We start from the raw sequence: 72,089 nt of genomic DNA, 5'->3' as shown, positions 1-72,089 counted from the left end.
TTAAAGTCACAGGAGCAGACCCTCTGGCAGTCAGTACCCAGGATGCCCCCTGCAAAGTGACTGGGACAATGCCTGGGAGATAGTTCTAAGAAAATGAGTGCTAATTAATAATATTTATGGCACCTCCCTGCTTTTGTGTCCATTCAAATTCCTTACTCTAATTGCTTTGAGTTTTACCTTACAAAGGCAAAAGTTAAACAGAAAACAGTCAAATATTCAATTATGCCTTCCTTTTCCCTACAGTTTGCTAAAGACAGTCAGCCCTGAATCTTGCAGACTAACATACCGACTTCCTCTGACCCAGAACCTGGGTTATCTGAGTAGTCTATTAGCTTCTTAATTTTGAGACCATGTGACTTTTCATGGAGATTTTGATGTGAACACCATACAAGGAGATGCCAGAGGGGAGTCAGAGTACCAGCAGTGCCTGGGAGCTCGGTTCATTGTAGCAATGAGCTAGTGAGCTATAATTTAAAGGGTCAAAAGCCTTCTGTTATTTTCTTATGAGGCTTTTCTCTTTTGATGACTGTGCTAACAGACCCTGTTCTATTTATTCATTAAAATTTATGTTTATATTCCATGTGAGATGCTCATCTATCTGCCAACCTGTGTCAGCAAAATTATAAACCTGTCAGAGACACTGTATTTTAGTAGTAACCTACATTGGCTGTAAAAAACAAATGCAAATGTTCAGACAATTACTTATATGCAATGAAAATAGCACTTCCCAACAAATAATGCTGCCAAATAAAATACTGACACTACTCATCTTCAAAACAATGAATTTATATCATCTACTTTGAATTGTGTTAAGTTTTTTGAAAGGCTTTATTTCATTTACTACCTCAAGAAAATTGCAGGCATTTCAGATACATTCAGAATGTGGTTAAACATAGAACCTTCCTGAGGCATTTTGCAAAGCTGTGCTGAAATTCAATACAGTTGACTGAATTCAACCATACAAAAGTTATCTCCTCTAGTCCATAGGTGTCAACACACTTGAAACTGCAATGTCAGTATATCAGTAGATATTTGCATATTTACATGATAAAATCCTTACTTCTGCTCCAGCAGCACTTTTGCCTTACAGTGTTAATTCCATAATTTTTCATCTTCATGGATTATGTTATTTACTGCATAAAATTAATTCAAGTCAGTAACAATGTGGTGGGTAGGAGAGAGGAGAGGAGCCACAAATCCCTTACACAACCACTCCAATGAAGAAAACTGTCTCAGGATCTGCCTCGGCTTTAACCTTGTTTTTAAAGGTGGAGCTGTACTAAAATTTATGCCCTAATGCCTCCAAAAGTTCTGCATCAGCCTTATTTGGAGAGTACATTTAAAAATGTGTTTTACTCTTTGCTGTATCTTTACAATGCATGCTGCTCATATTATCATCAACCAAGAGTTTGCAAGAACTTATCTGGTGGTTTTTTTGCCCCATGGCTTTAGGCCAGGGTACTGTGTGTGTATGCACAAGAACCAATTAGTGCCTAAGGCTTTAAATTAGTTATAAAATTAATCACAGCATATTAGAAGCATAAAACAGTACTTGTAATATGTGCTCATTTTATAGATAAGCTAAATTAGCGTAGCCATTGCAAATCAACTCTATTTCAGGAGTTATAAAGACAAACAGATCTCATCCTTCAGCCTTTGTATGTATGAGGATTATGAAGGATTTGATTCATAATAGCCAGACTAATTATATTTACACACTCAGGGCATTCTTTGATACTAGTTCAAATTGCCACTCAAGAACCATATAAGATATTTAAATGTATACATTCATACATCTTTTGTCTGTTAAATGTGATATAAAAATCCTCTTTGGTTTTTTAAAAAAGGTTAATGTTAAATCCAGGTACATATTTTAAATTAACCTGCCATTGAAGATGAAAATTTAACATCCTGTCTTTCACTTTAGATACTTCACATTCGCTTAGTTAAGATGTATTTTATAATTGAAAATAATACATTATGCTTTCCAATTGAAAGTTTTTTCTCAAGAAGGATATTATCAATAAGTCAGCTACTTCCTGGTTTTAAAAGGTTATTTTAAACTTTTAAAAGGCTGCAGTGAAATTTATTTTTTAAAAAAAGCAACCTTGCAATAAGTAACATTTGCATTGTTAACTAGCAGTTTCAGAAATACAAAATTTTTAATTTAACCATTAATAAGTCCATGTTTTTCCAACAGAACTTCTACTGGTGGTATCCTGGTGTCACTAATGACAAAGATTATCCAGAAAAAATAAAAGCAATGCAGAAACTTGAATAGAAACTAGAGATGGAGGTCTAGAGTCTCCCTATTTTATCTGTAAATAGATGAATGCATGATTATTCTTACATATTGAATCTTATTAATCCCAGTACTCATGAGTTTCTCAGTAGCTTCAGGTAGCCTTGGGTGAGGGAGAGAATAACAGAAGAATGGGAGACTGAATTTCACCCACTCAAAAAAATCTGAGGAAAGTTCTCTATGAGCTTTCACTCCATTCTTTGGTTTAGATATTTATACTTCAGAGAAAGAAGTTCTATTACATCTACACAGTTGCAGACAAATTTTAAAAAGACCTAAGCATGCTGAGGGCCAAAGTCCTTTAAAACTTGGGTCTTAGGTGTCACAATGGGAACTGTGCTGGTGAGTGTATTTGAAAATCTGGTCCTGATATGCGTGCCCTAGTTGGACTTATGATCTTTTAAAATTCTATCTCCAGCTTCAAATGCTTAAAAATTAGGCTTTGGCCTCTTCAAGGTTTATTTTTATTTAACAGATACTTTTCAGAAGTTCTGAGCATCTACAGTTTGTGTTCAAGTGCATATGAGCACTGGATATTCAGCATGTACAAATTACAGGCTTTTCCTCATTTCTAGATATTCCTGTTACTCCTTATAGGAAAATCATGAAGCCTGCTTTTCATATCCCTTTCTCATCCACTTTCTTCAACAGTGTAGCTTCAAACTAATTTCTCTTCTTTGTGGTCGCTGTAGCAGTTACACATGGGCCAAATTACTTCTGCATACTCATTATGAAGACATTCTAAATGACATAATATGCTCCAGAAAAGCTTTTGACAAGACAGGCAGCCAAGGGACTGAAAGGTGATGGTCTTTTGCCATTTCTGAGTGATGTGGCTGCCAAAACTCATGGACTTGAGGTTTAACCTTGCACAGACAGTGAGATCTGTCTTCATGAAAACCAACTGTCACATGCACATGCCTCAATTTCACAGAGGAAGCACTGGAACTGTAAAACAGGAGAACCTTGGACATCGCTAAAGAGAAAAAATGTGTAAAGCTTTCAGGGCCTCACCAACAGCTAAAATTAGCTCTGAATCACCCATGTGGATATATTCTGATGCAAACAAATTTGCCACAAGCCATAGCAATTACAATCTCCCATGGCCAGCACAACTGCAAATGAAAGTTTCTTCCTCTCACTAGATCTTAAAAAGCTGCTAACTCTTTATTAGCACAGAACCACTTTTTATCTGCAAGGACAGAACAAGCTGCCATGCCAAACATGGTTTGAAAGGATAAGAAAGCATTCAGCATAACAAAACATGCATTTTTAAAGAAGGTCAGTATCATTTATGCCACTGCTCTGTATTGAGCAAATCTATCTCTTCATTCTTCCATCACCCTCACAAAAAATATAAACAGCCATTAGGAGCCAGAAGGGCTAAGGGAAATGCAAAGTTTTAATTGCTTTGCCTTGGGAATGTTGCAAAGTTGGTCTTGCACAATGAATACTCTGACAGCTCAAACAGAGATTTATCTATGGAATTAGAAGTGCTTTAAAAAGAACACACATGAACCTGAGAGAAAGTACTGACTGAAGTCATACTATCAGCTTATTAAACAATATAAATGAAGGAAGGAAGCATCCACAGCTGATTTGCTGTGTCCATCTGGGACCCTTTTAGGCTGACAAGAGCAACATATTATTGAGTGACAGAATTCGGGAGAATTTGGAAGAATGCAAGAAGAATCATTACTGCTCCGTACAGAAAATAAATGTATTTCTTGCCAGACCCCTTCCTTTTTTTAACCCAGTGAGAGCAAACCAGCACAATGTTAGTCATTCAGTATTTTTAAGTGGAGAAAATACAAATTACCTGGTTAGAAGCAGTAATCTTAATTCTGGAGTCAGAGGAAGGATGGCAAAGACTTTTAATACTGTATATACAGTACCTAAAACAACAGGGGATCACTGCTTGAACATCAAGCAATTAACACAAATCAATAGTAACTATCTGGTTCCTATTTCACCAGTTTTGAAATACAGGGGTCACGGCCATTCATGGCACAGTGTGTAAAACACTCCATTATACACACCTATATAAAAATACATGTAAGGGAAAAAACATTTTCCCACTTTCTAAATATTTAATGGCAAATGATGTGTTATTTTAAAAAATCTTCCTATTTAAATAAAATCTTCACATGAAATTTTATGGTTTTATTTTGAATTTTTTTATAAAAAGAGTGGTATAACTCTCAGGGCTTCAGTGAGAAAGCCAGAGGAAATTATCTATAGTTACTGGTTTGGGTTTTTTTAAATAGGTTCATTATTTCAAACCACGCTCAGGTTATTTACACATCAAAACTATGCAATACTGCTTCTTAAGGGCTGTTTTAGATGACAGCCCAGTAATGGGAGGATATGACCAAGCTACCAATAAAATCAAGAAAAAAACTTGCATTTAATTACATATCTTAATGAAATTTAAAATCTATTGATTTGGGGGGGGGGAATCTATCATCCTCTTATTTATCACAGATTTCCTATCAGCTACTACTACTTTGATTTTTAAAAAATTATGTGTCAATACTGTAACCATACAGATTGCTTACATCATTATGGCTAAACACATCAGGGGAGTTAAAGATTTTAAAGAAACTTTCTAAATAAAATGGAATTGCTCCTGTTTTGTAAAAGGAATACAGTTAAATCATGGCAGTGACAACATGGCTAGAGAAACACTTTTTGAGGTGGTAGGATTAGCCACAAGAACCTGAATATCACCATGATTCAGCTCCAAAGCATTGCACAACCTGCATAAATTATTTACCTGATATTAGAAACCAAACTGGGGATAGTGCTCAGATTACCCAAATCCCCTGACCATGTCTTAATCACTGATCATTCTCCCTTTAATCAATGCTTCTGTCGGTTTCAAGGAGGTGGTTTCAGGACATAAGTCATTACTATAAAACCTAAAAATATGCAAGTATTCAAAGCCATCTCTACAAACCTTTGTGTTTATACACCCTCTCTTCACTAAGTACATCTAATTACTCTGCTAACAGCACTTGGTACTCAGTTATACTCCAGTAAGAAACACTCCAGGGTTCTGCTGCACTAAATATCTACCTGCCTATTAGTTCCAACCCTGCAAATTAGGAGGGAAACTACAAGCTGCTACAACCCATTCCTCAGAGAAAGCAGCTGTGTTCCCACCACATTTCCAAAACAAGCAAGTGAAATGTTATTACTGTGATTAAAGAAAATTAATTCTAGATTAAGCCATTTTGAGACCCAGCAATAAATTCTATCCTTACTTTTCAAATTACCCATTATCTTTAATAATTTTCTATTTATGACCATGAACTCCTTTAGAGGACATCATATCTAACTGAAAGGAAGAAAAATTGTTTTGATTGCCTGTATTATATTTACTCTAAAATACCTTTGGTTTCTACTTAATTTAAAAAGTCAGCACTACATTACAGAGAAAACATATGTTACATTCATAGATACTCTTAGCTCTTATTAGGCCAAGGAAAAAATGCAATAAATGCAATAACTGTCCATGCATATGAACATTTCCAGTGCTTGAATTTGAATATATAGAATGCACCAAATTTTCAACCCCATCCTTTTAGACTTACATGTATACAAAAAGCAACTTCACACCTGGTGAAAGGAAAGACATTTGGGAAAACATTGGTATAGTCTTTTGGACTATTTTATTTCCTTTCCTTTTATTCATCTCTCATTTTTTCAAGAGAGACTCAGGATTTATTCTGTCCGCTTTGAATGTCTGCAATGAGACTGCCACTCTTATGTCCACCAAAGTAGAATCACAGAATAATTTAAATCACACTTTTTAAAAGCAAAAGAAAAAAAATAGTTATCTTCAAGACAAGTGTGACAAAAATGCCTAGATTGTAGTGGGAAAAATCCAATCCAATAAAAAGTAAGTTTTCCCTTGTAGAAAGTGCTGAGGGTATGCTGCTTCTTATTTCTGAGGACAGAACCATATCCAGAGCACATACAACTTTCCTCCTCATTATTTGACAGATTTGATTCATTTGAATCAATGCTATTTGACCAAGTTTTGAGCTCTGGCATTCCCACACTCTCAGAAGCCACAGTGCTGTTGTGTCTCACACCAGATCAGTGCAGGAGCTGCTTGGACCTGCTGACACGGCAGTGCTCCTGTCACCTTGCTCACACATCATACAGAGTTTTAGGCCTGCTAGGGATCAAACACATTAACAGAGGGAAGCTGTGCTGGATCAGGATCTCATATAGCTGCAGCCCTTTTGGCTACACAGCAGGAGCCTATGCTTAACCAGGGTCTGAATTTGCAGAACTGGAACTGTTTCCATACCAAGTTTGAAATCTTGAATTCAGCACTAGTGTTTGCAGCCATGAGCACTTAAAGCTGCTATACACTGTCCATGCTACTGAAAAAATTCATTTTGTCAGCTCCTTTTATCCTTTCCTCTTTGATTCCACTCCCTTACATCACTTTTTTGGTCACTGTAACATGAACCAGACCAAGAAAAGTACCCAAGCAAAGTAACTTGCAGGGGGATTCTTTCCTTGGTTACAATCCAGACCAATCTCAATCCACAGAGGCATGTTCATGCCACCATGAACTATCAGAGGCAGTAGGTGGGTGGGAGAGATCACTGCATTTTTTGAAGCAATAGCTTCCACAGGCTTACATGATTTGTAGAACTACCACACCATATCACTGTTGTCTTAGCTAGAACAAGTCCTAACATGATTATAGTGCAAGGATTTCATATTACCAGAGCTTCATACCTCCTCGATGTGTCTCACAGGCAACTCCTGTAAGCACTGCCTGATCCTGGTCCTTGCAGCAGCCATCTGACCACCCTCACTCCAGATCCCACCAATCCACTCTTTTATACCACTTGCTCTTATTGGCTACAGGTGTGGCCTGTTGAGATCAGGCCTGCTTCTACTCTTTAGTAATTGGTCCAGCTGCAACTCATTGGGGGAGAAGATCACCTTCTACACCACCTTCATTTACCCATACTGTATCCCCCTACATATCAACATATGTAGAGCTACCACATTAATAATTTGAACCCAAAAGGGGTGCAGGTAGTGCCCAGATACAGAGGAACACAACTATAAATTGATTCAAATTGATCAAATTTGATCAAATAATCAAACTGGAACCTTGGCAGAAAGCTTCCCATGTTCTTGCAAATAATCTCATGGGAATTTTTTTATGGATGGAAAACTTTTATTCAGTCTCATCTAGGGGGAAAAAAAAAAATCACTGTCATTATGGAGAGACACCTTGTATCTGGGTTATTAACTCGGTGACTCAGGAGGAATAGTGCCATCTACTGAATTTACTATAGTCCTTAAAATACAACCTAACAAAATTTTCTCTCATCTGCTGGTTATTGTACATGGATGAGTTTTTTGTCCAGTTAGTTTAATAGAAAATTGTAGTGGAGGCACTTCAAATCACTTGGCACCTGCTGTTTTTTCTTTGCCAGGTGCATTTCAAAAGCTTATTCACAAAACAAAAGAAATAGGGTTCTCTTCTCAATCTGTTTGCAATAATACTTTCAGGAGCCTACATGGGCACAGAGTACTTGGAAGAGTCCAGGAGGGAACTAACTGTTGGCTGCTAAATGTTACAAGAAAACAGAAGCCTGGAACGTGCAAGCAATAAGACAAATTGGAAAGAAAATAGATCTATGTTTGCTGTTTCTGCAAATATCCAAGGAAATCCAAAATCCAGCAGTGCAAGCATATGGCATTAAAAGAAATATGATGAAAGAGGGTTCACACCACCATGGGTTCACACCACCACCAAAATATCTAGTATGCAAAAGGTATATATTAAATAAACTGAAAAACTAGTGGGATGGAAAAAAGTTTTGGCGATATTAAAAAAACAGATTAAGATAAACAAGTTGAGGTTTAACCACATGACTCTCTTAAGTAATCACTGAAAAAACTCTGTCCTTCTATGACTTCCCCTAAGAATTCAGGCAAGAATTTCCTTCTGGAAAAGGAGAAGAGGTTAAAGATTCACCATCAAAATAAATACTGTGCATCCAGATGATGGGTGGATATGGAGAAAGTGTTGATAAGCTATTATGGACTTTGTAAATCAAAATAATATTGACAGCTCAAATGATACTTCTGCATGTAAATGAATTATATGCAAATATTTAATCATCAGTCATGTCAGGGGGGAATTCAAGAATTGACTGCCATAAAAATTGCCAAGTGACTAAAGAAATGTGTACACACTTAAGTCTTTCACTTGGTTAAGCAACCAATATCATCACAGGTTATTCTATGGTTAATCACTGAAAATGAAACAATGAATAATAAACAACTAAGGCCTAATAATCATAAAATAAAATTCATAATTAATCTTTTGGTCTTTCCTAGAATTGATGATACAGAATCCAAAGGAACACATTGTTCTTTTAAATCATAAACATAGGAAAAAAACCCCTAAGTATCTCAAGAGATTTTATTTTAGATATATCTTTACATTTTCATCTCCTTGAAAAAAAGAATTAGCTATTAAAGGAAATTATATTAAAGTGTATAAGTTCTTTAGCTGCATGAATCATACAATGGAGAGTTGTTGTCCTGAATTTGCTATTCAGATACATTTCCCAATAACACTTCATAGTGTAAGAAATGAAATCCATACTCTCTACACTGCTGACAAGAAACCGGGTATTTTCCAAAATACTAGAAGCAATGCTATCAATAACTGTTTAAAATTATTTAATTGCTATATATTGTAGTTAATAAAAATTCTTTTCATGTTAGAGTGTTCCTTTCATATAAAGCATAAATTCACAGGTATTGTTTAAGTTGATTGTAAATTAGTAAATACACAACATATATGTAATGACTTAGAAATGTATTATGTAGCTGTTAAATCACTTCTTGCAGACATGTTTGTACTGCAAGAGTTTCAAAATGTTTTTTCCCAGAAAGATGAAATACCATGAAGAAATGCACAGCTTTTGAGGGAATGGTCTTGTGACAATCTTTAAGGACTCTCTGTGGATTTTCACATCATCTTGTTAAGCAGCAAAAACCCCTTTACATGAGCTATCTGACCAGACAGAGACCATAAGTAAAACAGCTGAGAACAACTTCATCCCCATCCTCCCTGAAGTCAATGGAAAAAATATCTGCAGGATTTGGTAACTGAAGTGTATAGGAGCCTTTACAACAACTTCAATGAGCACTGAATCAGTCCCATCAGCAGCAGCAGAAGCTAGTGGGTAATCACTGTGGGTAATATATGAGCTGTCCTTAGGCTGCAATGTATTTGCATAAACCTTTTGTTGAATAACTTGAAGAACAAAATAAATCAAAATTGAAATCTATTCACAGTTAAATGGCAAGCTGAAAAAGAGATTTAGTGAGTTAAATTATTCACCATGCTCCAGTGAAAGCATATTTCACAGATTCACATTCCCAAGTGAACTCATGCTCTGCCACAGCCTAGCTAAATTTAGCATGAATAAGCATCTCTGGACAAATAACAGCCAAATGAAACAGGTGCTTTAATACATACACTCAACACCTGTTATTTTGCAGAAAATTACAACCACACATATTTGTTCTCATTTGATTTATTAATATTTTCAGTGTGTATGAAGCTCTTTTGCACTGGACACACAAACAGGGCCTGGGGCTAATATGCATCTGTGATTCTGCACTAAATATGAAATTCAAAGGTTTTTTCCTATGCCTGACTGGTTTATAATACTAAAATATCACTTGGTTATATCCACTATAATTTCTGTGAACCACTTTTCTTCCCCTTTATACTCCTTGTGAGATGAGGTGACCAGAACTGAAAATACAAATTCATATGATGGCATTATATTATTCTTCTATACATACAGCACTATGAGAGCTGCTATGGGAACTCCATCCCATTTGTATCCTCTTCTTTCTGCATTACAGTCTTTGCATTGTGGCTCTATAAAGATGGAAACTGTATTTCACTGGATTCTATGTACTCCTCCAGAATCATGCAGTTTCTACATTAAATCCTTTCCAAAATTCATATCTGGATTTTTCTCTAACACATTATTTTGTCATCCTCTTGCCTTTCATTACTACTTAATCAGAAGCACTCTACTTCAAAGGTGCTGTTAAACACAACTCTCTCCAAGCTGCTTGTTCCTTTGTGAATGGAAAGTAAACACTGCCATGGTACTTTCAAGAAGAGGAAGAACCATTCTCCTGGGAAGGGTTCCTGCACAAATGTTCACCTTTGCACAACCACTTTGCTACCAGTTCCTGAGAGGACACTGTAAACATTTGTGGAGAAACAATGTCCTATGAAACAGGACAGAGTAGCAGTTATACTGTCTGCTGCTTCATTTGGAAGGAGGGGAGAGAACTCAGGGGGTCCTGTGGTGAAAGAAAATGCTGGCCAAAACAAGACCCTGGATGCTGAAGAGTTCTGAAGTTTCTACAGTACAGAAACAAAAGGATACTGGCAAGTGAATTGAAAATGAGCCTGCTTGAAGAACAATAAAAATCAGTAACATACATTGACACTAATAAGCTGAATGACTGGCAGTTTGATCAAACACTGTTATAAGAGTGATGAGCAATTCAGTCACATTTGCCAAGATAAATATTAATTGTGTGTTAAAGTATCTCCTATCTTATTGTAGCCACAGTAAAAGACAAATGACTAAAACATAAGCATGTAAATGTGGAAATAAATGCAGATTCTCAAGAATTAAAGCAGCTAATAACAGAGTGTTGAATGACAACTGGGTGTCCTTGCTGAATTCAGATGCTTAAGAAAATGTATAGCTCGCCACAAGAGAAAAGTAAATAAAGAGTTTGGAAACATTCTCATTCCAAAATTAATAGAGATGATCTAAGATACAACACTTTTACCCGATAGCAAAAGTCACAAAAACTAACATAAGTATTGAAAATCAGTAAGAGCATACAGGAGGTAACAACCATCTGAAGAGTAGACAGCTCAGAGAAAAGACAGCTACAGAGAGAGAAAAGGAAAATCAGAGTTGAAAACCCCAAACCTTTTTTATTTAAATTAGCTGTACTGAAAGAGAAATAGAAGAGTCATTGGAGTGAAGATAACAATGGATATGGGCCATAAAACTGAGGAGAGAAGGATCAATCTGCTAATGGTTCTGACCTCCCTACTCAAGCTAACATGGTCAGGGCAAAATAAAACATTTATAGTCAGACATGGTAAACAGCAAGCGAGCAGATAATTGCACAGGCACACTTTCCCATCAGTGATATTTTTTCCTTATAGTTTATCTATGATTATACAAAAGCAGAGGTAATGATCTACTTAGCTTATACATTAATTTATGATCCAGAAAATAAAGCACAGCAAATAATAATTACCATCACTGTCTTGTTTTAAATCTTGCTAAAAAATTCCCAGTGGCAAATAAGCACTCATTCATTTAGGATTTTTTTTCTCTCCCCTTGGTAAATATTTCTGCATTTCATTCACTTGGCTTTCAGAAGACAATTTTACCACAGAATTGCTAAACAATAAATAACATCAAAGTCTTCAGTGGCACAAAGATGTAAGCAGTTTAACTCTATATACATAAATTCACTGACTTCAGTGAGATGCATGAAGTCAAACAAGTGTCTTTGTTTTTGGAAAATACAGGAATTAATTATTAAAATACATTTTTCAAAATGAGACTGTCAAACTATACTTGTAGAAAAGACTTTTAAAATTCTGAAACAGCTGTACTTTATAAAACATGGTTTGATCTTCTTAAAGAAACACAAGTTTAACTGTCAAAAATAAGCTGTTGCTCAAATCTTTTGGAGTTCTGATCCAAGCAGGAGTATGCTGGTACCTAGCATTTCTTTTTCTCCAGAAACATACTTCTGAGTATAGCTGTTCATAACATGAAATATAATCATCTTTTTAGATACTTTAAACACATTCATATCTTTTGCAGAGGCAACCTCTATCTTTTTGCATTTGTCACAAGCAAATTTTTCAGTCTAGCTGTCAAGTGTGAACAAAAATATTTATTCTGAGCTTCTCCAGAGCTCTTACTAATTACATTTATTGTGGGCTTGCATTAATTCGAACTGTGTATAATCTGCATGTTCATATATTCCTTTATGCCACCATTCATCTAACACACCCACAGAGCACCACACTTGAAAGACAGGACAGGGAGTTCAGCATCTTGTTGCTCAGTGCAAAGTGAAGAAAATGGCACATTAGTGCAAAAAAATGGTCCAATGATGATTTGTTGATGACTCCTACAGGAATATCACAAATGGTGTCAGCTGGTCTAGTCCCAAGGCACCTAGGGATTTACAGGTTAAAGCCAATAGGCTTCAACTTATCCTGCAAGTTAATTGGGAACTGGTGGTGACTGCAGAGCCTTTACAGAGGATGCTTGTGTGAGGCACTACTTAAAGAGCAGGTAGTCATACTTTGCATTAGATAGCCATATTTTCACCCCCTGAAGACAGATGCTGAGGGGAATTCTAATCACAAATTTAGCTCCTAGACTGGAGCTAACTACCTTCAATGTGGAACATCTCCTGCTGAAACTGTCAACAAAGAAAGCCCATATATATAGATCTAGAAGTCACTCCGAGACACTGCACAGAATGTTCACAGAGATAACTCCATTCCATCCCCTTTCTAGTAATTATACAATGTTAAATGCAATGCATTGCCAATTATGTTGCCAATTTTCCTGAATTGATAGGCTCTGTCCACAGCAGGTCCCCCACTTAGCCTGAGCATTACACCACAGTGGCACAGCTGTTTGCTTCTGGTTCTGGAAATAAGGCAGCCCTGTTCTCTGCTGTACTGCATGAGATCAGCACGCCTTAAACACTTAAGTTTGAAAACAGAGACTGTTTGAAAACAGATGTAAGAAGCTATGATGTTAATGTCAAGGAAATTCTCTCCCTTAAAATGTATCATCGTGTTCCAGGAACTGTTCAATATTTTTCCTAATTAGCATGATGAAAGTAGAAGAATAAAGACAAAAGTCCATGACAGGAAAGAGACCCTAAAGAAGAATTAATTATTTTCCCCTTTTCCACCTTATTTCAAGCTGAAGTATCATAAATATAGATGGACATTTTCTAAAAAAATCCTATAAGGCAAAGAAAACGCAATAGGTATCAGTGCCAATCTGGCACCCACTGGGTCCTCTGCCTTGCCAAAATGTTTCATTGAGCTGCTAGCTGAAAGTGTGAGGAGCATGCTGATGCTGCAGCTGCTGCTGTATTTGTTGTGTCCTATTCTGGTGGAGATTCTCCAAGGATTTCCTCCAGAACAGCTCATTTACAGTACAAATATAAGAAACCCCCACTTAAATAAGTTCCAAAAAATCCTTCTCAGTAATAGAGATTCTGAAAGCACGAAGATGCAAGTCTAAGGCAGACTTAAGCAGAACTTTAAACTCTGTTTGTTTAAACAAACAAATTCTTTGCCATGTGTTACTCCCTCCAACTCCAAATCATGAACAGTTGGGCCAAATCGATGGACACAACATGTGTTGAAAAGCAAATGCATTGTTTCAAAATATCTTTGTAAACTCTGTCATTAGTTTACATATGCTAAGTGAATGGCTGTTACAGGATGTTACACATCTGCCCTGCACCACCACAGGAGTCCAGAGCAGTTTAAATTAACAGGTATATCCACCAACTGCATTTTACAACTTGAGCAAGTGATAGAAGAACTGTGTTTTGCCACAGGAAGAGAGGAGGAAAAAATTGGATTTGTTTCCAGTTTTTGGCACACAGAATTGACAAAACATTACAGTCCATAGGGATTACTAAGGAAATGCTGTTGTGACAGAGTCCTTGGGAAGAAGCAGGATGCCTTGTGCATGTGGTGGGCAGCCTGTGAAAGGGCACTGCCAGGTACCTGACTGTGGTATGGGAGAGACCGCAGATAAAGAACAAGGTAATTTCACTGCCCACAAGCAAAGTAAACTGAATGCCAAGGTGTGGCTCTCTGGGACACCAGCTTCATAGCAAGTTCAGATTGTTTCTCCCTGCAAACTATATATTTCCTCTTCAAAAAAATCTGTTTTGAGAGAGCTGGACCTTTCAAGATTGCCAATGTTTACAATATGTAAGCTTGCAAAAGTCAGCTGTTTAACACATACTGTCAAAATATACAATCAATGGCTGAAAATGTTTTGGTAGTATTTTTTAATCTTGATTAACAAAGATTAATAAACTTATGTACTACTTTTACTGTTCAAAGTATTAAAAATACATTTATTAGACAATAGCTTCCACAGAAGCTTTTAAATAACATAAATTATTATAATGATAATATTTTAGTAATGGTAAGTAAATTGAAATATATTATGTCCCATAGGTTCAGATAGCTTCTTTGCCTCCTAAGCTGTATCTTTCTCTGTCCAGTCTGCTAACACAATTTTGGTGTAAATCTAGGTCTGTGAAGCTTGAGTGGTTGTGAAGCTGAGCTGTGACTGCACACTCGATGTAATGCATGTTCCACATTGCCACAGATCCAACAGGGAGCAGGACCAGGGAGCTTATCTTCTATTGTGATGTTTATGAAAATCTTAAGAACTACTCTCATTCAGTATTTCAACAAATAGACAAAAATTATGGTGCATGAAATACCTACGGTGCATTAAATGGTGCATGAAATACCTACACTATTCAAATGTTATACAAAATAGTTATCATTATTATCTTCTTGAAGTAATCTTGTGGTCCTTCTTTGTAGAAGCAACACACTGAAAGGATGTTTACAGCAGTAGAGTATTGCCTGAAGTATTGGCTGATAGTGCGATAAGTTAGGTGAAAAAAGAACATCTAATGTAATTGGGACTAGAAATCTTTAAAAGATCCTTGTCAAATTGGAGTTCCATGAAAGGACAGTAATTTTTCTTAACCACAGTTTACTGGAGGATGTTTTTCTGGCTCTGGCTGTTTGGCACACATTGTATATAAATACATAATTCAATGTTAAAAAAGTTACACCCCTTTTACCACATGAAACTCCCAACTATGCTTGAAGACCAGAGATCAGCTGCATGAATGAATTCAGATAGAGATGCCCATTTGGCTGATTTGAATTCAAAAGAAAACACTTTTTGATCTGGGTTTATTGTAGTGAGAAACTGCCACTTCCATAAAATTCAAAGCAAGTAAACGCAGATAAGAATCTTTGTTTATTAGGAACAGTCTTTAAAAAGTTAATATGCCACTTGAGGCCACAGGGAAATCAGCAGCTTCAGAGAGCACTACTTAAATTTTACAGTAGATTGTTTTTTTTAGAATAACACTTTTCATAGCTTCTTACAGGCATGAAAATAGCTTTCCATTCACAAACTACAATACCCTGAACAGTAAGATTCATGTTGTTTCCAGTGTTTTGTGAACAAGGCAGGAAGGAAAGAAAGCCTCCAGTGTGATTCCCTCCTGAGTATCAATACATTGTCCCAATATCTCGGGCTCAGCGGCTGTTAAAGTTGCTGGAGTTAAATTTGTGGAGGTGAGTGCAGTGAGGAGAGAGCATATGCTGCAGCCTTTTGACACATACTGCAAACTGCTGGTGCAATGTATCCTGCTGTGCAGCCCTTTAGGAGAAATTGGAAATGTTTCATCCACGCCCTAATGTTAGAGCTGACGCAGGGAGAGGCAGTACAGAGCTTGCTCCACCTTTGTGCCTGCTCTAAGAGCAACCCTTATGGGACATGCAGGGTGGCATGAGGGAATATTGCAGTGATCCTACATTCTTGTTATTTTAAACTCCTGCAATTGAGGTAATTATGTTAAAGATCACATCAGAGTTTTGAATCGTAACACAAGGCACTACAAATTCTGTACAGGACTAGAGAAAAAAAGAGAGGCAACACAGCAGCATCATGTTGAGGCAGCTGGGTCAAAGAGCATGTCAGGATCCTGAAAAATCATAGAAAGACTCTAAAGAGGCTGACAGACATTCTCCAACAGCACAAAAGACAGTGGGACCATGGAAGCAGGAATTGGTTTGAAGAGCAGCACATTTGAAAGAATGTGAGGCTTAGCAGGCCAAAATGACTTGGCATTAAAGGCATGTCCCTGTGGTGGGCGGCATAGCTCTAATGCTACAGAAATAGCACAGCAGATTCTTTCCAGAAAAAGCTCAAATGTACAGGGATGAGCATCCCTTACCTTCCTACTCAGCTCCATAGAGGAAATCAGCTTCTCAATTTATTTTACAGGTATTCAAGTAATTAATACTGAGATACTGGCCCTGAGATAATGCAAGCTCTTCATTACTTGTCTTAGGAATAGCATCAAAACCCTTCCTTCTCCTTAGGCAACTACTACTTTAAAGTCTCTCTTTTCATCCTGTGTAATAGGGATTGGAAAGGTTGGAGGTAGACAACATGAAGTGAAGTAAATTAGTGAATAATTACTACCCTACACAGAAGAAGCAGCCAGCAGTACTCCTAAAGGAGCAAGACAGAGCTAAGATCCTGTTGCAGTCCTGTAACTGCAATTCAACTCCTCAAATTGTTTCTTTCAGCTGAGAAAAAGATGCTGCATCAATAACTTTGCAGATTAAAAGAAAAAAATAATCAGAAAAAAGCAGAAATAGACTAGACAAAAAGAGAGGCAAATGCAATAATTCAATGAAAAACATTCACAAGCAAGCATTTGACAATATTGAATTCTTCTCGAAAGCATAATCTATAATAAAAGAGGAAAGTGAGAAGCAGATTAAAGTTTACTCCTTCTTATTCCAAACTGTGAATTCGTCCATTATATAATTATCATAACATAACATTTTCATTTTCCCTAAATGGAAAGTTTGTTCAGTGTTTCACTGTCTAAAACCTGTGGGTTCCCAACCCTTGTTCATCCACCAATCATATCTAAAGTAATGAAAAAAGTCCCTTTTTCCATTGCACATCAGAGAACCTTCACCTGTTTATCACATACATGACATGGATACACTTATGCCCAAAAGTTCAACAGCTTATGTGACAGGAGACACATGAATTTTACTGCAACACATATAGCAGGACAACTCTATTTGTAGGAATATTTATAGTATTTCAGAACTTGGGGGGAAAACCCTCTTATTTTACAGTTATAAATTTCTGTGAGTACCTCTAAACTGAAAGTCAGTGGAAGAAAATCTCACATCCAGAAGTACAGAGGTATTAGGACATTCTGTTCTTATTGATCTGGGAAGTGCTGGTCTCTTCTAACCAGAATGTCTATCTTATCTTGTTACCTCTAAACCATTAGAGCAGTCTAAAAGAAATATGTAAGTACGAGGGCTTTTAATTGCTTTGTACAAATTTAGAATGAGAAGTTCACAGGTGATATTTCCATCTGATTTGTATCTTGGCCATGATGCTTTTTTTTCATTATTGTGCAGTTAGCAACCCAGGAAAGACTAGAACTATTAATAATCATTCGATCCTGTGCATGCACAGCATATTCAGCCCAGTAACAGCAGCCCAATTCAGAAAAGAAATGTAATTTGCAGTGCAGTCCTCTAAAGGACCACAGTGTGCTAAATGATGTGTTATTAATAAGAGTTGCAAACAACAACTGCTCAAAAATAGGTACAAATAAATTTTAACAAAGCCTGTGTCAAAATTGTCACTATCTATAAGAGCCCTTCAGAACTTCATGGGTACCACTTATATTTGGTCTTTTCCACTCCTTCAAATGCAACCATATATGTGACAATATGTGTGACAGTGTGGCAAACTTACTATTCAATTACACATTATTAGGCAAATATTTTTACATCATAAAATTTTAAGGATGTATTTCCTCTTTTTTCAGAACTCTAAGCCTAAGATGTTCTAAATATTCTGAAACCCTATACTCTTTAAGTTTAAGCAATATGAACAGCAGTGTGTAATGCAGTAGTTAAAGCTTTTTAATTCTGTGTACTAGGCCAAAAATGCTATATCCTAGAGAATTTTTGAAAATATATTAGGAATTTAGGAGCTATAGTGTATAAAAAGCTAGCATAATATTGTGTTACCTTGCTCCTGCAGATTTGCTTCTGAAAGTTATCTTAAGAAACAACAATTATACTTTTAGTTATCTTTTTCCCATGTGTCTACTCTATATTACATACCACAAAGCAAATTATTTTTTGAGACTTTGAGATGGAAGAAAAACGGATCAGTAGGAAAAGCACAGATCTCTTTTAAAAGCTACTGAAGAATGATGTCACAATTCTATCTTTTATCTGCTTTATTAATTACTATTCCATTTTCTTTTTTGTTTGTTCATTCTTAGTTTCACTGTGGAAAGTAGGAATCTAAACCAGTTGCATTGAAACCACCAGAGGAGGCTGTCAGTGATTTAGCGGGCACAAGACTGTGTTCTAAAGCTGGTGGGGGCAGATGCAGGAAATCTGGCAGGACTCAGATGTACTAAAAACTTCATATATGGATTCCATTGCTGCCTTCTGTCCTTTCCAACAACAATTTTACACCTTTTATAATGGTGTATGATCTTTCAAATATGGTGCAGAACAAAAGAAAATTGTCTCACAAATATTCAAGACTTCTTAGCTACACTTTTTGCCATGTCAAGGCAACAAACAAAATTAATTTTCTAGAAGTAGTGATCAATTTAGACATTAAGTAGTTCTAGATTACTTCTTTTCCTCAGAAAAATCTCACTTTTCACCAATGAGAAACATGTGGTATGCTTAAGAAAAATATTGTATTTATAGCAGAAATTGAAAGCAGCCAATAATCATTTTAAAAATTTAACCCCAGGCTTGTGCTAAAACCTTCTGTAAGCTGTTTATCTAGATCAATGTTTAGAAATACACGTTCCTAGATTAAAAATTATCAATGCTAATTTGATTTACATGATTAATTTCTGCAGAATAGCAGTATTTCTGAGAATAAGCCCAAAAGAAATAAAGTAATACAATTAAAATATCACTGTTATGAAGCTGGAATCTATACAAACATATTTACCAATATTTATAACTCTAATATATTTACTATTGTAATAATTCCCCAAGTTGCCACCAATCATTACAAAATCAAGTAGAATTTCCCTGCATTAAACTTTGAAGGTGACACGAGAGGCAGAACACAAATGGAGCACAACTTCCCCTTTGGCCAGAATGTCAGAGGAGGTCTCATTTGAGACTCAGGATATATGGACTTACAAAATGACTCTATGGAGTTACAAAATAAAAAACCATGAAGTTGCTTGTAGATTTCTCTTTTAGAGTGTAAACCTTTCTGGGAAAGTGAAATCAAGGAATAGACTCCACAGGGAATACATCACAGTGAGCAAGCCAGGCATGATTCTGTTGAGAGGAATGGCAATAAAAATAACTTTATGGACCAAAATATGAAGGATTCCTTTATATTTTGGTCCATAAAGGTTTCCGTCTTGTGGGAGCTGGAATCTGGTCAAGGACACATTTGTGAGTCTGTCTACCACAGAGTTTTGCTAGTCCAGATATTGCTGTTTCCAGTCAGCCATAAAAAATAGAGACTTAATATATTATTTTATGGAAAACAATGTACTCTGATGCAATGCACCACATAACTGGATGAGAAGCCATTCATAAGCTAACAAGAAGTTGTGCTCAAGTGTGTCAGATCAATAAGCAATAATGACTGAGGCAGAAGGCATTTGTGTTGAGATTAATGGCCAGTTATAGAAGTGACATAGTGCTACATCCAGATCCATTAAATCCACCATGTCACTAACAATTAACCAAGTGACCTGTGGTTTAGTCATTATTACAAATATATGTTTGTTTCAGAAGAGACTATCATTAGGATTTTAGTTTTGCTTCCATTCTTATTTGTGCAAAGTGTGCCTTCATGCAGCACTAAACCAACATGTTCTAATTTATATCCAATTCTTTTCTTATCAAGATACTTAATAGTAGAAATGGGGAATAACTCTTTAGAAAGTAATTTTTTACGACTGAGTGCCAACCAAATCCAATTTTGACATTTTTAAGTGAATTTAGTGCCAAGCCTAAATTTATGGAACTATTTGATTAAGTCCTCCATTTATTCTCTGTACTGATAAAAACTTGTAAGCTCTCCATAAATTTTTCTTCTTTGATTTTACATCAGGATAACCTCCAGATCTTTTATTTCCCAACATGAATCCTAGGATGATCTAAAATAGCATCAACTTCCTTTTCAAGTGTACACACAGCCTAAGAGAGCAATTTTCTCATTTCTTAATTTGTGCACATTTGAGTTAGGACAAACTGGGATCAAGAGTGAAGCACTATATGAATGGAAGCAAACAATTTTTTTTTGTATCACATGTACCATATGTCCTTTTACTCTCCTACAAGAACCTCTGGAATATCTTTATTTTAGATGGAGGAAACAACAAATGAAGATCCTATTTCATTTTACAGACAACACTCCTTCACTTCCCTTGTGGCTCCTTTTATATTAAAACCAAAAACTAATTAAGGAAATTTTTTAGTACTGTGAGAAATTTACATACTGATAATCCAGTATTCACCTCCTCTTAGGTTGGAATATCCAAGTGGAAGGATTATGAGGCTCCACTAACTTTCTTCCAACTACATATTTATTTTTTTAAAAAAATGTTTAATTACCTATTCATTCAGAGATCATTGTAGATATATATCAAAATAGAAGGTAAAATTTTAAGTTGGTTACGGCAGTCATTCGCTTTAAAATTTTCTATTGACTGTACATAAGAATGTGACATGATATTCAACTCTCCTAGTGATTGCACAAGCAGGATCTCACAGAGAGCAGGACTGGATTTAAATAGGGATGAAGAGGCATGTCCTCTGATTACTCAATAAGTAATCCTCAAAATTAACAGAAGAGGCAACATTGTACTTAGCTTTGTTATGAGCCTACTGATGGGCTTCACAGAGATCACCACACAGCAATGAAATGGAAATAACACAACTCATTTAAGCAGTATTTGAACCAGAGCACAAGGTCCCAGTGCTGTCCAGTACACTGCTGGCCTTGCTTCTCACAGCACCAGCAGGCCACTGTGAAAACTAAATTTTCTCTATAATAATTAGAATCAGCTGTGTATTGGCAAGTTGAAAATATCCTCAGGCATGCAATATTTTCTATAAGCTTAAATGAGTCAACAAATACACTGTGCATCTGTAAACAAGATGTTTAAAGGAAAGCATCACTGTAATAGTATGATCACTATAATCACCATAGTACTAAAAATTATGCAGAAATGCTTTGCACATCTCAAACCTGTGGTGCCCTGTGGCAAAATAATTCAGTTTTTTAAAAGATAAATGTATTAAAATTTATACACTCCCCTTGATACAATTAATCATCTCAAGCATTAATGAAGGCCTACTGTCATTCAGTTTTTCTTAAACTAGATTTATACCATTGACCAACCGCTCAAAGTCTAAACAACACTGTCATTGCAGGTATGCAGTGAAGTTATCAAATCGTTACCCCACTGGTGTAGTCTCTTTTTTCTGCTAATGCAGACACTAATGAAGGAAAAGAAGGAAGAATTACAATATGGCAAAAAAAGAGAATGAGTACATTCAAATGGCTTTTTTTTTTTTTCACTTTTTAGTGCACTCATTAGACTGAGGATGCATGGTCAGAGTAGCGATACCAGCAAACCTTTTTTAATTGCACATTCTATTTGCCCCTGTTCCACACATTCAACCTGCAGAGAAGAAAGACATGTAAAGATTACCAAGGCAAGTTTGTAATGAAGCGGATGCCTCTTTGTCTGTCCTTGCGCCAACAGCAGCAGAAGGGATACTAATTAGAGGGTGAATTATTAGCTTCCCATGGTGCACTGCAGGGGCATTAAAAATGAGTGTAGTTTGTTGCTTTCCTTTTAGATGGTTAGTTCTGGTTTAATATATTCGTGTTTCTAGGTGAGCAGCAGGGGACAGTTTTTATTATTATAATTGTTGCATAATTACTGGCCTAGGGTTGCCTATTGTTAAATAAAAATGCTGAGATACTAATGTTTTATTGAACAGTACAAGTAGATAAAATTGTAATATATTTTCCTGAACAATATAAGCTTGTTATCTGGCAGCTTGGTGACAACTCTAAGTTGTCTTATGGACAAAACTCTGATTTTTTATAAGGACAAAGTATAAAATGGGATTTGCTAAATCTTGAAATACATTCAACTTAAAAAAAGGATTTTTATTTTCATTTGTTCGAGAGGATCCAAGTTTGCATCACATAACCTCACCAGATTTTACCTGATGAGGATTCTGTCCTCAGGATTAAAACCTGCAGCTCTCCTGTCCCTGCAATCACAGATACACAAATATATTCTAAGTTTTGTGCCCATCATTTGTTTTTGTGATAATTCAAAACTGATTACCAATGTAAGAAATTAAATACAAAAATAACTAGCACAAAAATAAAGAAAATTAAGAAACACTCAGTATTAACCCAAATAAGAAATATATAATATTATCCTTGGTCCACCTTAGCAGAAGAGCTGTCTGAATTTGTAGCAAAAAGGATTTCATACTTTATCTCAATTTCCTGTTGTGGTTCCTGCATGTCAGTAGGTAACGGGCTATTTTGATGTCCCATGGTTTATCCAGGTGGAGCTCTATCTGCCAAGCCACCTGCTCTGCATCAAAACAGCCTTAAGAGAAGAATTCCAAATGCAAAGGATCAGCTCCAGTCACTTGTGTCCATGTCACATTTACACAGACTGCTCTCTGAATTGTGCAAATTTGAAGTGTACATCTCCAAACAGCTATCCTAAAGAAACAAAAGCTACTTTAACCTCATCTGCTTCTTTCTACAGAGGAGAAGCAAAAGATATAGAAGAAAGGCAATTACTTGTAACACTTTTGAAAAGGGAATAATTTTCATTAAATTTTGCCAAAATCCACTTTTAACGTTGCTTGGCATTGCACAGAACTGATAAATTATCAGCAAAAATTGTTCTTATGATTTTTTTAATGGCAGAACCTCTTCATTTTTCTTACTTTCAGGAAAGTGAAACAACTAAGAAATAGATAAAACTGAATTATTAGAGGACAGAAACTAATTAGCTGTCTTAAGTCTTTGAATGGTCTTCCAATGCTTTTCTTTATTTTTGAGCCTTCTAAACTGAAAGATCTGGAGACACCATTCTGTTGCCTTAGAAGCCATTCTTCCTCTTGGTAGTTTCAGTTTCCTAAGCTGCATCCCTGAAACCCTCAATTCTACCAGCTCAGATGAGATGCTGTGATTATGAAGAACATTTTGTAAAAGAAGCAAAAGCTTCTTTTTAAAGCTTTTACTAAACTGTTTTTTTTTCCTCTCTCTCTAAATCATGACTAAACCTACATCATGACTAAATAAAGAATCTAAAATTCTTCAAGAGACCTACTTGTAGCTCCTCTGGTATATCCAAACACACAATAGGTTTCAGGGAAGAAATACTTAAGTATTGTTATATAATGAAAGGAAAGAGGATTACACTGTCCATCCACAGCTGGTGGAATACTGCACACAATAGCCACCTTCCCCTACTCAAGTTCTCAGTATCCTTATTTAACTTGTTCCACCTTGACCTAGAAAATACATCAGTCATTTGCTATTTCTGTAATGAAATGCTGATCTATGCAAGCCTGTGCTGGCAGCACTATCCAGCACTTTCCTACAAGGTTCTGCTGGCTGCCAATCTCCGGAAACCCCTCAGTGGTGTCGAACAATAAGAGATCGCTGACCTTTCCTTCCTCTCCAATGAAAGAACTGTTTAAAAGCCAAGGCCACTGTAGAGATAACACAGGTAAGGAACTGATGGCAGGTGCCATCAGTGAAGTCTTGTGCTGTTGTGATTAAAATTTTATTTCTGCAATATTTATATTGCACAAGCATCTCAAAGCAAAGACAAAATAAATGGCTGTGCATGTTTATAAACTTCACCTAAGACAAAATCCTGGTATTTCTACTTAGCCTAGCTTTGCATTTCTGATGTGGAAACTTTCCTATCAGAAAATCTCATTGTTTCCCACAAAAAACTTTGGTGCAACTTATTGTTTCTGCCTTTTTATAATTTAATAATATTTTCCAGACAGTGCCAGAGGAAAATGTATACAGTTTCTTTCATTTTAGGAATTTACTTTGTTCAGTATTCCTATTTTAAAAATTATTTAATATTTTCTTCCTGCTTGTACTAATCGCTTTTTTTTTTCTGGCTTCAAATGTATTTTTGCCTTCATTTTCTGGTGTCAATGACCCCCAGAAAAAAACCTAAAAATCCTCAGTGATGATGTTTACATAGATCTGTGAAACTTTCCCTAAACAAAACAAGCAAAAAAAAATCCCTTGTCATAACTCCGTAAATTCAGGTATTGAAGCATTAAAATTGACTGATCACTTACAAGAATGTGGTGATTTCAACCACCTCTTTGGAGTCCATTCCAATAAACACATTTTAACCGCAAGCCTAAACTGACTTAGATACACTTCTGAACAGCAATTTTTTTTTTTTCATTTCAAGGTTTAGAAGTGAAAAAAAATTTTTAAGGCATTATATGCATTTTCTGTTCAGAAACTGATTACACGAGAGCTGGACCTTGAGTGGGATTGTATAGGTGCACAAAGAGACAAAGGAAGGGAGCAAACACCTCTGGAAAGGACTTGGTATCTTTGCACGAACAGGCAACACTCACACTCCTCCTGCAAAGGAGGCCCAGTGAGGAGTCCCTGCTGGCCAGGCAGACACTTCCCAGAAGGAGGGATTTGATGTGAAGCAGTTGAGGATTTTACAACCCCAGTTCCAAACCCCAAACTGGGACTCTTCATCCTTGTGGCGGAGGTCAGTCTGGCCTGTTTGCCCATTTAAATTGTTTATTCAGCCACATAAGAGAGCTTCAGAATCATTCACAATCTGTAACACGAATTTAAGAGGCATTTAGAGGTTTTAATCAATGGCTTCAGAGAAGCACACAACTGCTGTTGGATTTGACTCTGAACTAGGTGACAAACCTGTGGGGTTTTACCCTGTTTCCATCACTATTAGTAACAAATCTAGCCTGAAGATCCCAGAACTGTCACAAAGATTCCACTGAGGGACGTGAACCAACCTGCCCACATGGATATTGAGTATTATCAATTTCAGTGAAACACAGTTAAAATTTTAATTTCTTTTTGCTTTTTTCTGTTAAAATTAATCAAGAGGGTGTTGAGAGGCAATACAATGTTTGTCCAGAATGACTGCAGTGAGCCTCCCAATTGAAATGGTTTTGTTCCCTGGAACAAACAAACATTTCTCTTAATAGTAAATCAAGCAGCAGCAGAAAGAGCAATGCCAGTCTCTCGCATTGATAAAGTTGTTAAGTATTACCATTGTGGGATACTTTTTGTAAGTATAATAACAGCTGTGTTTGTGATCATGAATCCTGTGCCAAGAGAGACCAATTTTTATCTCAGCAAGACCAGAAAGGATTGAGCAGCACCTTAAAGGTCTCATTGTGTAAGCCTCACTGGATCTGCTTTCATCATATTATTTAAAAGAGAAGGCATTGCCCAAAGCAAGGGTAATCAAGACCTAAAGAGTGACTGCTTAAGCAGAATGACAGATGAATACAGTCTCTGTAAAAAAATAGAACACAGCACTAAGGAAAAATCATTTAAAATAGGAAAGCAGAGAAAACACCTTCGAATGCATTTTTTTCACAATCCTATGATTACTAGAGAGAATTTTTGGCTAAATATGAGTGTCTGTTAACCTGAAGTTTGAGATGGTGAAGAAGGAGAATCAAAATTCAGTATCATGAGAATTTATCTGTGAGCTGGATTGGTCCTGTTTTCAGCCTCTTTACAAAAAGGGAAATATACTGTAGGATTCAATACACACCATGGTGGGTCAATATTTTGAACCTCTTTCCTCAACATGCATATGGTAAAAATCTTTCCAAGAAAAATATAGAAACTACATAATGATATATATGTGCTTTAAGTGATTGAAATAATATATATATTTTTTTAAGTGGAATGTAAGATAGGTTGGGACAACTTTCAAGGAGATAAATAGAATTACCATAATGGAAAAGGTGGAAGTTTTGCACCGGGGAAGGGGGCAAACAGGGGGAGTGGGTGAGAGAGAGAAAGAGATGTTGCAGGGAAGGGAGAGGGAGAGGGAGAGGGAGAGGGAGAGGGAGAGGGAGAGGGAGAGGGAGAGGGAGAGGGAGAGGGAGAGGGAGAGGGAGAGGGAGAGGGAGAGGGAGAGGGAGAGGGACCATACAGAAATTCATACCATACAGAGGTTAATGCATTTAGTAGAAACCATGTGTTACTGGTATGACCCCAGTACAAAGCTCTACCATCTGAAATTTAAACATCATGTTGGTGATGCCAAATATGCCTATGACAATGCAAAGAACATAGTGATAAATCACCACAGACAAAGCTGTAGTAATAGGCATTATGATAGACCAATAGAATTCTAAAGGATAAAAAAAATATACCCCTCCAAAATAAATAATGCAGCAAGTGGTTTGTTGGGTTTTTTTAATTTTCCTTGTAATTTAACACTTAGTGAAGCCTCTAAAACAGTGAATAAAAACATTCTGCAAGGCTTTTATTCAGCCACCTGCCCCCATTTTCATAAAGAATAGTTCATGTCAGCCCACAACCCTGTCATTTCATAATGAGACAGAACATGGCTGTGGGCCTTGTTGTCATTTACAGGAGCTCGTGTTGCTGCAGGAGTATCGAGGGTTTGGAAAGTGCACAAGGAGTAACCCTGACAGTGCTCATGGAAGTTTTGTTAGCATCTCACATAAGTGTTGGAACTGAACAATCTCTGGCAGCTCCATATACCTGAATGAGAGCAATTGTATGAGCTGGTTACATCATATGTGGCAGAATACAGGGAATATAAAGTCAGCCTAAGGCCCTCAGCATGGGAACAACCAATAAAGCGTGGGAACAGAACCTCTGCAGTTCTGCAGCACTTCACTGGCTATTCTGTCTATCCAGCACAAGAGCTAATCATGCTAATCATGACCGTAAGTCCCATTAGACTGCCAGAACTGTAAAAAGAGGTATTATTATAATTAGCAGAGATTTTTAAAGTTATTTTTTGTGATAGATGAGGGGAAAAAAATGGTTATTGCAGCACCACACATTTATCTAGCTGATTATTGCAACATGTCAAAAAAGGTGGGTAAAGAGAGGTAAACCTCTCTTAAAGTCAGAACAAATTAATTTACTGCCAGTAACATAAATATTTGATTATTGATTTGGGTGTTGGCAAACAAAGAAGACAAAAGTTTACTTAGGGAAAATACCAGACTCAACTTCATTAGCTCACTCCAGACCCCTCTCCTGCCTGTCTTGTTATCTCTGCAGGGTACACTCAGACCCTTCAGCAGGGCAGTGAGTGGTCAGGCAGTCAAGGTCAGTGTACAGAGCTTCCTCTTTGCTGTTCTGTGCTCATCACTCATTCCCTATGCTCCACAGGGTGCAGTTCCCTTCAGTGATGAACCTGCTGTGGTCTGGGCTTATCCACAGCCCACAGTCTCTTTGGGGCCATACCTGCTCCAGCATGGGCTCACCCAGGAGCCACAGTCCCTTTGGGGTGTGCATGCCCTGCCATCGAGCAACTGCTCCCCTATCCCCTAGTTTGGTCCCTCTGGTCCCTCTGTTCTTCTGTCCTATCTTAAATACATTTTCACAGTGGTGCCACAAACCCCTCCAAAGGGCTTGGCTTTGGCAATTGGTGTGTCTGCTGCAAGGTCTGGTGCTGGGCAGCCCCTGAACTCCTCCCACAGAGGCCACCCCTGCAGCCACCTCTGCCACCAGAGCCTTGTCTTTTACACCCAATACAGAGGTTAGCAACTATTGGCCTGCTGCTGACCTGTAAAACCTAGAGAAAATAAGGACTTAGCAGGAGCTTTGCTCTTAAGAGGGAGAACACGCCTGAAAATTCGAAAAGGGATATCTGAACAAATTAGTTATGAATGCAAATTTTAAAAAAGGAAAAAAAACTTGAGGGTTTTTTCATCAGTTCATGCCACTAATATCCAATCCAGGTGGATTTTTTTCTGAACAGGGAATAGTACAGAAAGGTAGTCCTGAGGTTAATTTCATTAGTATAAAAAGTCTATCACTATCTCATTCACAATCTACCTTTTGTCCTTTCCTATTTATTAAATCAATGCAGTCATAATTCCATTTAAAGATGATGTTTTAATGTATTTAATGATATCAAGGAGGGTTCTAGTCAGAACTCTTAATAAAAATGGACATCTAAAAATCATTTGGAGTGTTTAGGAGGCTGTTACCCTTCTTCCTTTTCTATTTTTCTTTGCAACTCATGGATCACTAATGATGGCATTTTCACCGAGCAGCCACAACATGCTAAATTAGTCTATATCCTTTTGGCAATTTAACAATGAGCATTAACTATTACACTTTAAAACCAAACAATATCATTGATACAAAACTAGGAGTTTTTTAAAGGAAGATAATTAGAAGAAGAGCAAAGAATCTTTAGTGCTGAATTTTTTAATGAAATAGATGCAAAATTAAACATGTAAAACCTGACAGATGAAGAAGCCAAAGAGACATACAATTTAGGAAAATATAAAATGCAAACTGTTCATTTCTATTTATCAGTACAACAGGGAAATGTCAAGGAGTTTTAATGCTTAATGAGCCCATCAAGCTTAGAATGCACCAATTGTACCGTTTTAGCTAATTGGCTACAACATTTTTGTCTCCTCCTCTTCTTTGCCTTCAACACAGCAACACAAAAACTCTGAACATCTTGCCTGGACTAAATCACACTTTTTACAGTAGATGGGGTAGTTTGTGGCTGATTTTCGATGAAGGCAGTTCAGACGAGATTTCAGGAAGGATTTTTTTGTTTTGACATGGCTGACATTTGTTTTGATAGATTACAACATAGTCAATACAAGTAATGGTGGAACAATAATCAGTTCAGCTTCATTGGGATGTTGTTTCACCTTTTGTAGAATCTCACATTAAACATAAAAGTTTTGTTAAGCTATCCGTATCAGACATGCAGTATTGATGTCAGATTTATAGTACAGAAGAATAAATTCCTGGCACTATATTACCCAGTATTCTTAGAGATGTGGTGATCTGATAATTCCAAGATAATCTGTTGGGTATTTTAAACCAGTTTTCTAACTTGAAGCTACCTGGCTTAAAAAAAAATTGAAGTATATCCTTTAGAACCCCACAGTCCTAGTAGAAACCGTGCACTGGATTCTCTCTCTGCAGAATCCAATGGGAAGAATCTCTTTTTGGTTCTATCAGATTTCTTTGAATTATCTTCCTATCAATAGAGGTGGCAATGCTGAGGACTATCCATTCAAGCAATATTTCATCTCCTCCCTCTAAATAATGCTGTCCCTTTAAATCCCAGTAATTATCTTTTATTGGTATAAGACCTCAAAGATCAAAAATATACCAATAAAAAAAAAATCCATGCTGAGTGATTGATACATATTACAATTGCTAAGAGGCAGCTGACACCAGCTGGCTTCATGCTTCATCCAACTTGCCCATTAAACCTGCCCTGCTTCTCTGAATGAGTTCATACGGCCGGGTCTCTGGCAAAACCTTGGAATGCTGACAAGCCACACAATCATAACTATTTAATACAGTGTGCACAATTGTATCAGCAGGCAGACAGAAGATTGTTATTATCACTGAACAACTAAAACGTACAGAGCTTTACTCAGTAACAATAGCACTTAAATGCTATATAGTAATGGTGTCTTCAGATCACCCTGATTGGAAAATATTGATCCTTTCATCTCAGCAGCTGCTAAGCTTTACTAGGTTGCAGATGACAAGTGCTTAAAAAAAAATAAAGGAGAATTTGGAGAGAAAAAGTGGCAGGAGGGAAACGAAACACAAATATGTGCAGTTGATTAAGCAGCTGAAACTACCAGGTTTGTGTCATGTATTGATTCTCACCATTTTTTTATTTATTTGATTGATGTCAATCGTGTTTCATGTCAACTCAAGCCACAACGATATTTTACAGCCACGTTTGTGAGAGCTGAACTAAATGAGAACAATTGGATCAGAAGTCCCTCAGTCACATTTCTTTGATTTAGTGAAGCAGGAGCCCATCGTTATTGTGCTGTTGCTAAAACCATCAGTAATTAAAGCTGAGTGCTTAAATCTTCGAAGTTCATCAAACAACATGTCCAACATGCTTGTTTATTGCTAGAGATGTGCTAAACCTTTGAGTCAACTAACCCAGAAAAAGCAGTCCTCTGAAGAATTGAAGAACCACAAGAAATATTTGTTAGAAAAATGCCCATTTCCTTTAAAATATTATTCAGCAAATAGCTCTGAAATAGATTGAGAAATGCAGAAACAATGTGGTTTCTGCTGATGCTTCCCATGCTAATTTTTCATGAAAATGGAAAAGTATTACATTCAGAAAATAACACCAATTAAAAGAACAATGAGGTTCTGATTAAGAAAAACAAACAAACAAACAATAATATTATACTTGTTGGGTTGTTCCCATTCAGCAACACTTTAGAGGAATTTATTTAAGTTTAGAATTTACTTAAAATAAAGCATGGGCTCAAATGATTCACTCAACCAGAATTCAAAATATTGCTTTTAAAATACAGCCCAGTACATTTCAAACTTTGACTTTAACAGCTTCTTTAACAAACGGGGATGAGCTGTGGCATTTTTCTATTGATAGTTCTAATTACCTTGTTTTCCTTTAGAAAGCCATAGAATGACAGAATTGTTAAGGCTAGAAAAGATCTCTGAGATCAGGTCCAACCAAAGGTTGGTCTGTTGCTCTTCTTTTCAAACTGTGTAAAAATAGATTAATTCCTTGAGTTCTCTACCTGAACCAATCTGCAGAACCTATCTTCTCTTTAACATGGACTTGAGTTATAAAATTTCACCTCTGTTTCAAAAATATGCTACTTTTAAAGGGCTCTGTAACTCACCTGTACCTGTCACTGTAAGGGACTTTTTAATTTACTATTTTTGCATATGTAAATTAGGTAATTTATTTAAATAACTTGCAGTGGCATACAGATGAAAAAATATCTTTTGCCAGGCAATAAAAGTCCATATTTGCAGAAAGAAATAAACCTAGGAACTCACACTAAACTTGTCCTATTGAGAAGTTCCTATTAAAAATTCACTTCCAAGAAGTAAGACTAAATTTCAAGTTTAATTTTTTTCCTTACTCCAACAATAGCTTGTAAAACAAACCTAAAGCTTGTGAAAAAAAGCAAGGTTTGGCTTTTGCCCCTTTCCTGTGCTAGAATGAACCAGGAGTTCACTGTATTTTGGTCAGCATTAGTGGTTTTCAAAGGGCACGAGCAGCAAACTGCTCTGTCCTGCTGGCAGAGCCACTGCCATCCTCAGAGCTCCCTCAGTGAGCGTGGTTCCCATGAGTCAGGGTGTGAGATCTGCTGTAGGGACTGCTGAGATCACATCCACAAGGGCATCAATAGCACTTAGCTCCACTTTCCAGAAACATCTAGGAGCCAGTTAAAACTCAGAATCTTGTTTTCTTACTAAATTTTAGCTTTTGACTTTTTCCCTGCCTGTTTTTTTTTTTTGCTTCTTGTAAAAGTACATTTTTAAAGGGTCAGTTTCACAATTTTTTATATCTCTGCAAAATATCTTTTTTGTAATAAATGTCAGCAATATAATAGCTGAATAATAAGTGATATAAATGTTTTATTTTCATGTGTTTACAAGTGTTAAAATTATTTCATTTATTTTATTTTTCATCAGCTACTATATTGTCTTGTTACAATGTGGTAGCAAGGCCATATATTAGCTGATAAATCACACATGAAATAAGGAAAGTATAAAGCAGGAAAAATAAAATATTAACAAAAAATAAATTTCTTAAAATAAATATTGAATTTTCTCAAATTAGCTGGTCTAGCTACTCTCTGTACTAGCAAAGTTCACCATGCAGTAAAATTATTTTGTCAAACTCAGGGGCAGCTGTGCTGGAAGAAAAACGTTATTTAAATAAAGTCACTGCTTAAAATATTTAATTGGATTAACATGAAGTCAACTGTTCTAAATAGCTGAGATGTAATTAACTATGTAACTAACAGCTTCAAACAATTTTAAAAAACCTTTAGTGACCGTATTTGTTAGTCACTGCTTTTTCACCACACCCAGTTAGTAAAAAAAGACAATTTAAGACAAGCTGGTATGCACAAGAGTTTAAAAAAGGTAGCCAGATAATGAGAATTGTAGTTAACATTCAGTAATTCATATGAAGAAACAAAAAGGAGTGCTCTTTTTACCAGCAGCAGATTCTTCTTAAAAGTAACAGACTGGAATTTTAATTTTCAGAGCACCACACAGATCTTGCAGTACAAGGATTCTCCAACAAAGTATCCTGATCTGTTAGAAGGGGTTTTTCTATTAATTTGTTTTTATTCTGATGGCCAAAATCTTTCTCAGTATAAATGACCTCCGCCATGTTCATTCTGAGATACACCAAGGTCAGTTCTGTAATGGGAAGCATCTTTCTTAGTCTAAACTGAAAGTATTCAAGGTGTCTCTATAACTTTCAAGGTAGTTCCGATGCTAATCCCTATGCTATTCTCTTTGCACAATAAATATATATTTCCACAGCTATTTGTAGTCAGACTTACTTCTGTAAAACAACAAAAGGCAGAATTTAACCACCTGTCAGAGACTTAATCCCTAAGATTTCCAAATATTTTTGGGGATGAGCGTGTAAGATGGAATTGAAAGCTGATCTCCCTCAAGCACTCAGCAGACTGGTCTGCAGGGCTCGCTGCTGGTTCTGAAGAATATTTGGACACCGTGGTGAACATGCTGTAACTTTCTGGTATTTTTAAGGAGAGAAATGAGTGATCTAGGCACCAATTTACATGACATGGATGCAAATTTTGTGCCTTGTTTTCTGTTACAAAAAAAAAAAAGGCTGACTTAGAAGTCACTGTGTACGTGTAGCAAGCATGTAATGAGGTGGGGCACTCTGCTGTTGCTGCCTTGCACTGGCATGGAAATCCACAAGGATCTAAGAGGAAAGACTGAAGCAGTAGCCACTGAAGCCAGTAAACCCTGCCTGGAGCTTCCTACTGCCCTGGGCTCTGGCACAGGCTTAGGGGTGCCAGTCCAGGACTCTGCTCTGCGATGGTTCTTTCTACAGAGACATACTTAATGTGCTTGCATGTCTCTTCTCTATCTGTAAAACAGTGATGCAGCAAAACCTCATATTCATATGATGGGGATGAATGCTGTCTTGGTGGATAAATAAGAAGGTAGGTAGCCCAGGATGTATGAAAATCACTCTTCATTACTTCAGTGCACCAGCTCATACTAACACAATATAGCAACCATGAGGCCTTTTGGTTGTGTACTACAGTAAAAAAAAAAAAAAATGGAAAACCATTTTTAAAAGAAAGAAGGAACTTAGTGTGAGATATTTAGAAATCTTGTAGAAACTGGAGGGGGAATTCCATTATAGGCTTTAACCAATCAAGTAATGATAAGCCCTGACTCACTGAACTGCTGTGGGATACTCTGGGCTCATACTGTTATGATTGTTATCAGTTCTTTTTAACATTTAGGCTTAATATTTATGATTCAGGTTCCCCAGATAAGAGAGAAGTCATACCATACATATATTTAAGGATATATAGTAGGTGATAATGCTATTAATCATCTTTTAAAAGATACCAATCACTTTAACCAGTTAAAGAAAAATTACTTTAAATTAGTTTAAAACTCTTTTTTGTGTTTAAAACTAAAATTCATTAGTTGCAGTAGTCAGCAAGACATACCACTCTGGTCATTTTATCATACTAATGCCTTATCTGCTGTGTTGCATCTATTTAATACCCCGGGAAAAATGTTGTATATTACCAAATATTCTGCTTTATCTGGTAAAAAGGAGAGAAACAGATTGAAGAAAGAGACTTAGCATGACCAAGAATCACTTGCAGTTCCCAGTCAATGTCAGGCTTTATTGTTATCTCTACCCAGCTGCTTGACCAGTTGCTTTAAGCCACAGGAACGTCTCATTCTCTCAGCCTTGCTGAGCAGCAAGTTTTCTGCCCGACATGGTGGACACATCCACATGGGCACATGGGCTCTGGAACCTGCACTTCTGCATGAGGCAAACATTTCTGGCTCCTGTTCTAGTGACATTCCTCAGTTTACCTGGTTGCAGACACAGACCTGGATCCCCTATGACCACCTGGGTGTATTTGGGCCTTGGTTCCAAACTCAAATCTACAGAATTGCTCCCACTGGTGCTGGCAGACTTCAGTTTAGTCCTTTGCTAAGCATTTACAGGAGGTATCCCCATCCCTCACTTGGGTTACAAACAAATCACATCTTGTTCTGATGCCAGATAGTGCTGTGCAATGCACAAATAAGATATAGGCTGAATACTTAATATTTTGAGCCAACCATAGGGAACAATAATCCTGTTCATGCTTCTCAGGTATTTTACCAGCTATGCTGATATAGCACTATTAAAATTCAGGAACATAAAAATCCTAATGCAACCACTAAAATTTTGGCAACACATTTTTAATTTAGGTAGTTACTTTGAATGCAAAAGTATCTTACTTAAATCTATTCTGGCAAATAGAGTTACAAACCTGAAATGCAGACATAATTATCAGCAAATCACCCGCTAGTGATTTGAGTACCTTTATCTACTTCATCTAAATGCCTGATGTGTGCTTGCCTGTCTTTAATTGTGGGTGTTTTCCTCTCTTTTTCCAAGAATTTACAATAAAAATCTGGTATCAGTTAGGTGATAATAAGGTGTCACAGGTTATGTGACACCTACTTATCAGACATTGCAGTAAGTAATCTGCCATAATGCAGAATGGAAAGAAACTGCCTGAATGCTGACCTGTTCTTTTCCACTCAAACTCTGCATATAATTTTACTGACAGCACAAGAATCCTTCATGTTGTAGAAGTCAGAACTGTGTATGCACCATCCTTTCCTCAGAAGAGATATAAATCTAAGTCCTGGGTTTATATAATATGATATGATAAGTAAAGCCAAGTGCATCTCCTGGGCAGTTCCACTGAACTCACCCTAAACTTGAAATATATCTGCATATATCACATAAGTACTAAATTTCTTAATTTCTCTCATAAAGATGCTACATGAAACAAGAATGCTACCTTTAAGTTACATTTAAGCTTTAAAAAGGCCCTGTTCTGGCATTGTTCAACTTAACAAAAGAAACAGTAATTCTGTATTAGTAAACAGTTTATAAGCAGTGACTATAAAGCTAAAAGAGTGTCAAATACATTCTAGAAAACTCTAACTAAATTATGTATTCAAAGGCTAGAAAACACAAGAAAGAACTACACCCTGTTGTGGAAATCTATAGGGCCAGCATGACCTTGGAAACATGCTGACCAAATGCTTGTCTCTCCATAATGCAAAGGGGTGGTTCTTATCATTCCAGAGACTGCTTATCACTCGAGGGCTCTTTGGCAAAGATTGTTCTTTGCATGATCAGCCTTCCAAGACCTTCACATTACTGAAACATCCAACTATTATTTATGTTTGATATTCAATTTTCCATACAAATATAATGATCTTCATCTTTGGGCCTCTCCTTTTAAATGTTTTGGAAACATCAAGCTGAAAAGCTAGAAAGCTGAAAAAAAGAGTTCCAAATTTACCAGGGTAAATAAGTGTTGGCTTATATCAAACATGTTTGACATTGACATGTTTGAGAAAATAAAGTGGCCATATTTATTCACATTGCTATCCCTCTTTTCAATACCCTGTGATAACCACATTTTTAAAAGATCAGCTCACTAAAAGGTCTCTAAATTCCAAATAAATGTTTAAAGAACATCAAAAATGCAACAGAAAGTGAACATGGATGATCAAGAGGACATTTTCCAAAAGTATTTATGATCAACAGAAACAAATTTCACACTGAGATTTTTTTCTCTTCAAAAAACTTTCAACCCAAAAGCACAATAGATTTCGTTTTGCATTACCATGAGCTGAATTGTATTGGTTTATTGAAATGACATGAAGTTTTTCTTTTCTCTCAGATCAATGTGCAAATGTGTCAGTGTGTCACAAGAGTCCCCTGGCAGGAGGCAAGTTAACAAGAGGTGTCTGTATGTAGTTCATTCCAAATGAGAAGGTGTGAGCAACTTCACAATTGCCAAAGCAATTTCCTTTTAAAGACACCATTTGGATCAAAAGCAAGTGCTTTATTGTCCCATTAGAGTTTTCTTGAGCATGTACAAGTCTTGAGTTGGTAAAGTCCAAAGCATGCAGATGGTCCTGCTGCCTATTCCGGAGTTTTTCTAACTTAGTCTACAAAAGTACTCAATAAAATTAGACATTTCTACCAGGGTAAAGATGAAACAATGACTCACTTGCTATGGGGAATAAAGGCAAAACCACTCAGCATCATGAAGGATGATGTCCTGATTGCTGGATGTGAAGAAGTAACCAGAAAACCATACATAGTCACATCCAATTGCTCAAGCATAAATTTTAGGTTTAGAAATGATACCAATAAAGAAGTTTAGAAACAAGCAGTAGATGCACCACAAAATTCTCCTTACCACCTCATATGTTTCATATTTTGATAAAATCACTTCTGCTTTTTGCACTTTATTATCTTTTGTGACCTGTGTCCATTCTGTATAAACACAACAAAACTAATTTGGCTAAAAGGCAAAGCTTTGGTAGGAGACAATGGAATCCTATTGGCCAAACACATTCTGATAAATGTGTTTACTTCACATGTCCAGCTCAACTGTCTTGATGATCAGTCTTTTCCAGAAATCCCAACTAACATTAATTTCAGATATTTTTCATTCTAACTCCCATGTAATGATCAGGATCCAGTATTTACTCTGAAGAAAATGAGGAAATAGTTTTGAATATGTAAGAATTATCTACAGTTCTTGATACTAGAGCAAGTTTTTGTAGGTAACTAAAAAAAAATTGATAGTAATCATGGAAAAAGTAAACTTGCTAAAATATCATTCCTTTTGTATCTCATCGAGTAATTTTTAAATAATTAGTATTTTTGTCAGAAGGATTTGTTGATATTGTCTTATCTGTCTATTGTCTTACCACACCCATAGAGTTCTAGTACCCTAGTGATATATGCCAAACCAAGTTACCAATACAAAAAAAAGTCATACAAAAAAAGTATTTAGCAGAGGAAGTAATTATCAAGATAACCTTCTACCACCTACAAACATTATTCACTTCAAGTAAGGAATCTGGATGGCTTGGCTGAAGATACAATAGTGATGCACAAAAATATCTGTGACACAGGAGACAAAATTATTTGACTGCCAGATAGCAGGTGGTGCAAGCTCTTGTTAGTTTTCTAAGAGTTGAGAGATTGTTAACAATTTTTATCAGTGTTGCAAAGTTATTTCATCATTCTCAAGTCTTTGTTTTGCTAGGCAAAATAAAAATAAAAATACACAGCACAATATGTCCCCACTCTAACACCTTAACATTAGTAAGAAATGAGAGCTATGGGATTGATTTTCTGAAATACACAGGAAATCTCTGAAATGAAACAATATTTTTAGAGAACTCATACAGATCTAAAGCCTGTGTGGCTGTCAGAAGCTGCTGAATAGAAAACCTAAGGAGTGCTCTGGGAAGGATGGTAAAAGGTTTGGGAGTGTCATGTGAAAGTAACCCTGGATTTAATCAATGTGAGTCTGACCAGAAGAGAGCTCTAACAAGTGAGCAGCGGTAACGTTTGCCTGGAACGCTCCTGCTGAGTCTCTTGACTAACTGAAGAAACTTACATTTTGTCCAACTGGATGTACTCAAAAATAGCTTTAAGGGAGAAAGGACACAGAGACAAATATTTTTGAGCTAAGATCCTCATAAACAGCCATCCCTGAGAGGAACTAAGATGAACATGGTCTACTTTATTGTTATAAATAAAATGAAGCACCAACAAGGAAAGAGATATAGCATGTGGTCTGGATTGGTGGAGCAGGTTGGGAATGTTTCTGCTTATCATATCACACAATATAATAGAGGGGGAGATGGAAATTTTACCTATTTGATTCTTTCATGTAAATTAATTTTTTTACTTGTCAAAATTTTATCAAAACCTAGTGGAAAGAACAGACTATTATTTTAAAGTAAACAAACAAACAAGACAGCTTTGATTTGAAATGAAAACAAACAGCAGTGAAAGGATAAGCTTTCATCATTTTGGAAACCTTGGCATTCTTGCAGATATATTCATGAATTAATCATTGAAAAACTTGAAAGATCATGCATTTTCCAATGCAAGTAGTCTCTAAAGAGTACTCAAAATGGTTATTAAATTATAGTTCTTTAAACTCCTTGCATCAAAAATCTGTTACACACAAAGCTAACTGAAAGGATAGCATGATGCTAAAGTCCCTGTGATCTTACAAAACCAAAGAAAATTGTGAGCAGGCACTAGCAGTATGTCACCATGTATAACAGTACTAAAATCTGTTAACAAAACTACCATACACATAGTAAACAGCAGGAGTTTTGGAATGCCATGCAGCTTTTAAATTATTAGCACTAATTAGCCAAATCAAAAAAAAGAGATCAGGAAACACATTAGAAGTGAAGATAAGTCTACCTGTATTGCTGTGTCAAAATTACATTTCCAAACAACCAATTAGTAAAGACAACCTTTCAGCCCAAGGAGCCATATGTAAAGTGGGACGGCTTCATTACAGTGCAGTGGCTCCCTAATTAAAATGTAAAGGCTGCTGATCATTGCATAATTAAACAGCATGTCATGTGGTTTCATCTGGCAATTGCAAGCAGCTAGGCCTGAAATCATTAATGACTAAGATGTCGTCTAAATGAGTCCAGAGACTGTAGAACTACATTCTGTCAGAATGGAGAGCATCCTATGGTCATTATGGAGATAATATCCTCCAAAGGGACTGCTCTGTACAAAATGCTGAAGTTCTTTCTCTCAAAATGACTTTGACTTTTTATATTCAGTTTTCTTACTAATTAGCCCAAAAGAAAAAGGCTAGCAGGGCTAATTAACTTCCAGCTACAGTAATCTAAATATGAAACTGAAGAACCAAAGATTTTCCCTGTGGATATTCTAAACGTTTTTCATAAGTTAAAGCTCTGCTATTGAAAATATTTTTTATGTAACCTTATGCCTTGATTGAGTATTCCTTATGTGGCTTCCCACTTTGCCCAAGGATCAAAATCATTTACAGCACCAGTTCTCTGTGTTCTGCATACCACAGACCATTCATTCAGCCTTCACAGGTGGTGTACAGAGATACTAAAATCATAACAGTGAATTTGTAGTTCCATGAATTTACTGGAGAATGTTGAGGGTGGGAATTTTTTTGCAAAATAATAATCCAGTCACAAGAAAAGCACGTATTATGAAAACACACACATTCCCCAGTCTATGCTTCAGGAGTTTCAAAGTGTAATGGACAAAGTTACATGAGTTCAAGCTCCTTTGAAAAGCTCAGAAAACCAGCAGATGTCCTAAGTTTGTAACAGACATATTCTATCGTCCTATCATTTTCACTCTGAGTACAGATAGAGTTTGATTCAGGTTTGGAAGAATTCTTTAAGCCATTCCCCAAATCAATAGAGATAGCAACCATTATTTAGCATGGAGGTAAATTCCAGACCAGTGAAGTAAATTTGCACTTAATTTTAAACTGTAGAGTATAATTGGACATGATTTTTCTTCCTTATACTATTCATTTTTATCACCACAATGTACACTGAATTCTTTCTCTGGTAGGATCAGGCTGAGAGCTGGCTATAGTTAGGGAAACCCTGGCAGACAAGCCTGTCCCTTCCCTGCTCCATGCAACCATTCTTTCAGTTTTGAATTTATCAATTATGCCACAGCTAATTGTCCTACCAACATATTAAAAATAAATAAACATAAAACCATGGTGAACACATGGATGTGTTTCATTTCTATATCACACAAATAAAACAGAATTTGGTTCTGTATCGTAGTTCTTAAGGACAGAGTGTCCCAAATAACTTTTTAACAAAGTATCTTACTAATAGCACATTGAGTACAGAAAAATGTGGTCATTCCCAAGGCCAGCTTTACTCTATCTACTCATATCCCTCCATCTCCTATTCCCAGTCCGTCCACACATCACTCAAATTGCTGCTGAAATGACTCCTTTTTATTGCCTGATCTTGCAACAAGTTGGGTGGTTTTGCAAGCAGAGTCACCTCAACTGCCAGGCTCCTGAATGCAGACATTGCTTTTGTAGGATGGGCTGGACATCCTGAAGAATGACTGTAAAACACTCAACTCCAGCATTTCATGAAATGAACATCACTTAGAGCAGTCCACTAAGGGCCACAAACTGTGCTCTGGGAGCTCATGGGAGCCTTCTGCTTTGCCAGTACTGTCCAAACCATTTTGGGTTTTTAGCTAGTAAGATGTATCTTCCCTTCAGTGCTCCAGCCAAACTTAATTACTTGGCTTACCCCCAGGCTGCAAACTGAGGCAGCTTCAAAATGAGGGTGGCTTATATTAACTATATTTTAATTACTGTCTTCTGCACCATAACAGTAATGGTGGTTCTGTTAATCAAGGGAAATGAATTTCCCTTCACTCAGGTCAGTAATAAGTCCATTTTAGACTTTCACAGGGAGACATTCCTGCTAATTTTTTATAAGATATATATATATATATATATGCTTTCTTAAAAATTAAGAACATCCATGGAAATCAGGAATCATAGGTCTTTAAGATGCACCCAGATTTTCTACTATCTCCTGGCTGGTTACATTATAATTAGAAAATAAAAAGAGCTATTAATTATTCTGGTCTGTAGAAATCCAAGCTTCTGTGCAGAGGACTACAGTTAAAAGTTGAAAATGGGCACTGCTCTAATTCTTTCATGTTTTATTTTCAAACTCATTTTCACATTTATTGAAATTCTTCAGGGCAGCTGTGGAACTTCCTAGGACTTTTTTAACTCCAACTGAAGAACCATAAGCATATCCCATAGTTTAGCCAAATGAAGTCTGTCAAATTAGAGATCAAATTCATCCCAGCTGTCTCAACAAGTAAAATAATTCCTAAATAATAATTTCAAGATCTTGCAGCTAGAAAGACAAATAAAACAGACCTTCACAATGCCACAAAAGTAGAGAAGAAGGATTACAAGATTGTGTGAAGTCCAGAACCCTTTAAACAGTGCTGCTTGCTATAAAGCATGGCAACATCAGAGAATGTTGAGAGAGTGATTCTGCTGGTCACTCTTCAAATATTCTGGACTAACGAAGACCAAAACAGATTTTTCTGTGCTTAATTTAGTGCTCAGTGTTAAGCAAATAGCAGTTTAACTGAACCTTCAAACTTCCTTTTTTAGAAAGGGAAAAATTTTGTTTGAAAGAGGAAAATATTTAAGTTATTTGAGGCAGGATTTTTTAAGAATTACCTGCCCTCGTTGCACCTCTTATACTGCTAGGCAGCATTAGCACTATGTTTCTATCCCTATTTTAAGGCTGTATGCTGGACTTAGGCCTGATCTTAAGGAATTACAGGTCAGATACATTGCCACTCAGAAACTGCCACTTCTAAGTACTACAATTTAATAAAATTTGAAGACAGAAAACTAATTAATCTCAGGTTGAAAATGTGAGCCAAAAATGAAAGAAGGTAAAGGAAGAAACATTGGAGTGATTACTTAAAAACTCAAAGTTGAATCTCCAGAGAGATGATGAAATTTAGAGGGACAGCATTATTTCACATCCTAAATAATGTTTTCAAATAGAACAATTATCATGTAGGCATATATTGAGAAGACCCCAGCTCTCCACTGGCTAAGAAAGTTACTGAATAGCAACCAGGTAAGACGCTTTGGAAGTAATTGTGAAAATTATCACAAGTAGAACGAAATTCACCAGCATAATTTTTGTCATATTATAGCCCCTTGCTAAACTTCATTTTCTCCAATCCTGCATGCCAACTAACTGGGGGGGGGGGGAAGGGGGGGGTTGAGGTTTATTAACTAAGGATTAACTTATTTTTCCTTAGTTACTTGGGTAATTTTGACCCTTTTCAAACTTTTCTTTAATAAGGTCTTGGCATTAAAACAAGTACATTAGAGGAGTTGAAAAGAGACAAAAGTCTTCTCAGAATATTCAGGTCAAGGTCCTTTTATGGAGCTTGCTGATTATATAACTCCATGTATTTTCATATTCTAGGACTACAGTGGGAAAAAAGGCTCAAGCCCATAATATCCTACACTTTCTGACAATTAGTAATATGACCCTGAGAATATGATTCAAAGTCCATAGAAATCAACAGCAGCTTTACTCCATTTGTAACACTTGTCTTGATGCTCTTCAGTTATTCATCTAATACAAGTGAATCAAAGAACACAAGACAAACTTTGCAATTTTTATTTAGAAAAGTTCTGCCTGTACACTTTTGCTAGTTTCAAGCCACCTACTACCATGTTCACCAAACCTGAAGCTGAAGAATCTTATCTGCAGCTGATTATTTAATTTTGAAAAAACAGCTGACTGTTCCAAAACGTCTTGCAGAGCTACATGGAGACTGTCAACTCTTCAAACAGAACTGAGACAAGAATAAACCTAGACATTTTAAATATCATTATTATAAATGTGCACTAAATTCAGTTGCTAATTGGATTAGAGTTTCACTGACTACATTTAAACTACAATCCTAACTATGCACTTAACCTAGATATGAGGAGGTTACCTAAAGTAAATCCATAAATTACTGTGCTTCTAATGATGTATTCAGAGGTCTCTGCACAACACTCAGTAATAAAAAACTTTCTCTTATGGAAAATAGCTGCTGAACAATGACATCCACTGATACTGTAGCCTGCTATACCTCTTATTAGAAACCCCCTATTCTCTCCCACATTCATACCCCTGTAGTATCCTGTGGAGCATCTCCAGTGCATCTAAGAAAGGGTAAAAGCTTTGGGTTAATAATTCATTATGAACAGTCTACATTTTCATGCAGTGTGCATCCAGGTGATACTATGCTTAATATAAATTCAAAATGTCAGCTTTAAAAAAAAGGGAAAGAAAGAAGAAAGAAAGTATTTGCTTTTGTTTTAAGTGTGAACCTTGAAATAATTTATTCATGGTACCATAATAAACTGTCAGCTATCTTGACAACTAAAAATTAAGTGCACTGTACTCCTTGGAAATTCCCAGAAATATTTTTTTTGTTACAAAAAAGAATAGAGAGAAAAGACAACACATTGAAACCCACAGCCAGACTCCACATGCATTGAAACTTCATTCAGATGCCACTGCTTAGGATCTGTAGAGCCCTTAAGTCATAACAACCTATCAGAAAAAAATCACCTGAAGTGATCTCAGCATACCTAAAAATGTTCAACTGTCGTTTTGAAGCAGTAATTCAAGTATTTAAACTCAGGGGAAAAAAGTCTTGATGGAAAATACAAGGGGAAAAAGCATGTTAGTGGAAGAGAAAGTGCCTTAATTGGGTAGTTAGGAGTATTTGATAGGATTATAAAAAGGCAAAACTGTCAGAATGCAATTCTTCTACTGGCCATTGGCCAAAGCAGTGCAAATTTTAGAGGGAAGAATAAACCTCCACAATTATACAGCATCTCTCACACAAGATAATTTTGAAACAATTCTCAGTGTTTCACTTTCATTTGAATGAGAGCAAATTTTCACTCACTTCATAGTTTCCCTCTGAATTTCTTCACCATTTAACTCTTTGTCTATTAAAGAGAATATGCCCCAATGAAAAGCCACGGAGAGCAGCTGCACCAACACATATATCTAGTGTGGACAAGCAAGTATTCTAATTGCACCAGAATTTATTCTTTTTTGAATCATTTCACTCTTGCAAAGTACCTGTACCAGAAGCTGTATCAATTCAGTACACCAATGACTCAGCTGCAGCTGAAGAGAATGTCCACCCCAGAAAAGCTCTGGAATGATTAGAGGTAACAGGTCAGCAGCAGCTCCCTGCTGTGAAACTTTAATTCATCTTCAGCTACCAAAGTGCTTCTCTTCTCTACATGAGCCAAAACTTTCTCTCTCCCCAAACTTTAACCCTCGACTTTTAAAGGCTAACCATTCTTCTGACCTAAAAACCCTGCAATAAGTAAGGAGAAACTCACCAGGAAAGGAAGACAGAATGAAGATCCCAATACTGTTGAGCACTGTTGGGTTTATTTTCAAAAAGAAAAATCTTGCATTCCTTGATGTGAACCTTGAAGAGCTGTCAGAACTACTATCCACCCAGTGGAAAGAGATTTCTACTTAGTAAAATGAAGAGTCTCATGATAGGCCTTCATACCTGCTGCCTCTGACAAGTAAGGAAGCTTTTTTTTCCCATGCTGGTAGCAAACATTTCTAAATATTCTGTCATTACGACTTCTACATGAAACAGCACAGAGGAACCCACAAGAAAAATTAGGTTGTATAATCAGAGCTCAGAGCTACATTGCACTTGACCTTAGCCTTTAAGTGGCTACTGACAGATTGCTAATTTGTTGCTTCTATATATATTATATACAAATATATAATAGTATATATATTCACTGTATATTCTATATTGCATACATATTATATAATATTATATTAATATATGCTATGTATTGTTATATGGCATATTTAAAATGTATAATGTAGGACTAACACCTTCAGATCAGGATTTCTCTTTCCATTCCCTTCCCTTCTACTACCAGTATGACTTTCTCAATCAACTTGGCAAAGATAGACAGACAGCGGAGAAGCAGCCACAAAGTTAGAATCATTTCTGTTAGGTCCACAGGGACAATTTGAAGCAGATGAAATTATAGAATCACAGTATTTTAGTTTAGAAAAGACCTCTAAGACCAGTGAGTCAAACCATTAATCCACTCTGCCGAGCCCATAACTAAGCCATGTCCCCACGTGCCACATCTTTTAGATACCTCTGGGGACAGACTCCACCACTTTGCTGGTCAGCCTGTTCCAATGCATGACAACCCTTTCAGTGAAGAAATCTTTCCTAATATCCAGCCTAAACCTCTACTGGAATAACTTGAGGCTGATTCCTCTTGCCTCATCACCTGTCAATTGAGAGAAGAGGCTGACCTCTACCTGGCTCCACCCTCCTGTAAGGAAGTTGTGGGAAGTGAGAAGGTCCCTGCCTGAGCCTCCTCTTCTCCAGGCTGAACCCCCTGGCTTCCTCAACCACTCCTCTTATGACTGACCCTTCAGACCCTTCACCAGCTTTGTTGCCCTTCTCTGGACCTGCTCCATCACCTCAGTGTCCTTCCTTTAGTGAGGTACCCAAAAGTGAACGTAGGATTTGAGGTATGGCCTCACCAGGGGCCAATACAGAGGAAGAATCACTGCCCTGGTCCTGCTGAGCACACTCTTGCTGATACAGGCCAGGTACCCTTGGCCTTCTTTGTCCCCTGAGCACTGCTGCCTCATGTTCAGCTGTTGTCAACCAGCACCTCCAGGTCCTTTCCTGCCGGGCACTTTCCAGCCACTCTGCCCCAGCCTGGATCCCTGGGTGGGGTTGTTGTGGCCCAAGTGCAAGACCCAGCCCTTGGCCTTGTTGAACCTCAGACCACTGGCCTTGGCCATTGATCCAGCCTGCCCCACTGCAGAGCCTTCCTACCCTCCAGCAGACCAGCACTGCTGCCCTACTTGTTGTCACCTGAAAGGACACTGACGGTGCTCTTGGACCCCTTGTCTAGATCAGATATGTATATCAAATAGGACTGGTCCCAACACTGCAGTCAGTTTTTACCCACCAAACAGGGCACCAATCCAAGCCACGAGCAGCCAGTTTCTTGAGGACAATGCTGTGGGAAATTGTGTTAAATGCTTTGTTCAAGCCCAGGTAGACAAGATTCACAGCCTTACCCTCATCTACTAAGTGGGTCACCTTGTCACAGAAGGAGATCAAGTTACTCAAGCAGGAACTGCCTTTCAGAAACCCAGGGTGACTGGGCACAATCCCCCGGTGTCCTGCACGGGCCAGGTGATGGCACTCGGGGTGATCTGCTCACAGCAATCGGAGGAAATATCTCTCTTGGGAAGAGTCCTGGGATTTTATCCTGTATTGTTTTATCATAACTGCACATTAAATATTAATAACTGCAAAAAGGACAGAGAAAAGGGCCTCCTGACTTATCCTGAGGACGGCTTCAAACTGGCAACTATGACATTTTATAGTATATACCTCTTAACTGTACCGTTTTGAGGGCAGGCTGATGCATTTAAGTGACATGCAGTATCCTCACATTTTTTATCCCTCACTGGAGACTTTCAGCTTCCAGATTGGAGTTTCCAAACACAACAGTTCTGATAACAACATCAGATATTCCAAATTTGGAGGGGATAGCTGGTGCACAGAAAGAGATCCCTTTTAACAATTGATCAACCTCCAAGTGACAGTTTATTATCACTAGCTGAAAAACACCCTTTTGCCACAAGTGCAAGTAACCATCCCTTCATATTCTAATCCTGTGAGGAGGATTACCAATCTTAGAATTTGGTATTTATTGCAAATATTTGATATGGTTTGTTACAGTATGAATAACATCTTAGTGCAATACATTTTATTGGTTCACCAATGAGGAGCACACCCTTCAGCTCTCACACAGCTTCTGTGTTCTCAAATACAACAGCCCACTATTAAAAAATAAATTGCCATTTTTAATGTCATATGTGTGACATTTGAAAAAACAAAAAGCACTTCCTTTCTTCTTTCCTTCTGTGTCACTAGAATAATTTCTTCCTCCTCAACACACATTTAAACACGTTCTACTCAACACAGCTGCAGTGTATGAAATGAGCATAAATGATGGTGTCTTCAATTCTTACTATTACATGTTCATTATCTAAAACAATTAAAACTTAAGGGAAATTACAAAGAATATCTGTGAAAATCATGCTGCAGGAAGATTTTCAAAATTACTCTTCCAAGATTGTAAGGAGTGTAATTACTCTGACAATCCATCACTGTCTATTGTGTGTCATGAGATGCAGCTGTTACTGTTGGATTTGTAATATTCTGCACATCTCTTACCTGTAACAAGCCAGCAGGAGCTGAGCTCATGCACTGAATGCTCTTCTATTGTGAGCAAGCTCAGCCAAAAGAAAACTTATATTGAACAAACTAGAGAAAATTCAAATACCAGCACATACTACAAACACTAACAGTCTCTTCAGTTGTCAAACACTTAAATTTAGAAGCAGGATTGAAACTACCATCAAACTAACCCTTGGTGCTATGAAGACCAAATAAAGTCATCATGGGCAGTCTTTCCATGGAAATGATGTAATTACACACATATTTTCTATATAAGCTTTCATGGGAAGAGTGTATAAATGGTTTGAGCTTCTTCATCTATGTGATTTAACTTCCTTTTTTCATTCAAAAATATTGAATCCAGACTGAAAAACCTATTTTAGAATCCTACCAAACAGCAGTACCCTTCCAAAAGAGCATTATACAATTTGTATTCTATTCAAGTTTCTCCGCCCTTTAACTTGCACACACTCTATATATACTGAAAAATATTTTTATATTATTACTGCTATGATAAACACAAGTCCCAATATCAAAATATAAAGCCTGAGATGTGGGAGATATTCAATGTTCTGGTCTCTCCATGAGCTTGAATCATTCTACCTGAATAATCCTAAATCAAATCATTTATGAAATCAGCATATACCTCACATCCCATCCAAAATATTTGATGGGTCACCACCTTCTCTACCTGGACAAAAAGAGGAACTACTCACAGTACATAATTTAAAACTTTTTTATTTTGCTTGAAGAGCATGGAAAGTAGTAAACTTGCTATAAATTTGTTCTTCACTTACAAACCAAAGGGCAACTCAAACATTCAATGCAAATTAAAGTGCAGTGTTTTTCAAAGAAAGAAAAAAGTTAAAAATCTTTCACTTAAAATTAAGAAAAATTATAAATAACATATACATTATAAGTCAAGGCAAGGGCTGCAGAAACAATTTATTTACATGCTGCTACTTGTTTAATCATCTTATAATTGCCTTTGAAAATTAAATTTTAAATGTTTTCCTGATCTGAGTTATTTTGCAAGTAAATATTATGCATATGAATAGCTTGCTTGCTTTGTTTCCACATTTCATAAAGTTTCTATGCATTTAGACATTCCAGGATTTTGTTTACTGGTTTGAAATCTGTGTGAGGGAGCAAAGATTCTATGCATTACAAAAATCAACTAATAAATCAACCAAACAAAAAATGTTTGCACTGTTTAAAAAACATAATCAGAGGCTAAAGGACTAAGCCCAGGCAATAAGTAAATTAGATTTATGTCTTGCATGCAAAGATCAGTGATATCTAAAGCTCACTTGTCTCAATTTATTTTAAGCAGAAGTGAGGGCAGTGGCACTCACAAAGCATCTAAAAATAATAAATTACATCTTATTGCACAAAGTCAAAGGTTAAACTTATTATTGCTCACCACAGGCCAACCTTAACCCCAGGATTAATGCCATAAACAAAACGAAAATTCAGTTTGCACACATTATACACGAGGTTAATGTCTCTAAAGAATTATAAAAGGGAAATGATGCCCCCTACTGCTCCCAGAAAATGTTTCTGTATAAACACCATATTTTGGTTCAAAGGGAATTATCATGTAAAACCAATGAACATGTATTTTCAAACTAACTAGTACTCATTAGCATGACATATGCCAAGGACAATTTATTTCTTCTTTGGACTCTAATTAAAATATATGAAGGGCCTTTCCTTGTAGAGGAAACTCTCAGGAACACAAACAGCTAGAGAGGATATAGAATCTAAGTTTCTCAGGAGTTACACATTTTGGTGAAGAAAGTATGAAGATTCAATTCCATTTTTTTGTCTTCATGCATTTCTGATTACATCAAATTTCAAATAACTTTTATGTAGCAGTGATATGTTGCAAACAGCAAGGTTGATAGGACAGTGTTTGATGTCTGGTAGCAATTTGACACAATTAATTTATAGCTAACAAAGCCCATGCCATGCCTTGGGGTTGTGGAAGACCACAACTCAATTCCTAACCCAGTTTTATGGTTCTGGTATCACAGTCACTTTTGTAATGGATTTCTTGATGGGCAGGCAAAGTAACAAGGTTATTGTTTGAAATACTTTACAGGGAAAGAGAGCTCAAATACTGAAGAGCTTTTACAGGTGCCTCATTTGTCCTGCTTTTAAGCCACAGAAGGCCCAATTATATCAATACTGTTAAGTCTTGATTTTCTCCAGTGTAAGTGAAAAATAACCCCCAAATTCTTAAATGTATTGGACACACTGAACTTTTCTTTGGACACACTTTTACTTCAAAGTAAACTACATAAATATTATTGGGTACATTGTTGCCTTTGATCTGACCTTCAGCACCCTTGTGACTATTCCTAAACATATCTAATCTTAAAACTGCTATCACCTACCTTTGTTCAAGGCTTGCAAAGTGAAATGGCTGCAGTTCACAAGTTCTTATGCCACAAAAATAACCAAAATTAAATCAGTAAGCCAAGTTAATGAGCTGACATGAACAGGTATGCTTTTTTATTACTAAGTCCTATTTTATCACAAATCTTACCATGGTTGATGTTATTTAGACAATATTACTGTGACCTTGCATTGGTCATTTTCAGCTCAAAGCACAATGAAACACAGATACAAGAGGAACACTTTTACCTGATTCTTATGAGGATGCCTCTGCAGTAGAGCGTGAGAAATGAAAAAATTTTGTCGTTCATTGTCAGAGCACACAAAATTGAAAATGCAGCACCTGTATATTGGGAAACATTTGGTTAGAACCATTTCTGCTCATTTATAGTAACTTTACAACTCAATCAATAAGAGAAAAGGATGTTCATGATGGTTTACTGTTTCAAAATGAACTGGACCCAAGACAGGCTTAGTGATGAGGTTTAGCAAAATATAAATTCTATTCAAACTTGTAAGATTCTATGTCATAAACATATGTATCATGTTTTCCCAAGAGTATATTCAAATGAGTTCAGAAATCAGGTTCCATCTCAGATTTTTTTTTTCTTTTTACTATTGATGGTTTCTAGCAGGAAGTTTGCCCCTCGCAGTACTGCCTGAGTAACACTGGTTTGGGTTTGCAGCATGGCTATGCTCTTCTAATAAAAAACTAAATAATAATATAAATCTCCATGGATGAACTGGACTTAGAAGTAGATTTAAATAAATGTATAATGTTCTAGGGTCAAAGGAGAAGATTTTAAACCAGTCAAGAGTAGGCATATGGGAGGAAATTCAAATAATTACATCTTATTTCCAAGGCAAAATTCCATTTAACTGTGCTAAAATACAGCTCAAATGCCACTGGGGATAGTCCTGACTTATACATATAGCTACATGCATGATGGAAGTGTGTTGTTTAAGGATTTCATAGTCTGGAGAAGGCTGCAAACTGACAGAACAGCAGTATGAAAAAGTGGATAACATGAATGACAAAGGTTTGAAAAATTTTATCAGTCATATAAAGCAAATTACCTCCAACTTATTTTTCCAAGATATTGATGGAGGACTCTCCAATAAAATACTATTACTTATAGTGGAATAAGCTGAAATGGGATGGTATCATTCTGAAAACATTTTACTGTTTTTCTACCACTGTGAAAGCAAGCATACAAATGGAGGCATCGCATTTCTCTAAATATGCTTTCTAAATGTTAAAGGGTTGAAGCAATTTCCAGAGGTCTCAGTCCAGAAAAAGCCTTCCACTGATATTTATCTAAACTGTCTTTGCTGTGAGACATGCAATAAAATACACTGGAATCAAATGTAAATGCATCATTGTGCTTTATGAAAAGAAAATCAGCTTAATTTGTTTTTTTCACGACTATTACACAAGCCTAGCATGCCCAGTTGTTGTAACTAAAATTTTATAGAAATTTTTAGAAATATTCTGATTTACATCATCAAGCCTTATTCACACAGGAAGCCTATGAGTCCAATTTTTGACTGCAGTGTTTTCATATACCCCTCAAGAGAGGATCAATTGCAGTGTAAATATATCAGAAACATCTTCACACACTTGGTGTAGAAGTCACTGTACAGAAAGTCTGGCCCAGCTTACTCTCCATACACAAAAGTTAAAAAAACTTTGTGTATTCAGATGGAACTCTCATCTGTAATTGAAGAAAAAATATTGTTCTATAGAAGAAAATATGAACCAAGTGTTGCCATACTGTTTCAGACATAAAAATAGTACTAAAATTTAGGACTAGATTCTGGAAAACATTACTGAAGTAAATCAGCATTTAGTCTGCTCAGCAGTCAAACTGAAGTCAGCAGGACCATACATTCAGGTGAATATGCACTTATCTTGGTCTTAACTTTACAACAGTTAGATTTTGTGCAAGTTATCTGCAAACTGACATAATTCAGACATAGATGTCTCTATACCTAGTCTCCTGCTTTGCACAAATATAAAGAGAAAAACAAAAAGCACATCACCCACAGTATGTTTTACTACGGACTGCATCTTTTAAAAACATTAAAAAGCCTTTGTAAGCACATCTCCACAGCTCATTGCACCTCTTGTACCTTCCAATTACTGGTGCAACTTCCCACCCACTCTGAAACTGAACTGAACCTCCCAGAACAGACAGAACTCAGCTGTAAGGTTAGCAGTCAGCCACCTAACAGGTACAGCACACATGCAGGTATATTGCTCAGCAATTAACCATACATAGTGCTTTATAGAAGAAAAAAAGTAAATTTAATTCCAGTAGTCATAGTAGCAAAATGTTTACGAAAATTAAAAAAAAAAAAAAAAAAACACTCAGCTGCAAGAGTCCTAAAACCTTAATGATGCTTGAGTTTCACTTTTGATAACCTATAAAAAAGTATTTGAAAGATCTTTGTGACGATTATAGCAAGATTTGCAAGAATGCTGCTTTAATTTTTTGTAGTTGCAGAAACTTTGACAAAGTACTCTATTTTAAACAAGCTAAGAGTGGCACTTGAGCATGGCTGACTTTTTGCATTGCTCAGAGCCAGCTGCATGGTGCTGACACCCCTTCAGATACCAGCTGGCATTTCTGCAAGTTATTCAGTAGTGTTCAATCCCCTCTCACAATAAAGATTGTACTCTTAGGTTATCATTTGTTCTGTCAGTCAGCCAAGTGAAGCTGCAATGTTTACTGTGTGACACAGTAGTCACACAGTGTGGAACCTTTAAAATTACTGGTAATAATATAGCTAAATATTTACATTAGAAAAAAGCCCCACAAAACTATCTCCTGGAACATTTCCCAGGCTAAATAACAGTCTTTGCCAATACACCTGCAGCTTTTTGTAACTAATTAAGAAACTTGAGCCAACACACTCAAAAAGCCTCAAAAAACCCCAAATGCAGAGTCCAGTACTTGAAAAAAAAAATACTACCCACTCTCAATAATTGATGCATGTGTAATTGCAGTACTTTTGTCTTTTCTTCCTTTTATAACGACTCAGTTATAAAATAACTCCTTTCAAAATAACAACAGGTTATTTTGAGAGGAAATTGGAATTAAGATAAGTAATTAATTCTAAAATTGAGGGATAGAGTAAGTTTCAGTTATTGAAACTACTAATTACAGAACCTATACCTTGGATCATTTTCAAAGAGTTTGCCTCTTGATATGAAACTTGATGATCTATAGGGTCATTAAGATGGCAGCATTGCAACAAATTCTCCAAAAGAGAAACTTTCTTCATCACCTTCTTAGTCACCAGGGCTTCAAGCACACATAAATGTCAGTCACACCATAACTAAAACTGAGGCCTTAAACAAGATGTAAAAGTTTGTCTCTAAAAAGCATCTTAAATAATTCCATTTCAAACCATTTTTAGCTTTTTTCTCTGTAGTTCTGTAAACAACAAAAAAAACCCCAAAAAAATTAGCTAAAAATATACCAACATTTCCAAATGAGAATTTGGGGTTGCCTTAAGTTTTAGGACTCTATTATACACAAAACTTGAGGGCTCTAGTCACATTATTTCTGTTTATTTCCTTCTGAAGGATATAGATTTATTTGAGGTATCACTCTTAGAATATGCTATCATTTGTGCTAAGATTGCAAGTTAAACTTTTTGCTATTCATATTAATGCAGGATACTTCCTATACCCTAGTATTTTAAGTCCACATCCTGCAAACAATCAAATATTTAAACTTATGCATGCAAATAACCCCACTGAAGACCATAATACTGAGGATCAGAGCACCATCTGTAAAGTGCATTTATAGACTCCATAGCTCATTTTCCCAGCACGGGTCTGAAAGATAGTTTGGAAATTTGTTTTCCTCATTGTTTCAACCAGTACAGCTCCTGTTTCAAGCATGCAGCCCAAACCCAAACTACTCAGGAAGGCTCAGTTTCATAAAATCATTCACACAACCAATTTTCAATTGCAGAAATTCTAATAAAGAGCAAGCAGTTGCACCAGGCAGCTGAAGCAAGCTATTGTGAAACATCAAAAAAACCCCACACCTATTTACACATCACCATTACAGTATTTCACCAACAGTAATGCAAATCATAAACTTGGCATCAGCTCACATTCAGGAAAATCTCTAATATATCCTGCAGGTGTGCCAAGCAGAAAAGCAAGACCAGGCATTGGGTGTGTGTCAAATTCCTTCAACTGCTACCAGCAAAATATTGCACTTTTCCATCTCTAAAATAAAGTTACAAGATACAACCAAAGATCCAGGAAAGTGAGAGTTCCCCTGCAACTAAACAGGGCCTGTCACTTTGGATATTTTACTGCAAAATAAATTCCTCCCATAGGAGGAAAACAAAATCATTCTTTCTCAACAAATCCACTTTGTAAGCAGCCTATTGTAAGATGTCAGAGAATTTCCAGTGTTCTCAGCTTAGCTCACATTTAGGGTTTGTACACCTGCATTTGTGCTTATGGCAAGAGGCTTGAAATTTCTCCTAAGTATGAGGAAGATTAAGTTGAAGCTGCAGTTCCAAAACAAAAAAACAAAAAAAAAAAAAAAAAAAAAAAAAAAAAAAAAAAGGTAAAAATATATTTTTTCGAGTCCACATCACAACAATGCAGGGAGAAAGTTCCAACTTGTTTTAATAATTGTCCCATGTATATAATCATTGGTAAACCTTTTTCATAGCATCTTTTTTTTCCACCTCAAAAGGGCTTTAGTTTGTCTTGAATGTTACAATGTCAGGCACTACGTAATCTCAGCAGAACCACAACTGCTCACACTCACAGTGACATCCCTGAGAGCAGCCTCAGACCAATACAATGCATTTGAATACAGATTTATCAGGAGATTTATCAGGAATGTATCTAGAATTATACTCATACAATAAATTCAGCAGTGAAACTGTGTTTTATAACATACAGCACGGCAAAACAGGCAAGAAAATACCCACAGCACCAAGCATTATCCACATCATTTAGAAGTCAGTAAGCCTTCTTTAAATGAGAGATTCCAAAAGACTGTATTGATCTGGTAGAAATAAATTTTCTTTCTGCTTTTGAATGACATTTTGTGTCCCAAAATGCTAGCAATTTCATTTTTACTATGAAGTTCCTTGCTTAAAACGTCGTTTGTAAGTAATAGCCTAAAGAGACGCTGGCTGCAGTGTCTGCGTTTTAACAGTGGATGGCACCAATCACCTCAGAAATTGCCTCCCTAAATGGTAGATTACATTCTTATGTGAACCTTGTAGCATAATTCAACGGGAAAGCAAAATGCAAATGTCTAAAAAACAAAAACAGAGGGAAAAAATTGTCTTCAGGAAAGTACTTCAGGGAAGCATCTTTCTTAAATATGACACTCCCTGTCAAAACCCTGTCCTGTGCAGAATGAGTGTGTGCAAATGCAGCCTGTGTACACAGATTTTTTTTTTTCATTTTATCACTGTCACAGACAAATATTTTATTTGACTCAAAGAATGACTTCAAATTCAGATTGGAAAGTGTATATAGCAATAACTGGACATAAGCTCTTAGTGAGGTTTTCCTATGGGCTACGAACTGCAAACTGTCATTTGCTTAAAAAGTTCTAAGGATACAAGTGTCTTTATAAAAATGATATTTTATATTTCTGTATTAAGCCTTTCCTGGTTTAACATACAAGTAGATTAAAACAAGATATGTACATTTAAATGCACAACAATAAAATATTTCTTCTCCCTTTGGAGGCTGTATTTAGTAAACAGCTGCTAAAATCTAACTTCACAGTGATACATACTAAAGACATGGCCAAAACAAGCGGGTATCACATAGTTCCAAGGGGAACTTGCAAGATACTAACCTGTGTCTGGGATGGTATGAAAGGAGACATTTACTGCTTTGTACAACAGTTGGTCTGTATTGTCAGCTCCAGGCGCTCAAAAGTCAGCAGCAGTCCCAGAGATGCGTTTTAAAACCTAATCTTATCCTTCACATCTCTTTAACGGCTTGGGGATGGGGTGGGGGGCGCTAAGTAAAAATGTGTCCTCTATATTTTCCGAGCTATCAAAGCCAAAGATTTGGGAATGGGAGCTACACTCCTGTCCCCTGCCATCAGAAGGGATAAAGCTTGCGTTTATTTTTAAATGAAATCCAAGTAGGCAATACAAGAGCTGACTGAGCCAAGAGTGTTTTACACCAAGGTTTCCCCACCAGGGAAGAGAGAACCTCTGGCTGTGGCCACGGGGCGGGGAGCGGCCCCTCCGTGGGGCTGTGCCGGGCGAAAAGGTCGATAAGGGCGCGGGGCAGCGCTCGCGTTCTCCCGGGACACACAGACAGGGATGAGAGGAGCCCAGGGGCGGGGAACGACCGGGAGGCGGGGCGGGGAGGCCGGGAGGCGGGGCGGGGAGGCCGGGAGGCGGAGCGGGGAGGCCGGGAGGCGGGGCGGGGAGGCCGGGAGGCGGGGCGGGGAGGCCGGGAGGCGGGGCGGGGAGGCCGGGAGGCGGGGCGGGGAGGCCTCTGGGCAGTTCCGGGCTCCGCAGCAGCCGAGGCGGGGAGCTGGTGGAGAATGGAGATCAAAGGCAATGCAGTTCCTGGAGCGAGTCCTGCGGAGGGTGACAAAGCTGGTCAAGGGACTGGAGCAGCTCTCTTACGAGGAAGGGCTGAGGGAGCTCGGCCTGTTCAGCTTCAGGAAGAGACGACTGAGAGGGGACCTCATTAATGTGTATAAATATCTAAAGAGGGGTGCCAGGAAAATGGACCAGGCTCTGCTCGGTGGTGAAACTGATGCATAGGAAGTTCCACCTGAATATGAGGAGAATTTCTTTCCTGTGCAGTGGCTGCGTACTGGAACAGTTGCCGAGAACGGCTGTGCTACACCGTGTGCCCCGGGACGGCCCCGCCCGGCCGGGGCGGGCACCGATCTCAACAGCTGTGGCCCCGCCCCGCGGCCCTCAGGGGGCGGTCTGGCCCCGCCCACACCAGGAGGCGGGGCGAGCCCGACCGGGGGCGGGGCTAGGCGGGGCGGGGCTAGGCCGCCGGTGCTAACCATGGCGGGGCGGCGGCGGGAGGGCGCTGCCCGGCGCCGTCGCGGGGCTATGACGCGAGCGGTCGGTGCGGTGTTTCCCGGTGTCGCTGTTCCCGGTGCGATGGGATTGCGCGCCCCGCGCTGATGGCGGCCTGCCGGACACCGCACGGCTCCGCGCCGGAGCCCAGGGTGGATGAGTTCACCGTCCCCGCCGAGAAGAGCCGCCTCCTGGAGCGCAGCCGGGACCGCATCGAGGGCTTGTTCGAGGTGCGGCTGGCCGTGCTGGGGGCGCAGGGAGACTGGCGGCCCGCGCTGCAGCCGCCCAACGCCAGCGCCAGGATCTGGGTGCAGCTGGCGGGCTGCACGAAGGCCGTGAGCAGCGCCAAGGTACGGGGCCGGGCGGGGCGCTGGGGCCGCGGGCAGCGGGGCTGGCGTGCGGAGGGGCCCCCCGGAGCGGCACGGCCGGGACCGCGGGTTGGAGGAAGAAAGGGCGGGGAAAAGCCGAGTGCCCCAGGAGGAAACAGAAACGGCGCTGCTTTGGCAGGTGGGTGTGTGCCCGGTGCCAGGGAGTCTCCCGCCGTGTTGACATAAGCGCAGGGAATAAAGCGAAGCAACTCAGCTGGGAAGTGCGAAGTTCACGGGCGCCGCGTTATGAAATAGTCCGGCCCCCCGGTGAGGGGTAGCACCGCTGGGGATGGGCCGAGTTTTGTTTTAAAGCGAGATTAAAATGTTTCGCTTTCCGTCTTCCTTCCGGAGTCAAGAAATTCCTCGGAGTTGTTTGGGCGTTGCCATGTTTTGCCTTACAGTCTTCGCTAATTTTGTGGCATTTAGCGGCTCGTTGGCAAAGCTCTCACTAAAGCTTAACGCAGCTAGTATTTCCTTCGTGTAAAAGTTGTCAGACCTGAACAGCTTCACCAAGCTGGAGCAGATAGTTCTCTTTTCAGCCCAGCTCTGATGAGTTAAGAGAACTGCCTATGCAGGTTGTGGCTCAGAGGGGGCAACAGTTGCTGTGGAGTGTCTTCACGCGTGTTAAATGTCTTGCACAACTAACCTTTGGGGGGAGTTTCTCAGCAGTGATGCTGAAATTGATATTACTCATAATGAGCCTGGCAAGTACAGCTGTCGAATCATGTGATGAGAATTTTGGTGTGAGCTGTAGCTAGGCTGAAGGTCCCTTTCCAACCCAAAATCTCGATGTATGGGCATTGGTCGGTCTGTTTGTTTAACTACGCTCGGATGTTCGTAGGGATCCATCCGGAGCATGTGTTTTGTGACTGATTTCAGACAAAAACTTGATTCCTCACCTGTGTCATGCTCGTGCAATGCACTTCCTTACAATGAGCTGTAAGGAAAATACTATGACTATATAGAGGGCTGAATTATTTCACTCTGAAATTTACACTAAACAAATTTGCCTGGGCTCAGAGAATCTAGTAACTGTTACAGGTAGCTGTTCTTCTCCAGGCATCTGAAGCACAACTTCCCGTTTTTCCCGGAAATTAAAGCACAAGAAGTAAATAGCACAAGATTTCCGTTTTCTAATTGCTGCTTTTCCTAACAAGATTAAAAAATGTTTTCTACTCTTAATACTTTAAAGGGTATGAGAACCTTGATTGCTCTTATAGGTAGACCAGTTTTCAGACACTGGAGGAATTATTGTATGGAAAGTACAATTGCTTGGCTTCCCTTGAAAGGCTTGGTGGTAGCAATTTGTGTTATAATTTAGCAGCCACGGTAATGTATACATCATTCTTTGCTACTTACTTAAAAAAAAAAGTTCCTAGATGTAGAGTAGCCTTTTCACCAGTTATGTTATCATGTTGCTCTGTAAGCAGTCATGTGATGAGTAAGACGTGGAGAGTAACCCTGTGGGTTTTGCTGCGGAAGCACTTTGTGCTGATATGCTCCTGAGGCAGCCTGCCTTGATAGCCGTGATGATGTAACTCGAGGTGATAGGAAATGGGTTACATTATTCATTACCTTGTGTTGGTTCTCAGCTCCATTTAAAAAAATTAATATTTGAGAGTAAATATACGTGGTATACTTGGGATTCTGCAAATAAAATGACTGCAGCTTAGAAGCTGGTTTCACTATATTAAAGAATTTTAAGCACAGAAGGCGGCAGTGTGGGAAAAGTAATGCTATCTGAAAGAATAAATAGTATACTGTATTGGCAGTGTTTTGAACTCTTGACACATTTAAAACAAGGTATTATAGTGAATTTACCAATTTACCTGTAGTAGCTTACAGGTGTCAGAAATTGCATAGGGTTGGGTTTTTGGGGGGCCTTTTTTTTGGAGGGGGTTGTTTGTTTGTGTTTGAAAATCTTGAACTTCAGGAACACAGAAGTATCTGGAGCCTGGAGTTTTCTCAGTCAGTAAAAAAAATATAGGATGGCTGCCGTGATAAGCCTTAGGAAATGTACTTTGAAACTTTTTAGAAGTTCAGGTTTATGGACTGGGTAGAACTTTAGTGAAATGCATTTGTTCATGAAGAGTTCTCTTTGACCAAAGAATAGGGATAAGAAAATAAATCTCTTCTGACAGTCTTTTAAACTGTTTGATCTACAAATTAAGTTACCTATTACTATCAGGTATAAACAAGAGAATATAAAAGGATATATGGGATCTTTTTAAAAATCATTTTAGATATTGGTGTTTTATTTCTATTGTCCTGTTTACTGGTAGTGTTTACTTTCTGGCATGACTTATGCTAACTTTGCTTTATTTTCTAATGTTTCTGTGCATTACTGACCTAGTAAAAACCAACTGGATATATTAGGTTTTCACAACTATTCACTCTGCTCTCTTTCTCCTCTTAGGAGTACATCAAGGGAGTGTGTGAACCTGAGCTAGAAGAAAAGGAGTACTACCCAAAGGACATGCACTGCATCTTTGTTGGTGCACAGAGCCTGTTTCTCAACAGTCTTATTCAGGATACCTGTGCTGATGTAACAGTGCTGGAAATGGGATTGCTCAGTATTAAGGGGGGTGCAGAAGCTGTTGTTATGGCTCAAAGTCATGTGCAGCAGTTTGTGAAGCTTTTTGAGAATAATGAAAGTTTATTAAATGACAATGAATCAGAGATTAAAAAGCAGTTCAGACAATTTGTGGAAGCACATGCAGATAAGTATACAATGGATTTACTGATTTTGCCTAGTGCACTAAAAAGAGAGCTCCTAGCTCTCACCCAAACTGCTGTTTCTGAAGGGAAGATTGATATCATAGATCTCACAGGCTCTGAAAGCCCACAGCAACTTGGACAGAAAAGCACTTCCAAAGTCATTGCTGCAAACAGAGAAGGAAGGGCAGGTGGGGAGGAAGCAAGAAGCAATGCTGGCACACCTGTAACTGAACTTACAAAGCAAATGGACACTGTATTTTCTGATGCTTCTGAAACAAGGTTTGTTCCTATAAAGGACCCTCTGTTAGAGGCAGTGGCCTTTAAAGAGAGGCAGTCATGTAAAAGAAGGTCCTCTGATGAGGAGGAAAGGCTCCCTAAAAAGCATTTCTCTTTGGAAAATGATCCACAAGTGAAATCTGCTTTACACAAAAATCCTTCGGACCCTGATGCAGTTATTGATCTGGTTTTGGATAGCTGCACAGAATCAGATGGTCCTACTTACTGCCTTAAAGAAGGTGATGCTCTCACTGAGGAAATGGAATATAAGATTCTTGTGAACTTTTTCAGAACAATGGGATATTCCCAAAATATTGTAGAAAAGGTTATCGGTATCCTAGGACAATCTGTGGAACCATTAATATTGCTGGAAGAAATTGAAAAGGAGAATTTGAAGTTTAAAAAAGAGCATGAACAGTCATCTCAAAAGCCTAGAACTGTCAGTCTTCCTTTAGGAAATAATGTAAATAATTCACAAAAGCTAGAAGACAAAGGCATTTCTGGGAATAAAAGTCCACTTAAATCCAGTCCTACTTCAAAGGAGACAAAAAAGGAATATCCCCAAGTAAGAGGTGCTCCAGATACACAAGTTGGTGCAGAAGATAAAATGCATAGATTGGTATGCAAATCTTCTTCCCCTCCCAGCAAAAATTCAGTTCTGTGCTATAAACAGAGAGATATTTATGGCCCTGGTAAGAATCACAGCTCAAGGTTAAGCAGTATGGAAACTGATGGCGGGGTTACTTCCAGCACCGAGCACGCCGGCGCTCTAAAAGGTGTGGGCTTTGTAGCCAGAGGGAGCTCAGATGTGCAGCATATCTCAAGTAAGAGTAAAACTGCATTTCAGCAAAAATCTGCAGGGCCCTCAACTGTACAGAACAGCCACCCTGGTTCTGAGGAGCAGCTGGGACACTGCAGCTCTTCCCAAGCGAGGCCTCTCCACCAGCGCCTTTCCCAAACCTCACATTGTGACAATCCTGTCCCAGACTGGTTACTGTCTTCACAAAAACACCCTTCAAATACAGACAGAGGCACAACGGGACCACATCCAGATCATTCAGTTACTGGAGTTCAAAGATTTTTGGACTCTCTGAAGAAGCCATACAAACTGGAGTTGATAAATGAACCTGGAAAACCATATTTAAAACATATAATTATTGATGGAAGCAATGTTGCAATTTCGTAAGTATTGTTCTTTTCAGCTATCCTTTTATCAACAGTTCAGTGAACTTTCAGATGAAATGGGGGCTAAGAGGTTGCAGTGGCATGTGTAAAGGTTTTGCTAAGTAGGTTTTTGGTGTGCATGTACACAGTTGTGCCATTTCAGAGTAACCTGATTTGAATCACCAGTGTTCAGCTCAATGTAACACTTCAGTCAGAAGTAATCTCAGGGCAAGCTTTGCTCTGTTGCAATCAGTGTTATGCATGAAGTTTAGTTTGCTTTGCCAGTGCCTAACAACGAGGCTAAATTATTGTCAAATTAAGTGGTTTGGATTTGAGGATTTTTTTTGTGCTCGTAACATCTTGCAGTTTTGAAGTGAAGGTTCTCATTTAGTGGTGACATATTTCTCCTCCAACAGCATTGCATTGCTTGGATCCTATTATTTTTTGCAAATGTGTGTGTGTATATTTACCAGCTGTGAATGTGCATTACTGAAGTGCCAATATTTCTTTCATGCACCCCAGTGGATTGGCTGCATACACCCCACATTGGAGTAGGGCATAGTAGCTGGGTGCTGTTGACATAGAGTCCCCAAAAAGGTTATATAACATCTGATAGGGCGTCTCCTACCCAACCAAATGAAAACTGGTTACGAGATGTAAAGGACAGAGCTGCCTTAAAACAGCAGAACCATTGAGATATTCAAATGTCCTACTAAATAATCAATGCCTGGGGGCCTGTTGCTTTGATCATGTAGGTATTCTGCAGCTTCCCTCTGGCTAAATAAATCCTCATTCATTTCTTGCATTTCATAAAGTGAAGAGTTGTTTGCAAAATTGCTTTGAATTGTTCTCGATTCTGCTTCTCAATACCTCGAGAACTGCTTCCATGCCAATGCTGGCTCAGGGCTCTTTTGGCCCCCTCTTTTGATGCGAGTGTGGGTATTAATGCATCACCCACATGCTTAGACTAATGCTGTTGGGGTTCCTGAATCAGTGCTTGCCTCATGTCTAGAAAGCTGCAAAAGCTGTAGAATATTTTCTTTTGACACGTGCAGCTCCTCAATCTGTTATCACATTGTCTCAGGGTGCCTGTGGAATGAGAGAATGCCCAGAATTTTACCCTAGCTGATAAAAAGTATATTTTTAAATTAATTAAAATTAATTAAATTATTTTAATTGGTTTTGTATGCTGAAAACAGGCTTTTTGAGGGCAGACTGCGATATCCAGTTGTTGGATCATTTAAATTTTATTAAAATGTGGAAGAAAGGCAAAATGAAAGAATAATTGAATGGAATTATATCTTTCTAGAATAGTTTGTAAATAATATGTACTTGTGTGTGGCATACAATCAGAAACATTAGGTGCCCAAACAAGGTGGGAAACAAAGGGTAAACAATTATCCTTTGAAGCCTTGGTAAACTGTTTACCTGAATCATAGCCCGAGTGGAGGGGCACCATTGTTCCTACACTTTGGGAAAGCCCAGGACTTACTGGGTTGGGTTGTGGCCAGGGGGACACTTCCTGCTGGCTAAAGTCAGTCATCCTGTGGCCCTGTAGCCAGCTGTCCTGAGTGAGGCCCTTTGAGCTCCCTGGGGCTCAGCAGCTGTGCCAGCTCCTCCCTGGAGTGGGACACTGCTCAGAGCTCACAAATCCTCACCTTTGTCATACTCAGAGGACTGTTCCTGTTGTCAAAGCTCCCACACACCTCTCCACGCTTCCTGAGGTGTGACCCTTGCGTGTTGGGAAATGCAAAGGGACTTGCTGTGAGCATTTCACTGACACTGAGTGGAATTTGTTGATGAGTTCCTTTAGGCACAGGGAATTAGGTGTTTACATTGTGTACCTCTGTGTGTGTGTGTGAACTGATCATGGTATGAATGTCCTGCCTCAAATCTACCATTGAGTCATTATTACAACTGTAGTGAGCCCTATGGAATTACTTTGTCAATGTTAAAGTACACAATGATTAAGTGCTGCTGAACCCTTTTGCACCCTTATCTTGGCATCCATATGCTTTGCACCCTCACCCCCTTCTGCATTCCTGGCTTCTGTGTAAATCAGTGCAAGCTGATTCTAATTTGATTTTTGTATGCCTTAACCTGTGCAGTAAATAATGAACTTACTCTTCACAAGTTCACAAGAGTGAATGTTGCCTTCAAACTCTGTGAAGCCATATTTTCACAAATTCATATCAAACCCTGCCTTTGGCAATACTTTTGACAGTGTTTCTTTAAGCAGCCAAACCACTCACTTGTGACAGTATTTACTTTAGTTACAAACCAAAGGGAAAATGTTACATGACTCAGGAGGCAACGTGCCCTTTGCTGCTTTGTGCTGCTTGTGATCATCTTTTGTTTAATTTAGGAAATACTTTTGTAGGGTCTTCACAGGATTTTAAAGAGCTGGGACAGGCAACACAAGTATTTGCAATGGCATTTGGAGAGCAGGTGCAGTCTTTGAGATGGATATCTTGAAAAGACCATCTTGCTGTGGTGATTTGCTGTCCCTTCAGGTGTTTATCTACCTCAGTTAAAACACTTCTAATTTAATTTAGTTTAGCAGTGACATATTTGTTCATATTATAGCTTACATTAATTCTACATGTTATTTGATAAAGTTGCTTCTATTTGCATGCTTTTTAAAGTTGTAGCAGAGCAGAATTTTGTGATCATTCAGGTCAAATTGGGAGCTGGTTTTCTAAGCTTCAAAACACTTAAAAAACAGTACACTGTAGTTCAGCCAGCTTGGAGCTCTAAAACAGGAGGATGAACAAGCAGAGAAAGCATAAATTTTGACATAAATATTGAGACCTCTGCATTTCTTGAAGTCCAGTTGAGAACCATTAATTCATTGAAAATATTTAACAGAGTTTTCCAATTTAATGAATAGGATGCCTAACTTAAATTATTGGCATGATGACTGCATTTAAAGCTTATGTCCTAGAAGGTATACAAAGAGTAACTCTTCTATGAAAATTACCTTTCATTTTTGACTGTTCTTGACAACAAGAATGCTTAATTTTATTAAGGGCAAGTGTGGCATAGTACTTTTTTTTTGTCTGGAAATTAGAGGAGTTTGTCAGATTTTTTTGCCTTATGTATTCCAGATATGACTTATTCATTTTTCTGCCTTTCTACATAAAGAATTCGTTTCCAAATTCAGAGAACTTTAATATTTACATTTTGATAAGCATATTTTTTACAGAATTTACAAAACTTGAAAAGGATAAATGAATGCTACTAAAGGCTGAGTTTCACTGTAAAATATTTCCATGGAAATCCTTTAAAGACCATTATGTTGATAAGATTTCTTGGTAGGTTAAACTAGGGTTTAAAGATAGGATTCTGTTCAAAACTAACAGGACTTATTATTAGGGTCAATAACAAGCACTTGCCCATTATTTGGGAGAGTGGTTTAAAAAAGGAATACCACTTGCTCACTTACTGTTAAAAGTACTTTGTAGTGATTTGACATCTAATTCAAAACATAGATTATACACTATTTTGCAAGAAATGCTTTGGCTGTTTGTGCCATCAGTGCTCAATCAGTATGTCTTTTCTAGGGAATCATATCTTTGTTTTGTCTAAGTGTAGCCTCTATGGAAATGCTGGAGTCTGGTTAGACAGTTAATTGTGCCATGTGTTAAACAGGCAAATAGGGTCATTGGGATAATTCCAATTGGGAAGGGCCTCACAAGGTCATCAATTCAAATCTTTGTGTCCCCTCATTTTAGGCAGTTGCTGGTTTTTCTGGAAAGTCACTTAAGGGAGTTGTAAAAACAGATAATGAATATCTTATGTTTTTAAATTGAGAGAAAAGATTAATGCCAAAATACAATATTTTGAAAATATTTCTCCAAAGAAATTTCATTATTTTGCTTAAGAACAATTGTTCAGACTGTTGAAATGAAGAGAGAGGAGGCCCTAATAGTTATCAGAGAGCTGTTCAGATGTAATCCTTGGTAATCAGTTGAACCAAAGGTGTTCTATTTTGTAGTAGAACTGTATTTGGAACTGCTACAATATTGGATTATTATAGTTTTAATCTATACTCAACAGAGTTCAGAAACCATCACTATGGGCCTCTTTTTTTAAAGCTAAACCTGCTTCTGATTAGTCCATTGTTGTTGTGCCCAGGAAACTGAAAGGAGACTGAGCTATGAAGTTGCAAAGTGATGTATCTGTCATCTTCTGCTGAAGATCTCCTTCCATTTAGAACATTGCTTATCTTTAACACCCATCTGCCTTTTCTTTTCTTTTCCTGAGGTTCTATGTGGGACTTTCAGCTTCACTTTGCAAGGTTTTGTTCCATTTTCTTTGTTTTCCTGGTAGTAAAACCCTAGGGAATTTAATCTCCCTTCTTTTTGTTTCACCCTCAGTCACGGTCTGAGGAAATTCTTCTCCTGTCGAGGAATTGCAATAGCTGTTGACTACTTTTGGAAACGTGGCCACAGAAATATTACTGTGTTTGTTCCACAGTGGAGAACAAGGCGTGACCCTTCCATTACAGGTGAGGGATGTTTCCTGATGTTTCCTTAATTAAACCAGACTGTAACTTTTTCTTTGGGACTTCTGTGAAGAATAAATGGAGAAGGAATGATTCATCAAATGTTGAGCAGGAGCAGTCCGGCTGCTCAGCATGAGTAATTAGTTTTCCATACACAGTGTGAGACCCTGTGATGCTCTTTAGATTAGCAAGTGTGCCATCAGTGGAGGCCTTTTTGGGTTGGTTTTTGTTTGCTCTTTAATTTCTAGTTTTGACCTCCTTTCCTCCATCTTTATATGAGCAATTCTTCACCTAACAATGACATTTCTCTTGCTTAAGTGGTACAAAAATAGCACATCTTCTCTCATTCTCTAATTTTCTTCTCTAATTTTATCTCAGACTAACTGTCAAATCATGTTTTAACAGAGCAGAATTTCTTAACGCAGCTTGAGGATGTTGGAATCTTGTCTTTAACCCCTGCAAGGATGGTTTTAGGAGCAAGAATTGCTGCTCATGATGACAGGTACAGAATATATGTAGTTTTAAAGTCTTTTTAAACATCTGACTAATGGTTGTAAAAGCTCAATATTTCATGAGCAGTTCTGTTAGCTAGTTCTGCAGCTTTTCTAGACAGAGCTATGTATCCAATTTAAGACTGGGTTTTACATCTATTACATTATTTCACTGTTGTAGGAAACACTATTATGTATTCAGAAAGTCATGGAGAACTAGAAATTTTCATGGCAATTAAAAAAAAAAAAAAAAAGGCTGTCTGAGGAAATTAATCTTCCAGTAATGTTTTTATGCTTTCCTGGTCATCATTCTATCCCTGAACTGCCTTTTATTCTTGGGGCATAAATCAGGGGCTGATCAGATAGTATTTAGCTCCATTTCTTTCCTAGTGCCATGTTGGCACACAGACCTCGCTGAGTGCTTGGAGCAGTGTATTTGTAACAGTGCATAAGCCAGTGAACCTCCAAGTTAATTTGACCACCAAAGATGAACTTTAAAATGTGGGTATCATCTGTCAGTGAACAAGACACAGTAGGCTTTAGGAGTCTGTGGGAGTTTGCTAGTACTTCATTAATGTTTTATATATACCCAGCCTTTCATATGCTGAAATGCTCTGGCAGTGCAGTTGACATTACTGTGGAAATAAGTGTTATAATAACGTTTTTGCACTTCTGTTAAAAGCATGCACTTTCCTTTAAAAGGACACCATCCATTATCTTGTGGCTAAAATTGATTCCAATGGCAAAAAAATGTATTTTCAGAGACATTATAAAAGAAAGCAAACATTTTTTTCTTAATAAATCAGTAGTTTTGTCATTGTTTAACAGAAGGGTTTATAAGAAGTTTTGACAGAGCAGACAACTAACATGCAGAACACTGACTTGCAGAACACAGACATTAATGCTAAGCAAAAAAGTGGATGGCAATGACTTTGTGTTGGATTGTGTAATAAATACTATACTGCATAAAGCAGCATGCCCTTTACCTGTGCAAATATTTAGATCATGGGGTTTGGGGGCTTTTGCTTGTGTGGGTTTGTTTGTTTGGGTTTTTTAAGGGGGAAGAAAACATCCCATGAAGACTCTGCTGCACTAAATAAGTGCATGCTACCAAAGACCTTGTAAGTTTAAGGAGGGTAAAAGCAGAGTCGTTTCCTGGTAATCAAGATGCTTGTTTTCATTCAAATAGATTGCTTTGGGATGATGAAATGTTTAGTTTTCTAAGTCTTTGGATTGTTTTCAGCAAAACAAGCTATCTTAGTGATCTTTGAAATTAATTTTACAGATTTTTGTTACACCTTGCTGCTAAAACTGGAGGTGTTATTGTGACTAATGACAACTTCAGAGAATTTGTGACAGAATCATTTGCCTGGAGAGAAATTATTCAAAAAAGGTAATTATTGAATTTCTGTGAAGTCTTAAAAGGATGTCTGTCCTTGCAATTGTAGGCTTTCTACCTACATTTGGGATTTTGCTATCTTTAATTAATCTGTCATGCAATTCTGGTAGATCCAAATAAAGTACTCTGTGACTCACTGTGATGATTCATGGCCTTACAGTCATGTGTTGAGTAGTCTAATATCCTTGTTATTCACATATTCTGTCATGTATGAGTGTTAATTGCCCTCATAAGCAGGAGCTTGGTGTAACAGCATGTGTGCCACTTCTGAAGGTCAGTGTTGGATCTTGTTTGAGCAGTCCACAGCCTCTCTTGTCTAAAAGCTCATTTTTTTTCTGGGAGACATGGTAACTGATGAGGATGTAGTGTCACTTTTAATTATTCAGAATCAATCACTCTTTACTCAAGTGGGACAGATTGTCACAGCTAAACAAAATGAACATTTATAGCATATCCATGTAGCCATTTCCCTGCTCTTGTTCTTTGGGTTTGGATGAGTTCACTTAGTTATCAAATATCCCTGCTTCATCTTGTGGACTTTGTTTCTGCTTTTTTCTACTTGTTTGTTGGGTGTTTGGATTTTTTTTTCCAGTTTCAGTTAAATCAGGTAATTTTACTGCTGAGGTGTGATCATCTGTTAGTAAAATTTCCCACTAATGCCTCAGTGTCCCTGACATTTTCTGAGGGTATGTCTGCTACAGTGGCTGGGGTCAGTATAGCTCTAATGAAATAAGGAACTAAAAACTTGCCCTGGATCCTCACAATATACCTGTGAGACCATGGAGTTGATGCTGGCTAATCATGTAGGCATTTACCTCATTTCTTGAGTGAATTCTACCAGAGTCTGGTTCTGTTCTACCAAAGAACTTTAGCAAGAATACTTGGTGTGGCATCTTGAGTCTGTGGTTTTTTGAGAGTTTATGTTAACATCTGCTATTAGTTTTACTTCTGGGGAAATTCCACTGTACCAAATCTTCTCCTTGCAGACAAATTTCACTTGAACTGGTTTTTATGGTTTTTTTTTTAATGCAGATTTCTACCTGTCCCAAAGTGATTCCAGAAAAAAAGTTTTGTGTCTTAATTGTAAGCATTTAATGCTGTATTTGCTAGTTGTGTGGCTTTCTGCTAACACAGGCATTTCAGCTCCATGACTGAAGATCCTTGCATGGAAAAGGAGTTAGAGCAACCAAAAAATCTCTGATCACCTAGAAAATTCCACCATGGTCTTGTTGCAAATTTTCTGTCATAAAACAGTTGCTAAAAAAAAGGGGGGGGGGAAGCTCTGTTCTGCAGTGTAATAGGGAGAGTTCACAGCTCCTGTGGAATTATTTTGACAGGGAATGCTGGTTGTGTCTTAGTTGGGGTTACTAATTAGTCTTCAGGGAGTCCTGATGTGGTGTCTACTCTAAGGAAATTCATCCTGTGCTACAAAGGTGAAGGACAACAAGGGTGAAATACCTTGTTATTTAAAAGAACTCTCTTGCAGGTTGCTCCAGTACACTTTTGCTGGTGACATATTTATGGTTCCTGATGATCCTTTGGGAAGAAATGGACCCAGATTAGATGACTTCCTTCGAAGTGAAGGCTGTTCTAGGTACAAACACTGTTTTCACTTTTGTTGGACACAGTTATTTCACATTTGAAATAAACTGTTCTGCTTCACTCACACACACAGTAAAGTTAAGCAGGAACAGTGTAGCATGTAGGAGTTTAACAAAAACAAAAAAAAACAAAACACATTTTTCCTGTTACTTCAGTTCATTCAGAAACTGCTGGTGACATTTGCCTCTTTCTGAGATCTCTTGAGAACTGAGATAAGTATGACAAAAGCTTCTTCTGAGCCTTGACTGTGGTGGCTTTTCATGCACGGGTGTGTTAACAGCACCCTGAGGTGCCAGAGATGTGGGTGTGTGTTGTTAATTACTCTGATGTTAGCCACGACATCTTGGTTGGTCACTTCTTCATAGTGGAACAATAGGTGCTAAAAACACTCAGGTTTTTTGTCATGGGGAGACACTTCACCTCCTGGCTGAGGGTACTTTACTGTTGTCAAAACAATTTTTGAGGCATTGTTGTTAAATCTGTTGGTATTTGAGTAATAATTATAAATGTTAATGAACACAAATTGTTTGTTTTAGATTAATGCACTTTTTAAGTGTGCACGTATTCAAAGTATGAATTTGCTTTGCATGAACTGCCAAGATTTGAGGATTAGTTTGCTCTTTTGCACAAGAAAATAATAGTCTGCTCTTTCACCAGTTTAGGAATTAGAAATGCTAAGAATTCTGAGGAGTATTGTGAGGGCTTTTAAAAACAAGTGAGGTAACTTTAGAATTGTCAATAGAAAAGGCAAGCTCTTCTTAAGGATTAAGACAAAGAATAAGCAAGAATCTCATCTATTGTAAACATTTGAGGGAAGTAGAATATTTTTATACCATAGATTATAAGCTGATTTGAAAATGTGTTGACATTAAAAAAGCAAGTGCTAGAACTCCAGAAGGAAATGCTGAGTATTCAAGCTCTTGTACAAAATCTTTGAGATGTTATTTGGAACACCACATTTTACTTGCCTGTGTCTGAGAGAAATAAAATGAAAACAGTGTGTTCTGAGGTAGGTGTGATGATTGTAGAAATGGAGAGAGTCTCTTGAGAAGACCATAGAAAAGCTTGGTTTCTTATCTGTAAATTTGGAACTGGAACTAGGCTTGGGTGTTTGTTTTGGGCTTTCGCTGGGGACAGAGGAACAGAGAACAGTGAAAAGCTGCTGGTGCAAAGAGTTAATTTTGTTCCTTCCCTGTAACTTTTCTATATGATTTAAATGGTGCAGAAAGCATAAATGGCACCAGGAACAAGATCAGAAACTGGTATAATCTTCAGCAATTAGAAAACCTTTCCACACTGAGTAACTGGAGGTGTCATAACCCAAATGCTTTTAAAATAGAGCTCTGTAACTTAGGTACTGTTTCACTTGGTGGTAGGAAACTAGACTGTAACATGAGTTCCACTTCACATTTCTCTGGTATCTGCTGGCATCTGAAGTAGACTGACCTTTATATTTTGTAGTGCTAGCAGTGCATAGAGTAGAAAAACTTTTAAAAGTCTGAAATTAAATTGCAATAACTAAGAGTATTCAAATCCTGAGACTACTAAAACAACTTCATTGCCCTGTTAAGGATACCATACAAGGAAAACAAGGCCCTGATCTAAATATGAGCACAGCTCAGTCCAGAGCAAAAGTACATAAGGAATAGTCTCATGAAGCAGTCTTGGAACTGGTCTGTCAGCATTTTCACATGCTCCAAGTCAGTGTACACGTATTCAATGTATCTTTTTATCTATACCTTCATAAAATTTGCTGTAATCTGCCAAGTAAGGAACTCACAGCATACTGAGGCTATTCCTGGGTGATATTTATGTTAGCTGTGCCAGATTCCTATTGAGAACTGTTAAACCTTCTGCTTTGTTTCGCTTCGAAAGAATGCTTGTCATTTGATTCCAGTCAGTAACTGGCTGAGTAGCAGGGATGTTTAAGTTATACACATTTGACTTTTCTCTCTTGTGTACAGAGAGAACTACAGGTAGCATGTCCTTTAGCTTAATTAATTAAAATTTTTATTTTGTTCCATAGAGATTCCTGGTCAATGCACAAGGCTTTACAGAACAGTGGACAATATTCTTCTGAGACACCCTTTTTCCTCCCCAAAGTCAGCAGTAGCAGTCGACAGCCTGGAGGCAGAGGGCACAATGATCATTCACCCCCATTGCTTCCCCGGGAAGAAAACACAGAGCCTTGTCCAGCAATTCCACCTCAGAGATCTCCCTCAGAAACAGCCCAGCTGAGAGAAGCCCTGATCAAAATTTTTCCTGACTATGATCAAAGGCAGAAGATTGATCAAATACTATCTAATCATCCATTCATGAGAGATCTTAATGCACTGTCTGCCATGGTGCTTGACTGAATGCTTACACAGCTTTGATATCACAACTGCTCTGACTAACAATTATCAATGGGAAGAAAAATGTCACTCTTTTATGTTACTTTGTGAATATTAAAAACCTAATTTTATTTGTATAAAAAATATATTTTTGTGTATGTTTTGTTGCTAATAGATGCCAGGTTTTGGTAAATTAAAAACTGCTACTACAGATTTTTAGTAATATTTTCTATGAAAAAACAAAACCAAACCAAGTCTTCTGCTTCACTTGAATTGCTTGTTTGAGCAGTGCGTTAGTACCTTTTACAGAACCCTTTTCCTGGAAGGCAGAATTCCTCAGCTGGAGACTGGCGTGTGGCAGCAGCTGCCAGCAGGTGGCGGCCGCGGGCCCCTGAGGATCCCCGGGAAGGGCGTGAAAATCCAGGAAA

The 72,089-nt window shown here is 37.7% G+C and overlaps 1 protein-coding gene across 2 annotated transcripts; it reads left to right on the top strand.

The window, feature by feature from the left end:
* The first annotated feature begins 56,770 nt into the window (after positions 1 to 56,770).
* Positions 56,771 to 71,805, top strand: N4BP1 (NEDD4 binding protein 1). Of its 2 annotated transcripts, XM_059857057.1 has the most exons (7): positions 56,772 to 57,153; positions 59,588 to 61,347; positions 65,709 to 65,839; positions 66,242 to 66,338; positions 67,613 to 67,720; positions 69,213 to 69,320; positions 71,355 to 71,805. In XM_059857057.1, exons 1-7 carry the CDS (start codon positions 56,911 to 56,913, stop codon positions 71,683 to 71,685), a joined length of 2,778 nt encoding a protein of 925 aa, XP_059713040.1. In that variant the 5' UTR covers positions 56,772 to 56,910; the 3' UTR covers positions 71,686 to 71,805. The 2 variants fall into 2 exon arrangements, with proteins under 2 accessions (XP_059713041.1, XP_059713040.1); XM_059857058.1 differs by lacking the exon at positions 69,213 to 69,320 and having other exon boundaries at positions 56,771 to 57,153.
* The last annotated feature ends 284 nt before the right edge of the window (positions 71,806 to 72,089 follow it).

The sequence above is a fragment of the Haemorhous mexicanus genome, chromosome 12 (assembly GCF_027477595.1).
Source record: "Haemorhous mexicanus isolate bHaeMex1 chromosome 12, bHaeMex1.pri, whole genome shotgun sequence".
Lineage (NCBI taxonomy): Eukaryota > Metazoa > Chordata > Aves > Passeriformes > Fringillidae > Haemorhous > Haemorhous mexicanus.
Note: the sequence above shows the minus strand (reverse complement) of the source record. Positions and strands in the feature narration are given on the sequence as shown.

Coding starts and splice junctions, on each gene's coding strand:
- N4BP1 (XM_059857057.1), top strand. CDS start 56,911: ATGGCGGCCTGCCGGACACCGCACGGCTCCGCGCCGGAGCCCAGGGTG. Junction 66,339..67,612: donor ATTGCTGCTCATGATGACAG/GTACAGAATATA, acceptor TTAATTTTACAG/ATTTTTGTTACACCTTGCTG. Junction 67,721..69,212: donor AGAGAAATTATTCAAAAAAG/GTAATTATTGAA, acceptor ACTCTCTTGCAG/GTTGCTCCAGTACACTTTTG.